Genomic DNA, 61,399 nt, shown 5'->3' with positions numbered 1-61,399 from the left:
GAACGTTACCCATCAATGGAATTAACTTTTCTGTCTTTTTCCTTAGTTTCTGGAATAATATCTTCTGTATAATGAAAAGATTAGCCATATATGGCTCCATTTATGTGAGTACCTGACATGCTCACTTGTTCCTTTTGCAGCAGCATCTGTGCTGTATAATTTTTTTCTTAAGTATCCTAAAGAAATAAGAAATACTTAGTTTGTTAAACTGTTACCATATCTAGGGGTATTATCCTGAAAGAATTGTTTGCTTTATATGGTAGCAATCACTGGCCAAGAGTTTGAGTGCTTTTTCCACACCAAATGCCTGGGATGTCTGCTGACATCTTTCAATCTGTGTGGAGAGAAAACTTATGGGATATAATATGTTGATCACTGCAGATAGCACTGAGGTTTCCATACTGGAAACAAGTCGGGAACATCAGAACAAAACTTACAATACTATTTCTGCTTTCGTGTGCATCGTTCATGTAGATATTGTGTATTTTTACAACTGTCTATTCTGGAAATGAGGGCCTGAAACTATGTTCATTGAAATAATTGAGACAGCCCAGAAGCCAGGAGCTCTTTATAACTCCAGATGTTTAATTTGATCATGTCAAATCAGCAACTAAGAACAACATACGCAGTTCTTCCTGGAATTAAGATGTGATGTAAGATGTGACTGGCAGGTTTGACTTAAAATACCACAACTGGTTGACTTCAAGGTATAGCAGTGATATTTTGAAACAGTAGCTGTGCCAGTTTCTGCTCTTTGAAAGTGTCAAAGATCTGGGGGGCTTGAGTTTCAAGAGATAGACAATGCTGGACAAAAATGGATCTTAGTCACTTCTGTAATCCCTTTGAAAGTCCAAAAAAGTGATGAGTGGCTTATTAATGCTACATAATACTGACACTCTAGTAGTGTATATACTAATGAGTAAACTAATAGTATAATTCTGGTTACAGGGAAGAGTGTATAATGGAAAACACTGATGCTGTGATAGTGGTGGTACATGTAAACAGCTCATGAAAATGTTTTTTACTGTCAACTGTCATGAAGTATCAGTGAGATCTTGTTTTCTGATCATATGGAGCCTTTCAGGTATAGAACAGTCAGCAAGTTGTGCCAGAAGGGAACTGACCAGAAAGCTGGGGGTGAGAGCGAGGGGTGCTGATGACCGACACAGCCCATTCCTTGGGCAGCATTCCAGCACCCACACCAGTTGCTGCAAGAACACTGACAGTATTTTTAAAGTTTCTTCAGGGTGAAATGAGTATTGCTCATAAATTCAAGAGTTTGGTACAGTGAAATGCTTTTTAAAGATCGATGTTTTCAGAAATAGAGGCTACAATTGCTTTGTCTGCAAGCTAGAGAAACAATCTTGTGCCTTCAGTGGGAGCTTCTCTTGCATGAATATTCTCTAGGGTATAGAGCAAAGGTAGTTGGGATCGTTGAACTGGGAGAGAAGTAATAAATTTCCCTGCTGTCTGCAACATTTGATTACCTTGATCAATGTCCAGGAGACTCAGACTGCCCTAACAATGTGGATTCAAAAAAGGAATTCCATGGAAATTGCTGATGGACTAATTGCTGGTCGTCTTCTTCCACGTAAGCATATGTACAGTTTTAACATGCTGCTAAGTAGTGCAGCATCAGTGATCCGGGAAATTACAGGAGGATGTTCTCTTACTAGGTATATTTGTAGTATCAGTGCATTAACTTTTTTTCGTATTTTTCTGGAAAGCTATGTCTGGAAAGTCTTCAGACTTGAGGAAGGAAGTTACTGCTAGTATGCTACACCCCTGTTTAAAGGTTGTTTTAAAATAAAGATCCTGCTTGTCTATGTAGTTGACACTGAGAATTGCTAGGGACTGTGGAGTCATATGCTGTATTACTGCCAAATAATAGAACTGGGAGCTGATGAGCAATAAGATGCTCTTTATAAGAAAGATCCTGTTTGTGGCTTACCTTATAAGTCTGTGAGAGTATTGCTATCACAGTATCACAGAACGGCCTGGGTTGGAAGGGACCTCAAGGATTATGAATCTCCAACATCCCCTGCCACAGGCAGGGCCACCAGCCTCCACATCTAATACTAGACCAGGCTGCTCAGGGCCCCATCCAACTGTGTAAGCTGTGAACTGAAATTACTGGAGCCAGTAGGTATCTAAAGGCTGACAGACACATTTTTATTTCTGTAATAATGGAAATATATTTAAATGATGTTTCTGCTACTCAGTTTTGGATAGCTGGAATTCTAGAAAATGTATATTCTGAACACGAACATCCTGTGCTTGGCCTTTGGTGTAAAGCTCAAAGGTTAAAAAAAAGGGTACCCTCTGTAGAGGCTTACATAGCTAGTGGTTGTAAAAGCCTGGCCTTTATACTGATGTTTCATTTCTATTTCACGAACGGTTAGTATTGTATCTGTGGCTGTTATGTCTGGAGTGTTCCTTGCTTCAGGTTTGTGGAAGAGAAAGACATCTTATATAGACTTGGTAGGTAGCATTACACCTTAGCAAAGCACAGAAGCAAAATGATACGGTCAGTATTGTGTTGCTTTCAAATCACATGAATTGTAATTTGACTTGTGATTGGCATGTGTGATTTTTATGAGGACAAATACGAGCATTTGGCTTCAAATAGACTGATGAGAAATCAAGGGCAAGAGAGCAGAGGTGACTACAGCACAACATGTTGGATGTCTGAGTCAACATGGACTAATAGGCATTACGGGGATGTATAGTTCTCTAATGCAAATCAGAATTGAGCTGAAGTTCACATTTTGGAGCACACTGAAATTCTACTTTTTGCATCTCTGAAGAATCCAGACTGTTAGAAGAACTGAATACTGTACTCAGTCCTGCTTATCAATAGGGAAAAAAACAGCTCAAAGAATTAATGCCAAGCTTGAAATGTCAAGGCATGGTCCTGGATACCTTTTTCTCTGCTGTAATCAGTTTGCTACTGCTAATTAACAGAAGCAATTTTCAAACATACCCTCAGTGTATCTGTGCACTTATAAACTGATTTTGTTTGCTTTATTGCAAAAGCTGACCAAGATTTTGATGACAGTTTCTTAAGCAGGTGGCTGCATGTATAACTTCTGAGTTTATACCCAAGCATTCTTACAACTTGTATCTGATGACCGCTGCTGAAGGAACCTCAAACCATACTGGACTGAACACTGTCAAACCACATGACAGTCAGTGTTGGGACAGTAAATAACAAGATAAGCTGTAAATGAGGGTAACTGTTATAATGGGTCTGCTAGTTCTCATCTGCCATGGATTTCTGGAACTGGCAGTGCTTGAGCATCGTCCTTGAAGATACCTCAAGTTGCTGGGAGACATACAAAGCTGTCTGGTTACTTGTTCTGTACCTCAGCATGCCTTGTTGAGATGTTGTTGTTATTAATGTTATTATTATTTATTTTAACATGTTAATTGTTAACAAGGACAAAGTTTCATTCTGTTATCTGCCAAATTTATCCCTGTGCCGGTATGTCCCAGGGTATGAGGATGAAATAATTCAAAATAAGTGTTCCAGAAGCCCTTACCAATATGTAATTAGAGTAATCTTTTCTAAGGAAGACTCTTGTTGCTGTCTTGAAGCAGTGTCTTTGGCTAGCACGTTCCCATTCCTGCTGCTTTTCTGCTGTTTTAACAGTTATCTGCAGACAAAGCTTCATGTTTAGCTTACTGCAAACTCTGATTTTGGGAGCAGCCTTATCAGAAAGCAGGTGTGAACTAGTTCCAGCTGCTGAAAAAAAAAATCAGCAAAAGCTATTCTGTATCTTCAGGTGGAGATAAGTTTTCTTAAAGACTAGAATAGGACAGTGTTCCTAGAAACAAGCATCACTTGAAAATCCTGTTGAAATATGATAGATGTGCCCAGATAGTAAGTGTTCTAACTTCATCTGAGTTACTGTCAAATACAGGAAGGAAAGCAAATAGGCAGGATTTGTTTTCTAGTCTGACAGATAGCTTATTTTAAAAAAGTAAGTTATGTTTGGAAAGAGCAGAATAATTAAGTTGGTGATTTTTTTTTTCTCACTTTGATAGTAAGTTCTACCTGCTCATGTTGCTTTAAAGGTTTCAATCTTAGGGGGTGCAAGAGAACACTCTAGAATGGTTAGCTAGGGAGAAAAGGTATGTTGTGAACAAAGTGGTGCAGCTCATGATGTGAAAGCAGAGGAACACACAACCTTACTAAAACACAAAAGATGTTAACCTTGGAGAGTAAATATTTTCCAGTGTAATGTTTTTTCCATCATTTTGCTTTGAAGTCCCAGCAAACTGTCATGAAGTACTTATAAGAATTTCACATTGTTCCCCCTGGATAATTCCTAGCAGCATTTCTACAGTTATCCTGGGCATCTATAAATCAGTAAGTTTCAATTACTCTCAGTATATTTTCTATATATACTTCAGATCACTATTCCTTAGTGTACCTCCCACAGAGATAGGATGCATAATTTCTGTGAAATGCTGGTAAGGGGAATAAGTTAAGAGAATTATGGACATCTTAATTCAACCAGAGCTCTTGAAAATTAGATCTTACAAAGAGAACAAAGTTTAAGACCAGACACTCCATCCTGTTGAAGTGAGGATGAAAAGAAAATACCTTCTGTCTTTCCTTCTCAAGGTTCTTACCTGAAGGTATGACTACAAAAACTGGTATATTAGTCTTAGAGGATTTTGTCTTGCCTTGCCTTTACCATCTAGAGTGAAAAGACATTATTTTCCTTTAATCCATTTGATACTCATTCAATCTATTTTATACTAATTCTCTATGTGAGAATATGAAAGCAATTATGTAAAGGAGCCAAACCAGTTGATGTAATTGTTTGCTAAAATTGATCTAGCATGCAGATGCCATCTAGTGGTTGAAGGCCAGTGGGTGAAAAGCTATTACTGCAGAACTGGTATTTTATTGCATATTTGTCCTTGTCTAATATGCAGACATTCTCTCGTGATCACTACTGGAATATATCCACAGTGCTTGGCTTCGTAATAACTTGCAGCTTTCTGCATTAAACCTAGGTTACCTTGGCAAGAAGTGTCAGATTTAATTCCCATAAATTTGGTGGACTTAATGAAGTCTGTTCAGTTGTCGTCTTTAAGAATCTGAGGATTCTGAAGGAAAAAGCTGTCAAGGGAATCATAGAGAAGAATGATGCTCAAGGCTATGCCTTACTATGTGAAGGTTTGTTCTGTATGCAATACTGACTGGTCTTCCAGTTTGAGGAACGTGATTCTCCCCCCATTGGCTAGGCCACACTGGTAACTTTGGGTTTTTAGTTCTTAGCAGGCCATGCTGAACTGCTAGAAGTTGTATTAGCCCACTTCCTGTCTCTTTTCTGCCCATAAAAATATAGGTCCCATTGGCTCCCCAGGGGCTCTGTCTCTGCTTATCTCTGGGCCACTTCACAGGGAACACAACTTTAGACAGTCAGTGAGCTGTTCCTGTTCAAGTGTTCTTACTGCTCAGACTCGGGCTCTTCACTTGACTTTCCTATATGTGATTTTCTAGAGCACAGACCATGAGGTATTGTGTAAAGCTAGAAGCATTTGGTAACTCTCAAAAAAGTTCTTCAGCAGAGGCTAGGCTTAGAATTAATGGATTGTTTAAATCTACTGAAATAAACATCTTTAAACATCTGCATGGGATGTGTAGCATGTATCCATTACAAAATGTGTTCATTTCTTGTAGTTGTATCTGGTAGTTGAGGTCGAGTAATGGCTTCCTGTTCTGACGTGTTAAGCTGAGGAAGTGAAGCAGGCTGGGAGGAAATGGATTCTGAAGCTTGTGGTCAAACTTCAGAGACAGGATTCGGTGTACTTCAGACACTTCTGGCAAACGTGGGAGACCTCATCTGTCATGTACTTATACCTGTCAGTATTTATGCAGTACTGCATATTCTTTTTTTAGTTGGTAACAGAGAAATTCTAAAGATAAAATCCTTCAGCTTGCAAATTTACTGCTATCATTATGAAAAATACTCTAATTCAGTACTTGATAGTGTATGTATCAAAATGGCCAGGAGGTGGCATCCATGTACCACAAAGAAAGTATTTGTGCATCAGGCAATACCACTTGAAGGAGGTAGGTTGGCTGTCACCATAGGTTTGCTTGCTTAGTGACACACATCAGTACAGATAGTCTTCATTAGGTGAGGTGCAGTACTTTTATGAAAGTGCCCTAATTCGAGAGCTAGTAAGCAGGTAATTATAGTCAGGGGTTTTTTTTGGGGGGGGGGAGGATGGTTGGACATAAATTTTCATACACACTCAAACTGTTTGTGGTGATGATTTATGCAGTTAGGGTTTTTGTAGATCACTTACCTCCCCAGTCATTTTTTATGTTCTAGTCTTTAAACAGAAGAAAACTTGGGTGCTAGAATCACTGATAATTCTTTAGACTTAAGAATTGTTTGCTCGCTGCAAGTGTAATGTACTCCTTCTTCCCTCTCATGTCAAAGTGGCCTGTAAGCAGCAATCACTTAAGTACAATCATGATCTTAGACTCATAAGTGTCACAGTAGAATACAGAAATAGGAAAGTACTGACTAAGTGTGAGGATTGGAATGGAAATGCAAATTCCTGACTGAGGCCTGTGGTCAGGATTAATTTGGCCTACTTAGAGGTAATAATCAATATGTATGCAATAATAATAATTGTATGCAATATGGGCAGTAGTGGCCATCATTTCCTTATATATACATATATATATATATATATATATTTTTTTTTTTTTTTTGCTTTGAATTCTTCCAGAACCTGATTCTTGCTTACTGTTTTATCCTAGATTCTCTTTCTTTCTTCCTTCATTTTTAACCTTTTCAGAGAGTAAGCAAAAACAAAGATTTTCACCCATTTCAGAGCCACTGCTTTGTTCATGTGTCTGCTGACCCATGACTGGCACTTAGAAGCAGGAAAGGCTGCAATCCCTCCTTCACAAGTGTTGTCATATTCACAGTAGTCCATCAGGTGTGAGTTAGATTCCTTAGATTTCACACAATGGTTTTTGCTATTCCAGTCAACAAATGACAAAGTGACTGTAATTCTCTAGAACCTTTAAGTCCCCATTTCTTAGAATACCAACTTAGAATCATATTATCTTGAAGGTTGAAATAGATCTTCAAGATTGTCCAGTTAAACTGTGCACCGACCATCAATATCACCCCACTAGACTACGTTCCTTAGCACATCTAAAAGTTTCTTGAACACCTCCAGGGACGGTGACTCCACCACCACCTCTGTGGGCAGCCTGCTTCACGACCTGACCACTCTTTCAGAGAAGAAATTTTTCCAGTGTCCAACCTTGTATAATTTCTGCAACAGTAGCCTATATTACTGGTTTATTTTACATCCTTCTGTGTCAGAAATTGTTCATGCTGCCTGACGCAGCTTACCTGTGGAAAAGAAAAAAGATCTTGAAAGTGGGGAACATTGAAAAATGTGTATTATTCCCAAAATAGGCATCTGAGTCTACTGCTGGCTTCTTACTGGAGAACGCTCAAAATTCTTCTTTGAAATAACATTTGAAATTTCATTGTTTTTACTATTTTCCCCATGGGGAAAACGAAAGTGGTATGATGCAATTGGCAGTTACCTCTTTTCTTGTTTCAGTAAGACTGACTTTCTTTGCAGGGAAGTTGGCCATAGGACTTCAACCAACTTCTGTTTTGGGAGTGCTACGCTTTGTAGGCCTGGTGGGAAGTAAGCTGCTTGTGTAGCTCCTTACCCACCCATGGTCACATTTTTGTTTTTATGTATCTACTTCCTTCTTCCAAAAAATTAGATTTATTTCTTGTATTTATTGATCTGTAGCTGCTGGTGATACCCTCCCTTTACATGCAATAAGTGTGTACAGATGCAATTTGCAAGTAGATTTTTGGATTCCTTTCTTTGGAGTGAAAATTGAGACAGCTGGTTTGAGAATCATTCACCCTCTGAATCTCACTAAACACCCAAGCTTCTTAAAAACATATGTATCATGCAGTTTAAATGCAGTAATGTAAGGTAAAGGTAGCTTATCCTGCTGAGATGTTTGCATGTTCTGTAGTGCTTTAGCAAATGTTTTACTGGTATCCAAGCTACAGTTTTACAGCTCTTCAGCAAGAGGTGATTATGATTGGTATTGTTTATAAAACAATACAACAGTTTGAACAATGCCAAGAACAAATGTCTTTGAAATGTGATGCCGTGCATTCTGGCAAAAGGAGTGGATAAAGTGACCTTTACTATGAAGAGGTAAAAGGATATGCCTTAGCTCATTTAAATTTGAGCTGCAATAATTTAGGAAAAGAGCATGCAGAAACTTCTATTGCTGCTTAAAAGGAATTAATCAGTGGAGCTCTGTGGTCTGTATCAAAGATGTGTTGCTACCTGATATATCTTATATCAGGTAATTTATATTTTATATAAAATTTATATCAGGACTCTTTTCCATGCTCTCCACCAAGAGAGACCTTAAGCGCTAACAGAAGATGTCAGTGTTTTACCAGATGGTGTTTCCCAGTAGTTCAGTGTCCAGCAGAAACAGTAACTTGTATTTAAATAAAAATGAAAATCTTCCAGAAACAGAAGAAAAACCAAGGTGTTCTCAGTGCCAGATCACCTGTGTACCAGACACCTCTCAGTTTTTCTTCCTAAGGAAGTGTTGGGATGCTGCAGCGAGAAGAGGTTTGAGCAACAGGTCTAAAGACTTGAATAGTTCAGTCTACATACCCTGAATTAGTAGTTTTTTGAACTTCTGTGACTTCCTCTTTCAGTGACTGTAGCTCTAGTTTAAGATGCTTCATCTTCCATTGATGAATAATGGCATGAGCTGTCTCTGCTTCCTCACCTGTCAGTAAAATGGTTTGAAAGCATCTGAGATGAGCTTATCACATCCTCAAGATGCTTCATGCTTCCATTGTGACACTTTACACCCTGTTTCTCATACAAAATTTAAGAACCTTACCTGCAGTTGTGTGTCATCCATATTGCTTCTTGGGCACACAATCATGTTCCTGTTTATCCTGTCTCTATTTAATCTATGATAACACCTAACCATGATTGACAAGCATGTATACTGATTTTTAAGCAAGTGATGTTTTGCATTAGGTGATGGTCCTGTGTCACATGCTGCTGTAACTCATTTATTTAACAGTATTTCAGAGCAGGAATCTGTTTATCTGTCAGGCATACTAAATGTTCACTGATTTCAAAGTATAACGCTTTCATGTAGTTACAGGACATAGCTGTATCCAAAACATTTTTTGATAGTTGTCAATTCTTTCAAAGTAGTATTTCGCTAATAAACGTAAAGGTTATTCCTTAAAAAGCAAGGAGCTTCTGTTGATCCTTGTAACTACTTTTTAAGGATATGGAATGTACATGTCATTTCAGAAACCCAAGGCGCAGCAGTCTTGCTTTTGTGAACTGATACTGTTTCCATGAAAAGTAATGACACATTTCGAGCTCTATCCCTACTTGTAGCAAGTGTACTGTTGAATGGATGTGGAAAGCCTTCAAGTAGCTAAATAGAAGTGAATGATGCACAAAGTGCCCTGGGCCCTGAAAAATGTTCATCTGCAATGTTAAGTGTTCCCAGTGTGAAGCTTTCAGTGCTGTGATGGTCATATTTTGAGGCAGGTCAGACTAATGAGTCAGCTTACTGGCCAGAATACCCCCTGGGTCATAAACATAATGGTATGCAAAAAATCAGAAGGGCAAAGCCATCTATTTGGCTTAAGGCTTATCCACAGAGCATGGAATCAACTTTTTACTGAACTTGAATATCATTTAAAGCTTGTCTGATAATTAGTATCTGCAAACTTATATCGAATCCCAACAACAACAACAAAAAAGGTGGTGTATTTATTGAAGCATGCAAAAAACTTTTCTTTATATGGATAATGGCAAAAAAAAAAAAAAAAAAAAAAGCCAAATAAAAGGACTACAGTTGTTTGTTTGGGGAAAAAAAAAACCCTAAAGGATGAGATCTGAATTTCTTTCTTTTGGCTTATACTTTATCCTTGGGATTTCTGAAAACAGCTGGAATTCTGCTAAAGGGAAATAGAGTCTGGTTGACTTGAGCTGCGATGTCTTGTACAGCCTGTGCCAGCTGAGCCCTCTTTCCCAGAGGAAGAGTCTACCCTGTGGGATTCTTGTCATGTAACTTCTTGTACATAGCAAGGTCTCTCTTATGTTAAGCAAAGAATGCATATAGATATCTGATAAATGGCTTTTTGACTTACATAGAAGACTTTCAAGGTGTGTGCTAAAAATTGTGTAGCACAGCAGCTGTATGGAAATGCCTGGCTCCATTTTATGCCTGCTTTAGTTACTAAAGTGGACGTGGCTGGAGAGGCCTGCAAAGCTAACAAATGCTTTTAGAAGGAAAATGCATATTGTGACTTGTGCAACTTACTGTTAGCAGGGATTTTATTGTTTCTCGTACTGTAATCATCCTGTTCTGCATCTAATAGCTGTTCAAGATGAATTCTAGGTAAGTTGCCTCGAAGCCTAATCCTATACTTAAGAGAAAAAGGTTGCCTGGAAATCTCAACAACCTGAAGATACATCTGGGTTTGTCTTGAGATGTTCACGAAGAAAGAGAACTTTCTAACGAGACAGCAACTAGCTGTGGCATCCAGTAGAGCTGATGTGTAGTAGACCTGAGCTAGTGGAAGTAGGAGCTGCATTTGTAGACTGAGTATGTGGTATTCTGTGACCCTCCAGTGACAGGAGCAGTCTCTGCTTCTTTGCCTGTCAGTAAAATGGTTTGAAAGCATCTGAGATAAGCTTATCACTTTCTGAAGGGGCTATATTAGTTGTTGGAACCTCTGTAAGGTAAACGAGGAGGAGGAAGAAAACTACAGCCATGTAGGCTTAGTCTCAAAATAACCTTGAGAAGTTGAATTCTTACTCATGCAGGCAGCTAGCTGCTTTCCTGTGAGACTGTTCTATAAAGAAGAGGAAGGTCGCCTTAAGATAAGCCTGACTACCTCTAAGGTGTAGTGTTGTCCCAGAAAGGTACTCCTCATGCTGAAGAGAGCAGAATCTTTCATCAGTCTTTCACCCATCACTATGTGGGCACTTTATAATTTTTGATGAAGAAGCATTGTAACCTTTTCCATGTATGGACTTTCACTTTTGCAGAGCCTGCAAACAGTAGTAGCTATAAGTTTCAGAGGTGTAAAGGAAGGGGTCAAGCCTTTTGCTTGGATAATCAACGTCTGTGATATAACTGTGTGCTAAGAGGAATAGCATGTAATTTAAAATTTGAAATGTTTTGCTATACATATGTTCTTTTCTACATGGTAAAATAGATATTAGAGGAGACTAGTACAGATGTTTGAAATAACTGGAGATGAAAGTGAAACCAGAAACAATGTTGCTTTAAGTGATACTATCATCCTGTAATTTCCCTACTGCTTTTAAAAGCAGTAGCTCTTATGTTCAGGTTCAGGCTGGTGTCACATTGGCTTTCAGTAGTTTTTCAGTGGTGCAAATTGGTATAGAACAGTAGTCTAGATTAGTCTTCTAGATCAATTATATCGCATTCTTCAGGTAGTTAAGGTAGAGGGGAGTATTTAAATGGATTAGCAGATCTTAATCCTTTAAACTCTGACTCAGTGGAGCACTTAAGTGTGTACTGAATTTTAAGCATGAAAGTAGTCCCTTCCAATCATGAGGATTATTTGCATACTGAAGTGTTCAAGCACTTAACCAAATCAGTATCATAAATAGAGATTCTTAGACATGGCTGCAAAGTACATTAATGCTAGTCCTAATCTTTTACCTGTTTCTCATCTTTATTCTGTCTGTGCATGCTTTCTACAGTGAGTGACTTGAACCTGCCTGAAGCTTTCTTGAACCTGCCTGAAGCTTTCTTGAACCTGCCTGAAGCTTTCTTGAACCTGCCTGAAGCTTTCTTGAACCTGCCTGAAGCTTTCTTGAACCTGCCTGAAGCTTTCTTGAACCTGCCTGAAGCTTTCTTGAACCTGCCTGAAGCTTTCTTGAACCTGCCTGAAGCTTTCTTGAAAAGTTTGTTGGTCTACTTGAGTCAAGCAAAGCAGTGCTTTGTCAACATTCCACACATCTGTCTTTAAAATAAACTTTTGGCTGTTTTCTCCAGTTTTCTTTGACCTCAGTAAAATTATATGGTTGCAGTTAGAAGCAGAAGGCTTTGGCATCCTTGTTCATCCCCTAATTTTTCATTGGTTTTAGGATCAGCTACATATGAAGATAGTCAGACAAAGGCACAGTAAACTCTTCCATCATGTGCACTGCCATTTAAGAGCTCATATCAAAACATGAGTCTGACTCTCTCCAAAGGTTATGACTCTTGTGTCTTATAGGCAAGTGACCATTTCCAGTATATTCTGTGTATTACTGATCTTGCTAACGTTGGTGCAGTTGCCTGCAGACTCAGTAATGTGCTCTGTCCTTGGGATTTCCCATAATTCAAACGCCTGATTGTGATTGAAAGTTGAATGCTGCCTTTAAAAAGAAATATAAGCTTCAAGCCAGTTGAAAGTTGTATAGTTGTCCATTCTTTGAAGGTGTAGCAGCTCATACAGGAAACTTGATCCACAGCTTGGGATGATAGAAATGCAAAGTATCCTGTTAGCCTTATATGAAGATGTAGATACGTGCAGGTGTGGAATTTTCTGTAGGTCACCCCTTGCCTATGCTGTGTCCATGCATTGCAGCCTTGGCCATAGAGTTCTGTTCCTACTTAAATATAGGTGCTTGTACAGGTATTGAAAAAAGTTTAGGAAAGAATTAAGAGTAAAATTCTGGCATTCCAAGGTGCTTAAAAGGATTTCAAATCTTTCATTTGAGTGCCTGATTCCTTTTGCTTCTAATTGCAAGTACTTATTATCCAAATGGCACTAGAAATCTCAGCTGTTCTTTACATGCTGCCCCTGTATGTGTGCCTTGTACATACATTCTTTCAGATGTGTGTTTCTGAGCTACAATTTCTGTGTTTTGCTAGTGCTCCATTGCTGTGATGTCCATTTTATTTCGGGGGAAGGGGGGGGAAGAAATCAAACCAAGAAGTTGTATCTTGTTTATTCCCCTCTAAATATAACTTCTGCAATAATTGATTTTGTTTGCCTGAACAGTTAAGAGAAAAAACCATGATACATTAGCCTTCTTCAGTTATATAGTTCCTGCTTGTGTAAGCAGTCAAGGGAAGGAACAGAAGAAAATAGATGGAAGAAAACAGTTTGAGTTTTTCTATGCAAGTTTCCATAAGTTACAAACCCTCGAAGAAATATGAGCTACCAGAAAAAGAACTGAAGGGAGTTCCCTATGCAGGGGTGAACTTGCAAATAAACACAATTATTGCATAGTGACCAGCATCCTTTCTTTCCTTTCTTATCTGTAACGTAAGTAGTACTGCTGTCATATTTTTAAGACAGAGAATTTCACTATAAGTCCTTCAGGCCAGGATTTTTTTTCCTTTTGTATGCAAACTACTTAATATGAAGTTTTCTCTGGACAGCCTTGCTGCTGTGGAAATTTGGTATGGTTTTGGCACTGTGCTGACTCTGTAGTGCAAAGAAGTTTCCAGCCATCTTCACTGGTGCACTTTGTTAGAGAGACTTACTGGTTGGTAACTTGGTACACTCTTAGTTAACACCTGCAAAGTCTTTAAAGCAGAGAGGAGTGGGCAAATGATAGAGATAAGGCTGTGTTTGTCTTTTCAATAGTCTGTAAGCTGTGGGTGTTAAGAAAATCCAAAACACGTAACCTCATAAGCAAAAATGTAGCAAGGAGGAATCAGCCTATGGTCAATTTTCTGTGTATTACAGAAAATGCATTTGTGCTTAAAGAATTAGAAGAAAAAAGAAATCAAAGCTTATTATTTCTAGCAGCCGAGTTCCATTTACCACAGTTTAGATTTAAGCTGCTAATATATAGTGTGTGTTAGCCTGTCTTGCTTGATTCTTCCGTTTTAGAAGTTTTATAAGCATGTTACACCAGAGGGCGGTAGAAACCTACCACTGCTTTAAGTTGTTCTGTATCGCAAGCATTAGTACTTGTTTTTCCCCTCTACTCCTCCTCCTCCCTGCTATGATGACACCCAAAGGCTAGATAAGGCCAATAAAGGGGGCTGCCACAAGTGCTGTCGCAGTGCTACTGAATGCAAGGTCTGTGCTTATGGATCCATTGCTAGACATTGAGCTGATTCTGTAGATTTGATGTATGCTGCGATGAATTCAGGCCCAAGCTGATAGCTGAAACCAGGTAGTTTCTATTTCTGTGCAGAATCCTGTAACGGTAGAAGGGGAAATGAAGTGACAAGCTGTACAGTTTATCCTGCACCATGTTCTCCTGCTAGTTGCTGAAGTCTCTTAATCCCCTACCAAAAGACTATTTTTTTATTTTATTTCACAGTATGATAACTAGGGTCAGATAACAGTGCTTGGTAAGTTCATGCATTTAAAGAAGAAAAAACAGTGCTGCAAAGCAGCTTCAGCTGGGCACTGTTCAGACCCATACATCACGGCGATGTCAGCAGTGCCAGGGTTACATCTACTCTGTGCATCTGCTCTGTATTCTCTGCTCACCCTCAGCATCTTGGCAGTGTTCAGGAGCCACAGGACTTCACTTGGGTTTGGTTGTCACTGCCTCCTGTCAGTTCCAGTGCTGCAAGCCATCTCAGCAAGTCTGGGGATTCCCACCCATCCCGTTCTTTATTTCCTGATGAGGGATATGGAAATACACCCTCTTCTCTGGCTCAGTGGGCTCCAGTCCCAGCAGCGCACACAGACGTCTCAGAGCGTAGTGCCGGTTCACAGCTGAGCACAGCAGAGGCTTTGGAACTTGCTCCCTTTCTCTGCTTGGAAATAGCCTGGGTATGATGAGCTTCCAGACAACATTGTAAAGCTCAGCTTTCCCCCGCCCCCTGCTTCCCTGGGTGTGCGAGTGTGCATGTGGGAAGGAGGGAATTGTCATTGTGAAGAACTGTTCAGAAGAATGGGGGATTTACTCGTGTCCTAGTTTACTGGTGAGAATCTGTCTTACATTTTGCTGCACCTAGGGGTGTATTTTCAACTTCTCTCTGATAATTGTAGCATATGTACTGCCCATCTTGCAGAAAGGTAAAACATCCTACCAATTACACGGACTGTGCACAGGGGTACCATGGACATGACTGTTTGTATAAGCTCCCAACTTTTGTGGTGATGTTTGTCAAACTATGATGTTGCTAGATGGTCTGCTTTTTCTTTTATCTTATTTATTTCATTTCTTTGCTTACCTATAAGCCTGTAAAAGAAATGTTGAGTTCAAGACCTGCGTAGTGGAATGATTCACAAAGCTGGGTGCTCCTGAGGCCCTGTGTACAAAAGGATGAAGGCCTGGTTTGCTCAGAGCTATTTGAGAGTGGAAAATGCAAGAAATAGGAGGTGAGCTGCATCTTCCAAAAACCCTGCATGTTTCATTCTGGCAAATTCTTTTCATATTTGAGGTTAAACACATGCCAAATGAAGTCCTGTTTTGGGTAGATAGCAGACTTGTAGGGCAAGCACCAGGAGGGGAGCAAGGGAAATGAGTTTTTGAAAGCTTTTGCTTTGGTAATGTCTGCAGCTTGTCATATTGTAGCATTGTCATAACTCCAGCACTGCGTTATTGCACTTTCTGTGTTCAGCTGACTTTTCTCTTTGTGCCATGCCGTTGTGCTTATGGGGTCAGAGAAGGCTTGAGTGTCTGCATCCTTCTCTGAGGATTGTGCCCGGGATGCTCTGATGCAGAACTGCCCATTAGGTACTGTGCAGAGAATATGTGCCTGTCTAGGCCCTCTGTATTTTCAAAGCTAAATATCCCCACAAAATTCCTTTTAGGAACCAGTTTCACTGTTTATACCTATAAAGTTTGATTTAGCAAAATTATATATATATATGTTATAAGCCTCTAAATTGACCAATTGACCAATCATGATCATAAGATAGGAAATTAGTGATATAAAAAAAAAATAAAATGTAACTGTGAAGACAGACAGGTGTGTACCAAAGGTACATTTAAGCCCGAATTTCATAATTCACTAAATCGTTAAGATTGGAAAAGACCTCTAAGATGATCTGCTTAGATGTCAACACATCACCACCCTGCCCACTAACCATGTCCCTCAGTGCCAAATATACCATTTCCTTGAAAGCCTCCAGGGACAGTTACTCCACCACCTCTGGGCTGCCTGTTCCAACACCTCACCGCTCCTTCTGAAAAGAAATTCTTCCTACTATCCAATCTAAACCTCCCTTGATGCAACTTAAGGCCATTGTCCTAATTACCAGGGAGAAGAGGCTAACCCCATCTTGCCACAACTTCTTCTCAGCCAGCTGTAGGGAGTGAGCCTCCTTCTCCAGACTGAACTATCCCAGTTCCCTCAGCCTCTTCCCATAAGACTCACAAATTTGTTGCCCTTCTCTGGACAGGTTCCACGGCCTCAATGTATTTCTTGTAGTGTGGGACCAAAACTGAACACAGTACTTGAGGTGTGGGCTCACTAGTGCTGAATACAGAGGGACACATCCCTGCTCCTGCTGACAACGCTATTTCGGATACAAGGCAAGATGCCACTGGCCTTCTTGGCTACCTGGGCACACTGCTGGCTGGCTGTTGACTAATACCCTCCAGATTCTTTTCCTTTGTTCTGCTTTCCAGCCACTCTGCCCCTAGCCTGTTCTGCTGCCTGGGGTTGTTGTAACTGAAGTGCAGGACCTGACAGTTGGTTTTTTTGAACTTCATCCCATCTGCCTCAGCCCAGTGATCCAGTATGTCCAGATCCTTCTGTAGAGATTTCCTACCCCCAACCAGATTGACTCTTCCTCTCAACTTGGTGTCATTTGCAAACTTACTGAGAGTGCACTCAATCTCCTCGTCCAGATCTTCAATGAAGATGTTGAAGAGGACAGGCCCCAGTATCGACTCCTGGGAAACACCACTCAGGGTGTTCAACAGCTAGATTTAACTCCATTCACCACCGTTCTGGGCCCAGCATTCCAGCCACTTCTTTACTTAGCAAAGAGTGTACCCATCTAGGCCATGAGCTGCCACCATCTCTAGGAGAATACTGTGGGAGGCAGTGTCAAAGGCTTTGGCAAAGTTTAGGTACACTACATCAACAGCCTTTCTGTCATCCAGTAGGTGAGTCACCTGGTTATGGAAGGTGGTCAGGTTCACTGAGTAGGACTTGCCTTTCATGGCTGGGCCTGGTCCCTGGGTTGTCCCACATGTGCTTTGTGATTGCATTCAAGATTATCTGCTCCATGACCTTTCTCAATACTAAGGTCGGACTGACAGGCCAGTAGTGCTCTGAATCTCCCTTCTGACCCCCCCTGTAGGTAGGTGTCAAGCTGGTAAGTCTCCACTTGTCTGGATCTCCCCAGTTGACTGGAACTGCTGATAAATGATGGTAAGTGGCTTGTGTGTGAGTGAACAGCAAATGGAATATAACAGACTCACAAAGTTTTAAGTCCTTAAATGTGCACTGTATGGTATATTATCACAGTTTCACCATGAAATGAGAAGAATGCATTTCGAAATGAACCTCTGTTCTCAGCCCAGCCTGCTGAGCAGATGGGTGTCAAAGCTATTTTCTTCTGTAGGTCATCAGAAGACAGATTGATCAAGTAAATGTACTGGGATTGCAAAGACAAAAAGCATAGCCAGTTAAGAGGATTTTTTATATTTAAATTCAAATTTCGTTTTATCACTATAGGTTTTTTATGTGAATATTTGCTATTTCTCTGTCATTTTAAGAGAGTCCAGGATCACTAGAAATATGGAGCAAAAACGAATCCACACTCAGAGCACTGTGTATGCTGTGTGGTATCCAGTAAGCCTCTCCTGTGCAGTGGTACCTTGCTTATGCTTAATTCCCACTTACTGGCAGAAAATGAGGAAAATAATCATCAGCTCTTGAGAGAACAGGCAAAATTACTAAAGAAAAAGAATTGAAAATGTTTAGGTGAAAAGGTTTGGGACTGTGAATTGCTGATTAAGTAAAATGGAATCATTTCACATGAGCAGATACGGTGTTTAAAATTCAAAGGAAAGCTTTTTAATGTTCTTAATTTTGACAAACCAAAAGCTTTTCATTCCAATTATGATCTTACATGTTTGCATATAGCATAAATCAGAAAAAAAAAAAAACACTTTGAAGGGTAGCATCAATATATTTTGCCATGTTTTGTTTGCAATTATAAAGTGAAATTTGAGCATTTTGACTTATTCTGGAAAGGTTTAAAAGTCTTTTTTTTTTAATCAGTACACTTGGAATTTGTCAACATCTTTTGCAAATGTGAGGTCAGCATCCTACATAGTTTGGTGGAGGAGTTAGATTGCAGGAGTTAGGAGAGTATAGAGAAACAAATATTCACCCTAAGGCATCACCCTGCAGGTCTAACCTTGTTCAGACTTTTAAAGGATAGCTGCTTTAATGTGCCTACCTGTAGCTGATTTAGAACCGGAGACTATTCAGAAAGGTTAAAAATCCTAGTGCAGGGTGTTGGGACTTCATTGTGATTGAAATTCCCCATGCTATGGAAGTTTTGTGTTTTGATCACATGTCATTGATAGACGTATTTGAGGAAAGAAATGGATTCAAGAAAGACAGCATTTATCCAAACACACTGAAAAATTTAGCATTAGAGCATCCAGCTGTTGAGGACTGGATAATACAATGGTGTCAGCTCCATATGCTTAGAATACAGTAACCTAGAAATAATGATGCTATCCTTGTTAAAGGAGGGAGGTGCTGCATTATGTGATAGGTCTTCTGGTTTTCAGTGTCTGAGATAGATACTCAGTCCTCTTCAGAGTGGAGGATGATGAAGCAATGGGAGGAGTTGGAGTGTTTACCTGACGCTGGGCAGGAATTAAGGGGAATTTGGGTTCTGTATCTGTGTCATTCATTGTTCAGGAACTTAACTGTCTGTCCTAGTTTGCTCTGGTCTGCTCCCGATGGTGCTGAAATGTCACTGTAATGTTACTAGCAGGATTTGTGACAGCATGACTGCAGGAATGCCTGCAAGGAAAAGTATTCAAGCAGTGTTTTGTCGTGCAGATCACTTGAACGTCCTTAAGAAGCTTGTAGTACCTGATTAAGGAAGAAGAGATCAATTCAATTGCTTCTTTATATACAAGAAATGTTTCCCCAACTAAGTAGTAAACTCAAGGTCTACACCATGATCTAATCTTTCCTGGAGTAACACCCTATGCTATCTCAGAACAGTTACGATTGTTGCTATTACATAAACACCTGGGCACTCCAGGGATTGAGAGTTTGTTGTTTCAGGGTATGCAGCATATAGTACAAGAGAGAGCACTCTGTGTGGAGAGGTTCAAGGCTTGATGGAAAAGATAGACAATGGAAGCACTGCAGTATGCTTAAGTCCTGTATTATCTCACTGGCCTTTGTTTAACAAGCCTTATTCTGAAATACAGCCTTCACTTTGTCCTGCTTTCAAATTCTTTAAAAATCTTTTTTAGAAGAAATTAGGCAGAGGTTAATAGTAGCTTTTCTTTGAAATCTGCTTATGTTTTACATAACGTAAAAGCCTGCCTGTCTAGGTTAGATGTCTGCTTAGTGCTGTGCCACCTTGTTTGAATGTAACAAGTAAGATTTGGCCTTTAACAACAGAAGGTCAACTGAATTCCTATTAATCCTTTTCTTCCAACTCCCAAGAAAGAAAAGAAAAACAGAAGTCATTACGGAATGCAATGGTGCTCCAATGGTGAACTTACCATGTAATTTCTCAGATGTAAGGCTGGCCTCCTCATCCACAGTGTCTACTTTGGGACCGAGTACAAATTTTTTCCATTTCAGATGAGAGTTTACCCCACTGGGACGTTACTGCTGCAAGCAGGCAGTGTCTGGGACATCCTCTTGCAGCTACAAAGAATGCTGTAACTCTTGAAGTTAATGCAGCCAGTCATGGCAGCCTGTGTAGATAAGTGATTCTGGGATGATTTCTTTTTCCACAACCCTTCCTTCAACAGCTGGAAAAACATTCACGGGTTTGAGACCTGCATTGTAGCTGAATGCTAGTCAGCCTGGGTTCTGCCAGCGTGCAGCCCTGCTGGTGTGCTGCTCTATCACTGCCTGCTGCTGAGCTTGTGTGTCCTGCTCCTTTAAGACTGAATGGGGTATCAAGCCCATGTGGCCACAGGAGCTTTGGTAACACAAGTACCTCATTCAAGTCTGGCCTGTTTGTCTTGGCACAGCTCTGGTATGTATGTGCTTGCAGCCCCAAATGCATCAGTTTACCTAGCTGCCAAACTGCTTGGTGTATTGATGCTTTGGTAGCTCCCTCCTTTCACTTCTAGAATTTTCTAGATCTTTCGTTATTGGTTCTTTTCACATCTCTCTCTGGTCTTTCAGGACTATCTGTGGCTTCATTTGTTTCCTGCAAAGAGAAGAAAAGATGCTAGATTGAATTCTCAGTTGAAAAAAAAATCTGAAGTATCATTGCATCCAGGGTGTGGAATTGTGCCCTAGACCAATTCAGTAGGTCCTAAACCTGTGTGAGTTATATCTTCCTTCTGCCTTAACCAAACTTATTGTTTCCCTGTAATATTTCTCAGCCCTTGGTAGCACTTGAGAAGTTAGAGTTTAATACTGTATATGACTGTTGTTAATGTGCCAATTACTCTCTTTCATACCATTGAGCATGCTGGGAAAGAGATGCCTGGAGACTTTCCATTTTTTTCATATTTCAAATCCATATTTATTCTGACTGCTTATAGTGGTTAGGGATATCTTAGTTTGCATGACCTGGTTGATATCTGAGACAATTTGAATCAATTTAAGAGAAAGCTGTGTGTAAATTCTCTTCTATAATCTATATCTGATGCTTCCTGTTTGTCTCTTGGCGGTATGTCTAAACTGAAACAAACAACAGCAATATCAGCAGCTGAAATTAACCAAAGATTTGTGCTTTAGAGACCCAGGCAGCAAATTACTCTTCCTCCGCTTATCCTCTGTACGCCTATAGATATTTTTTCCTCTTTCAGAATTTGTTCCTCTTCATTTTATTGGCAATAGATGTAGTCATTACTGCCACGTAGAAAAGCTGAGCAATTTTTCAAGGATGCTTTGCTATATTGTGTTTTGCGTCCCAAGATGGAAGTCCAATGTGTTGGCAGAAACATAGCAGAACCCAAGAGATATTTCTTCCTCATAAAGAAATAAAGATGCAGCCAGATGGGCCAGCAGAAACATTCTTCCAGCTCTGGCTGCTTTCAGTGCTCAGCGGATACCAGGAGCTTCTGTAGGTGCTGTAGCTCCTGGTTCACCGTTTGTCTATATCATATTTGGTATCTAAGTGTGGTGGATGACCCCAGGTGGTAGCAAAAAGCCAATCCAGCTACTTTCTTACTATTCAGTGCCTTAGCAAGACAGTGGATAAAATAGGAAAAACAGGAATGAGAAAGCCTGTGGGTCAAGATGAAGATAGATCAGTTGCCATCGTGGGCAAAACAGACTCAATTTGGGGGAAATTAAGTTGATATATTGCTAATGAATGTATATGTATTTAATCACAGATTTGGGTATTGGGAAGCAAAAACACAAATATTTGGGGAAAACATCTTTCCTCACCCACCTTGTCTGGTACCTCCACAGGCTGCCATCAATACAACTTCCTCAGATCACTAAAGCAGACAGGACTCAGGACTCTGAGCACCACTGGCAGCCCAGTGCCTGCTGCTGGGTCAGATGTCCCAGCAGTGGAGGCACAGAGCAGCCAGAGCAGACCTGAGGTTGTCCAGCATCTGGGAAGCCTCTGCTCCAAGCCTCATCTCTTTGGGTGTCCATGGGTAGAAGTGAAGATGCTCAGCACTTTCCAGGATTAGGCTATCAATAATAAACCATTTTAAATATCTCAAAAGCAGTACTGCGATGACAGCCCGAGTAATTAATTGCATTGCTTTTAATAGACCTTTCAGATAGTGCCAAGTTGGTGACATCTGCCACAGTGAGGTAATACCTTCAGGCAAGAACATTGTTAACATGGCAGGACCTCAAAAGGCAGTCTGTAGATAGGCTGCAAATGGCTGTGCAGGGGATAAGTTGTTTTATCAGACTGTTAGGCTCTCCTGCTCATTGTGCAATCAAAAGAAGTCCATTCATCCACTTACGGGTGGAAGATTTAATTAGGAGCTATTTCTAAAACAGTAAGGCTGCCTGTCTCAGGTGCACTCTGCATTTCTTGGAGGTCACATTCTCCTGCAACTTATTCTTGTTTGGCATCAGTATTATTATTGCTCTTTTAGCATAGTTGTCTTTGATATCCAGTGGTGAATCAAATCTAGCGGAGGCCTCATACTCAGCTGATACAAACAGGCTTGCCCCACAGCAATTAAGCATGCCGATTAACAGCAGCAGAATAAGTGGAGATAGAGTTTTCATACAAACTGCTCTCTTTCTCTTGGGGAAAAAATGAAAAGATGTTATTAAAATAGAGTTTGTTTATTGACCTTTTCTAATTTGTGTTCGTAACATCATCTTGTTTATTAACAAGTCGTCTTTAGCTGAGATGTTCCCTGAAACAGTTTGTGCAGAATCCATGAATTGAAGCTGGACAAACTGAGTACCAGGGAATTAATTTCAGAGGATATGATCTCATTATCACACTAACTGTTCATCTCTTGAGATGGATAGATTTTTGGCTGGCAGCTGCAATCTTGGAGATAAGTATGTCTATATATTTGATGGAAGTGGAACCTCTTAAAAAAGATATTTACTTTATATTTACTAGATATTCCATTTTCATGCTTGTGTCAAGCCTCAAGATTTGGATTGAAAACTGGGCTTATTGCTGCATTAGTCCTCGTTCCCAGCCCACTTCTATGCAGTGGAGTTAATGTGGAAATCAAGTGACCTAACTTACAGTCTTTCTGCAGCCCATCTTGGGAGAGCAGGCTGAAATACAGCTTTCTCTGATCTTACTTTAAGTCTTGGTGACTTTCCTGCACCAAGATCTATGTGCTGCAGTGGCAGTGCAGATGGTGGAGTTGGCTTTGCATTGCAAAGTTGTGGACTCCTTTGCACAGCATTTGTTGTTTTGTTTTGTTTTTCTGGAGCTGCTCTGCATCCCCGTTGAGCACTGTGCATGTGGCAATGGCAAATCACAGGTCCTGCAGTACTTTGGAAGTGGAGGGGAGGAGAGGGACAATGCCATGCCAGAGAAAATTGTCATTTGAAAATGTCACCACTTTAAAAGTAGTGGAAAAGTTGCCTTAAACCAATGTGGAAGAAAGGAGAGGTGTTCGGTGGGTCTTTGTCATCTTTGTGGGCATGGAAATAGCTGGCAATAGTGCTTCAGTGACTGGAAATCCCTATGGTCATTTCCAAGATTCACTGATAGCTCACATGGAAATTGGGCAAATAATTTTACAAAAGAGTGTTTCCCAGTTGATTCTTCCTCTCTGTATGCTGTTTCCTCAGTAAATGACTGTTTTATTGCCAAAATTTACTTATTTGGCTGCATTGTTTGTACAATCTTCCTTTGTACATGATGTGCCTACATTTCAGAGATTTCCAGAGGACTCATGATTTCCCCTGACATTAGCTAAGCCTTCTGTGGAGTTCAATATCTCTGAAAAAGGAGGCTCGCTGTGTTTCTTTGAAGCAGCAAGTGAGAATTCCAGAACCAAAGCCAGGTCACACCAACTGATGCAGCGAAGCATCTAAGTTGGTGAATAGGCAGTGTCACAAGTGCAACTCCTTGGGGCAGTCCTGTGTCAAGTTAAGCACATCTGTCTGCTTTGCTGAGCTGTAGCCTGTGTCCCAGAAGCTTGGGTAAAAAGAGGACTTGATGCTGATGGGCCAAATCAATCTGTGCACGCATCTGCCTTCAGAACTGTGTCATGTGGAGAACTAGATCTTTCTGGGGAAAAGGGGCTCAGTTTTACTTTAGATAAAGGGAATCAGGCTTGCTACAAGATACAGGACACCTGTACGAATTAGGACTGAAGATCTGACAGTGAGTGCTCATGTTAATGAAGCAAGGCCATTTTGTAATGCCCCAAGTCCTTAGGTTGAGCTTGCAGATAGTGTCTGGGTAGAGATACTGGGATTATGTGAGACTGGGAGTAGTGAGACTGCTGCTTTAGAAACAATGGGAGTTGCATGATGCTGTACCCAAAGAATATGATAGTGTTTCCCTTGCCAAGAAGGAGGAAAAGGAATGAAGGAAGGAAAATGAGGTTATCGAGGCTTTTCTTCTGCTTGGACTTTGTTTCTGGAAACTGGAGAAACTTAAGTTAAGCTCAGCTGAATTATTATCCCACAATTAAAACAAGTGATAAGAATGAGCCTGAGGCTAGACCAAATAATCCCCTGCTCGAGGAGAGCTCTGCTCTGCTCAGTATAGTAGTAGCTGTGCTTCACTATGAGCATCTTGCTCAGTGCTCACTGCTATGCGAGCAGTCCTAGCATGTAATGCATCTGAAGTTGTGGTACGCTCACAGGGAACAAAAACTTTTGTGATATGATGAGGAAATTGCTTAAAATAAAAAAAAAAAAATAATAATAATAAAGTGATCCATCTTGAAATGCTGATCCTCTGCTGAGGTATTTTGTGTATTGCTAATAGCAACTAGGTAGTGGGGTTTTTCTGTTTCCTTCCCTTTTCCAGAGGCTTTCACCTGATCAAAACTTCATCATGTGAGCCATGTACTTCTGGTACGCTGTCGCTGAAATGCTGCACTTATCCTCAGAATGGATTAACGAGTGAACAAGAACAAGTGTGAGCTGTCACCTAAGCCTGGAGAAGGCCTGGTGTGTGTGTCAGAGGTGAGCAAGGACTGGAGCCTCCGACAGCCTGCACCACCGAGTGCTCACTGGTAAGACTGGCTTCTCGTTGGCCTCCCGACTGGTGGCTACCCACTGAGTTGAATGTGCTTAAAGATTTCAGGTGGTGGCCACTCAGTTGTTGAGCCTGACAAACACTTTCCTATCCTAGTTGTAGAAGACTGAGGGAAACAGGTCCTTTGTGAAATGCAGGCAAGGTTTCAGTGAGTGTTTCCATTTATTTTCACTTTGGCAGCTGTGGGCCTACGGCTTGTTCTGTAACTTACATAATCGATGTGAATATTAAAATCTTTCCTTAAAAAGATCTAATATAAAGTACAGATTTTAGTAAAACTACACACGTTGGTTTTTCTAAGAGCTTATTTCAATACCCATTGGAATCCATAGAATCATTTCAACTGACTTTGGTGACTGGTGATGAGATGAAGCATGCTCTTTCTTCAAAAACCTGGATGAGAATGGAAATGTTGCTATATAAAGACCATGAACAAAAGCCTTTACTCTCAGTAAATGTGGAGGAAAAGATTTTTTTTTCTTTCTTAGAGAGAATAGAAAGGTTAGGAAGAAAGGCCCTGGAGCAAAAAGGAATATGAGTCAGAGCTTTCAGCAGGACCTGACTCTGACTGGGGTTTTCATCTTTGAACACAAAATGAATGCAGAATACTGAACAACTAGTGAAATCAAGATCTACATGCAAAATAGCTGAAGTAGATGAATTTGGTATGCATGATGGCATAATTTTTAAATCTGTGGAATAAAATGTGACAAACTTCCAAAGAAACACAGTCATCCTTGTTTCAGTACTAAGCACTCTGTGGGAGTTGCAGCACTGATTAACTTACAGCCTGTGGATTTCAAGGGCCCTTTTCTGAGTGTGACAGTGAGAGCTGTTGATAATGAGGTTAAACTTCACCAGGTGATTCAAGAAAGCTGCAGTACAGCACTGCCTTCTGCACTACGATCTGCCCCATTCAAGGTCAGTGGGAACAGGTAGACCTAGAGAAAAGCAGCAAGCATAAGCCTGATTTTCCTTGCCCTGATGCGGAGCAGGAAAGCAAACTTTGCCCTCTTTGTTTCAGTTTTTCGACACTGGCATTGCTTAAGCAAGGAAGGTAGATAGAAATCTCTTGTTGTGTATTGGCAACCTGCAAACCTTTCTTGATGCTTTTTGCTGATGTGGACTCTGTGTGCAGTGAGCTCCACATCCTTCCAGAGCCACAGTGAAGCCAGGAAGCTGTGTGCAAGTGGGGAAGTGCCCTGTGCAGAGATCTCTGTCATCACAGTGTCATGAGACACTGCATGGAGTAGGGATTACTGGCTGCACAAGTGATATTGCATTCAAACATATTTTGGCAATATGACAAAGCCTTGGAAAAAAAAAAAAAAAATTGTTTCCAACTGTGGAGAGGTAATTGCTAAGAAGAAAAGAACGGGGTGACTTCTATGTGTTAACTGGCACATCTCCAAAATCAGCCGATCTACAGACAAATATGCATTTTTTGAGAAAGCCATAGGTAATCCAAATCATATACTCAGCTATCACTCCCACTCTGCTCTCAGATTCCTTTCTGAAGCCGTGAGCACGCAAGGAACTTGAATACACTGTGGAGGAATAAATGCTGCAGTAAGTTAGAAGGGGGAAGAAAACCCACAGGGCATGCTGAGCTACTGTTTTCCAATTTTGATGCATTTATTTTTTTTTTTTTCCAAAGCTGTTGCACTGGTTTCCTCTGTTTTCTTCCTTTCCTTTCTCTGCCTGTCAAAGAATGAAATGAGCCTTGCTGAAAAGACCAGCCTGTCTTTTAAGGCTCAATTTTTGGTCTGAAGCGAATTGTCATTTCTGCTTAGTCTTTGTGGCAACCCTCTCTTAAGTTAATTTCATTCATTAAAAAAAATACAATTTCATTTCTGCTTATTGAGTTTGTGTAATGTTCAGTCTCAACTACTATTTAGCTCAACAAAGATAAGTTTTGTTTTCCATGAACACTTAATCAGTGTTCATGGATACATCATCTTTTATTTCCCTTGAGCTTCATTTTAGCCCACCTGTACTGGATGTGTGATTTTGCCATTTCCCCTGCTAAGCTCTTGCAGTTTTTCTGCCAAGCACAGTGATGTGTGCATATGACAGAGCAGAATGGAGTTGCCAAGCACAGTACCGAGGCAAAAAAAAATCCAACCCAATTTCCTGCCTTTCTCTTAACCAGTATGAGGCCTTTTAAACAGATCTTTAAGTATTTTTTCAGTTTTTTTCTTTAAGTAACTTTTGTTAGGTGGTAAAAGAACTCCTTGTTTGTACAAGGATCGGTTTTGAGAGAGGATGAAAATCCTCATGGGCTCTGGGGCTGACTTCCATCGGTGGGCCTAGTAGCTTGTTCTCAAATGTGCGTGGCACACAAAGACTCAAACATGATTTGAGCTTCTTCCTCGTTGTCTAGCCCAGATGCTACTTCCTGACAGCTCAAGATTAAGAAGTGGAATGCAGTTTGTAGCCAAGACAAGTACAGCCAAGTAGAGAAAAATCAAAGGTCTTCTGTGCAGGAAATGTGAAATGCTGCGTGTTTCCTTTCCTAATTATTAATAATTATTTCTGTGACCCCAGGTGCATGATCTCTTCTGAGTAATATAAATACTTCTCAGCAGAAGTGAGGAAATGCTTGCTTTCAGGGTGTAGGCAGGCCTCCAACATTGGCAGGAGGGGCACTGCAGTAATGTGGATGAAAGCCAGCTTTCAGAATTGGTGTTAGCAGCCCCTCCACCTGCAGGAGCTCGGGTTTTTCGGAAGCGTGTTTTGAGGCCACAGCTGGAGTACTGTGCTCAGTTCTGGACTCCCCAGTTCAAGAAAGACAGGGATCTTATAGAGAGAGTCCAGTGGAGAGCCACTGAGATGATGAGGGGCCTGAAGCATCTCCCTTATGAGGAAAGGCTGAGAGCCCTGGGGCTGTTCAGCTTGGAGAAATATGTGAGAAGGGGCCTAATCAATGCCTATAAATATCTAAATGACGGGAGTCAAGTGGATGGAGCCAGGCTCTTTTCAGCAGTGTGCAGCAACAAGACAACAGGCAGTTTGCACAAGCTGGAACATGGGAAGCTCTATCTGAACACGAGGAAAAACTTCTTTACTGCAAGGGTGACAGAGCACTGGAATTGCCTGTAGAAGCTGTGGAGTCTCCTTCTCTGGAGATCCTCAAAACATGCTGGACCTGTACGACCTGCTGTAGAGAACTGCTTTAGTAGGGGTCTGGACACGATCTCCAGAGGTCCCGTCCAACCCCAACAATTCTGTGATTACAGTTTATATAGGGCTGTAGTAGTGGTGCTGAGCTGATAATCGTGGGAACCGCAGCTCTCAGTTTATCCAAAAGCCTCATACAGTGCAGGCTCAGTGATGTGTGTGTGCCCCTTGGTCCCCTTTCAGGTGGGGAAAGCCAGCAGTGGGTGGGTGCCTGCCTGCTAGGAATGGGGTAATGACCTGCTGCCACTCGAGATAGCTGTCATTCCAATGCTGCCCAGAACCACAGTGTATATTACCTCCCATTAATTGAAACGCAGCCCTCAGCAACCCGTAGTAACGTGCTCAATGGTGGTGGAAAGCGTTTGTTTCCAGAAGAGATCCTGGTAACCAGTGAGGCTGAGGAGTGTTGCCTGACCTTTGGGCAATGGTGTTCAGCCTGGCTGGCTGCCTGGCGGAGGGAGGAAGGGAAAGTTCTTCCTTGTAAACGCCAATTTCATGTCAGTGCCTTCTGTTAGCATTTAGTTTGTTTAGCTAGGAACGCGCAGCTCCAAAGCTCCCTTTGGCTCCTTTTCCCTTTGACACTCATAGCTCAGAATCAACACGTGACTTCCATTTCACAGATAATGCAGCTGCTGCATTTCCAAGTTTGCCTGACTCCCAGATTTCCCCTTGCTTAACCTCGGGACTGCCTTGGGATTTTCCTCAAGGCTGCCAAAGTCAGCTTCTCCTCCTCCTCTTCAGAACTTCCTCGGCACCACTGCTTAGGGGCAGAACCTCTTGCTGGATGCAACCCACTTGCTGCAGCTGTGCTTCCCGAGGGCTGCAGAGGGAGGAGCACAGTGCTGGTAAGCGTCTGGGAGCACTGGGGCTCTCGCAGCTCATTCAGGATACATTCCACTCATCCTCCTCGGGTGCTGTGTCTGATCATTTTTCATGGCAGGAGGGTCAACTGACACCTGTTCAAATCTAGGTTTTAGATTGCTGTCTGCTACATGACCTGGTTCCTCCTGTGACTTTGGAGTAATGTATGCAACCTGAGCTTGACTCCATGCTTTTCTCTGAAATTGCTCTGATGATACAAAGACCCTTTAGCCCGTGTTACTGGTAACGTAGTTCATTATTAGCAGGGACAATAGCAGATAGGTATCTTTGGTTTCCACCAAACCACGCACCAAAACAAAAATGAAAACTTACTGGCACCCAGCAAGGCAAGCATAAAAAATGAAATGCAGAAAGGGGAGCAAAGAAATCACAACTTTTGAAGGAAGTAGATGTGAATTGAACGCACAAAATGAATGAGAGGCTGAAATCTAAATCTGCGGTGGCAGCTGCCCACTTTGAACTGCATTTTTTCATGGCATGCTGCTCCATTACACAGTAGGTTAAATAACCACAATATAAGGTCAGTGGCCCATTGATGCGTGTGCTAATTTCACACCCTACTGTTATTAATAGCCACGATTTGATGGAAATTACTCTTGTTGATATCTAGTCCCCCAAATAATGTTTAGATCATTTTGATCTGCCTTGTTAGAAGATCTGTTCATTGTTTCTGGTGATTTAGTTGTTGGAAATGAGTCTCATTTTTAAATACTAAGAGATGTGTGCTGCTATTTCTGTTGGTGTTCCTCTCTTTCATGTTTTCTGGTGTTTGACAAGGCCTGCACGAGTAAATGTGCAGGAAAGGGAAAGGAGTAGATCTGTGAATGGGTTGAATTCAGTTCTGGGATGAGTTTAAAAATGTAATCGTTTTCTATTCTCACAAATATTTTTGTTAGCATTCTTGATGGTATGCACTGAATTGGCTTTGTTGTGACAGGTCATAGGTCACTTCACATTTTTCCTGAGCCGTCACGTCTTTGGAACCTTGTGTTGGTGTCTTCAGTCAATCCATATATCACTGTTACACTATTTGCTACAGAGGGCCAAAAGCAAGCACTGCTGCTTGCTCTTTATAGTGGCAAACGTAACGGATAATTTGCATTGCAGATATGAGAAGAAGCTTGAATGGACACCTTCCTGCATATCTCACTACGTCTACGGTCCTTTGGATTTTGCAAGTTGGAGATTTGATGTACGGCAGCAATAGCAACTACACTGTAAAGCTGGGAGTGTGATACTCAAAAAAGGAAAATTGAAGGAAGACATTCAAGTATTCGATTTAGAAGCATGTAAGTAGTAGGCCAGTGTGCCCGTCAGAATCTGAATGATAGAATTGTGCATTCTGATGAATTTGCGTTTCAAATTTGGTCTCCCACCGATATTGCTCTGTAGCCCATGAAGTTTCTGTAGAGAGGGAGAGCTCAGCCGTGTGCAGCTCTTGCTTAACTGGAGGCTGGGGTCTGGCCTGGGTTTTGATGGCATAAGTTATGGTGAGGCTGGGGGCTGAGAACCTCTTCTTTTTCAGCAGGTAAGCATATTTTGAAGGTCTCCAGTAAGAGAGCATTTAACAAGCCTATGCTGGAATGAGCACCAACAGATTGTAAATTGCAAAGTGCAGTGTAATTGAATCTGATCTCTGGCTTTTACCCAGTGTAGTAATTGGAAATTGCCTTTCTTTCAACTATATGCCGCTCCTAGGATGGTTACCTCTTTTCAAGAGAGAATAATGTCAAATAAGAAGTGGTTTACAGTCCCCTTGGTACTGGTGGAGAATGAGAAAGTGAAGACTTTCTTCACTTTCTTGTAGTTCCTGCTGTGTCATTGGTATTACACTAAGTCCTGCACAGTAATTAACAGCTTAGCAAACATGAACTCAGTCCTTGAATAGCCACGGCCCGAAGCCCAAATATCAGCACTCTGTTCCAGCTCAAAACAGGTGACCCACAGAAGAAGGGCTGCATGGAAGCAGTCCCAGGTCACTCTTGGCAGCGGGATGCTGCTGCCCAGCCACCCCTCCAGCCAGCCTGCCGGGTGCATTTCTGGCCTGGCTGTGCTCCTTACTCTGCTGCAGCCACAGCATTTGTCTGAACGCTGTCCTGTGCAGCAGCTAAGCAGTCCCATGTACAACACAAGGGATCTAAAATCTTTGTTCAGATATGGAAATGCAATGGTTTCCCTTGTTCGTTTGTTTGTTTCTTTTTTTCCTATGGCGCTACAAGGTAAAGTTTGAACTTAGGTAAACAAAGTAAGACAGATGAAGTCTAAACCTGAATGATGTCTTTTGTGATGTTGCTGACTTGCTGATTAGGGCACACACACTTTTTCCTCCTTCTCTATTTCTATGTCTGCATGTAAAAAAAAACAAACACCAAAACACAACGTTGAGTGTTTGTGACTGATACATTGGTTGCCTGGGTGTTGCTAACAGTTGTGCTGAAAGTCATGAACAGATTAGTAGCCTGGAATCTCTCTATTTAGTTTTAAAAGGAAGACCAAGAGTTGTTTACTTAGTATAAAGTTATTTCATGGTAATACTGGATTTGTCTCACACAAAATGGTGCAGAACAACTCAACTATTTAGAACTTGAGGCTAAGCACACTCAAACCAGAAATTTGGTTTGCAGTTTGAGGTTATACGTTGCTAAAGAAAAACTTCCTAAGAACTCCTGATATGCTCTTCCTTAAGATAAGACTGAACAATTTTTGAAAAGGCAGATTATATCAACTATTTATTTAATAGTTGTTTTGTTCTATACATGGTTCCTGAATGAAATTAAAAGAGCAGTGATATGTGGATTAGGATGTGACAGTCTTTGCTTGTCTTAAACTCTGTGAATCTATAACAGACCAAGTTCTCAACTCTATGAGCCTTGAAAGGGTACCCAAAATTGGGTCTAGGTGTTGGCAAACAGCCATAAAAACTTGGGACATTATAGCAGGTAGGCACTTCTATGGAACTTCTTCCACATTTACCTATGCAATTTCCATGGCAAAAAAAAACATTCAGTGCTCTTAGGTAATGATGCTCATCACATTCTCCTTAAATAATTTGTTTTGTTGTTGCCCTTGTTGATGAGAAGAGGACATAGCACCAGTTCTCTTGTTGTCATGCATAGCAAGTAGCAGGAACCATCCTGATGAGCAGAGGTGTTTGAGGATCATCATGGCACCTTCACACTCACTGAATCTCTCCTGTAGTTTCCCAGGTCAAAACTGCCATCTACCTGTTCTATCTGCCAGTCAAGTTAATCACATTCTCAACTTTCCATTTCACAAGCATGGAAGTAGATGAGAAATTGGACTGTGAAGACGACTAGTATCTGCACCTGCACAGCACCGAGATGTCATTACAGGTTTAGTTTGTTTCATGTTTCCTATTCTTTTTAACAATTTGGCTATGGTATTTTGAGTAGCATTTTTTTTTTCTTCAAGAAATCTATATGTTGATATCTTCTTACCTAAAAAATTATATCGTGGATGCATGGTCCCCATATATCCAATGCTTTCCTAAATCCCAGTTTTAAAGGAAATACAGCTTGAGTAGCTATGTTGGCTTAGCTGCAGTGTTTGTTTAGAAGAGTGGGGATGCTATTACTGTGACTGCAGGGAATGAGATGGGATTATGTACACACTGCCCACTGCTTCCATTATTTCAGCTGGAGTTTGGTGTGCCGTATTTCTAACAGTTGGGTGACTTAAGTGAGGCACCTGAAATTAGAAACCACTTTTAAACTGAGTCCTTAATTAACACTGGATAAATAACATTAGTATGAGGGATTAAAGGAAGAGCATCGAAGGAATTTAAGGTCGTAGGGTTGACGGTTCTTCTTACAATGTTCTTTTGAACATGTTACCAAAACCTACTGTTTACCCTGCAGTATTACTTACTCTGCAGTGCCAGGGCAGTTGTCTGTTTTGGAAGAGGTAACAGTTTCACATATGTACCATATTTAAAGAATGATGGATTGGTTTCAAGGAATGAGAGTTGTGGATACAGATAGGTACATCTCCTAACTAATGAATATATCCAGCACTAACCTCATTGTGGCTATTCAGGAGTATCTGCAGACACAGTCTGAAAGATTCCCTCTATTTTTAACTTTTATTTTCCCCGCTCTAAATGTCAGTGCTGGGATCCTTCTGCTGGTAGAGGTAGAAGTGGCATTGTTCCTTTATTTTTGGGACATCAGTATGATACCTGCACATTTTTGCCTCAAAATTCACAGCTAAGCTTCACCTAGAAAATACTTAATTATTTACATTTTTCTTCTTGAAGATTCCTTCTGGTTGTACATAATAGGTTCTATTGACAAGTGTTTTTCTCAATCAATTTTTCTGTTAGCACTTGATCCAAATGTCTGTGCTGAATGCATTTGGATAGATCATATCCCTTCAAGTAACTTTTGTGCTAAGAACTTTAAAACATATCTGTTTAACAAATGTCCAGTGAGCACATTCTTTGCTGCTCCTGTGGTAGAGCAGTGTTGTGATATTTGTGCAGAAAGGCATACCGCGAGCAGTTTGGATCTGAGGTGCAATTAGCAATGTGTGACACACAAGTCAGGAGCTCTGCTGTGAATTCCTCTACCAATCTGTTATGTGATCCTGAGGAAGTTGCATTGCCTGTCCATTCCTGCCTCTTCCCCGTGTCTCATCTGCTGACAGAACTCTACTACGTTTCAAAGGAAACACGTTAATTAATATAGCATTGTAGGGTCCAAGACTGTAAATCTGTCACCTCATCTTAGAGATACCATTTCACTTGGGTTGGATAAGATAGATAAAGAAGAATTTGGTCTTCACCTATTGGAGAGATACTTCTTGAGCCAGACTTTCAAAGATACTGCCTTATACATAAGGCAAACTGCAGACACATACCCGTATCAAAGTATTTGTTCAACAATGTGCTTTTGAAAATCCAGCTCACTGTACACAGGAACGGTGTTAAATGCATCCTGTTTCAGAGCAACAAACACATTTGAGCTGACAATCACAAATTCCCATGAGAATATAAAATGTTCCATCTTACAGGGAGAAAACCAACTCAACCACAACAAAACTCCCACATTCAATGCTGATACCGCGCACTGTAGTATTTCTTAGTGGGCTACTGACCAGTTCTGCTTAGCAAGTTAAATTAAAAGTGCTGCTTGTTTATACCTTCCATTCGTCGGCATGGTAGGAGGCAATAACAGTTTCATTTTGACTGACTGCACCACGTACCTCCGTGCTGCAAAGAAGCAATTGTTTTGAGTTGATAAATTTCTCTCAAAAAATTCTGCTTCTGAGTGCAACTTTAAAAATGCAGAAGTTTGCTTTTCCTCGAGTTTAATTATAGATGCCATTTATCTACCTTGATCTCCCCAGTGCCAGTCTTCCCTAATACCATGTAAAAATTCTACTCTGTATCCATACACTGCGTATTTATACAGTTACATATATATGTAAGCCTGAATACAAATATGCATTTTCCTTGTGTAAGCTGACCTGAAATATGGTCACCAGCGTACCTCTTTGTCAGCAGTCTGTGCACTGGAAGCAAAGGAATGATGGCTGTTCAGCTTTCCTTGTGAATCGTAGGTGGCATGCACTGTGCAAGTCTATATCTAGATAATGCATGCAGACTCCACCAGAGAGCACAAAGAGCTCCATCTTCAAAAAGTATTTTACAGAGATGTCAGTGGGGAAGGAAGGACCTAAATCATTTAGTAGCTCTGGCGTCAAATATATGGCAATTCTGCTATTTTTCAAACAGCTCTGTTGCATTTGCTTCCTTTTGGAAACATGTCCATGCTGAACTTTCAGCTGCTCTGCTGTTCTATTGAACACTGCTGATCATCCTAATGAGGTCTCAATGCACGGCTCCCACGTCAGTAGGCTCTGCCATGGCAGGCTGTATCTTCTGTCTTCCAATCAATGCTGTTCCACTAAGAAAAAAGAAATGCAGTATTCTTAGGGAAGAGCAGAATGAGCATGGAGCAGGAATACGGATGCCTGAAATTCGGTCCATGTTCTCCTTTTTGTGCAATCCAGCATGCCACACCTGGCCCAGCAGCTAACAGAGAAGAGGAAATCTCTTTGCAGATTTCAGATCCCATATTTAGAAATTAGCATCAAGTCCTATTTCTGTGCCAAGCAGCTTCTGACTAGCAGCAGAAGCTATCTCACTACTCCCACCTGTGAATCTCATATTATGAAACTAGGTACAGATTTCTTTAATGGTCTTTTTACGTGCAAAAGCCATCTGCTTTTTTGGTGTAGATTTTGGTAGGTCAAATGTAATTTTTTCAGGTGGGATTTGGCCAACACACATAAGCTACTGTCTACAAAGCAGTGAAAGCTTTGGGGCCTTAAAATGGCCTTCCGATAATATCTATAAAGCTCTATTTTTGTCTCAGGTAAGCATGCATGCTGCTGCTGCCATTTAGCAGCAGTGGTTAAGCACTGTCTCAGAATTTTACTGTTGCATCATCTCAACTCAGCTGCAGCTGCAGTTATATGAGAAGGAAAGCAAAGCTTCCTCTATGTTTTCTGCAGCTAATACGCTACAAGCTTTACAAGGATAAAATAAACAGTGGGAGGGTCAGAAATAAGTATAGCTGCAAAGCTGCTACGTGTGTGCATTTTGATGGAAATCACCCACTACGCTGTAGCATATGTATGGCTGAGTAATAGCTTCTTCTGTGCTGATCTGGCCACGGCTCCTCGTTTGCTGCACACTGACTCAGTGTTAAAGGCCAGACCCTGCTTCATTACACAGTGTCTTAACCTTGTTTTGCCCTTCTATCCAGTGACAGCTGCTTTGTTTCCTTTTGCTAGCAGTCAAACATCACAAATTCTTTCTCTACAAAGCCATTAAAAGAGAACCAACACCACCCCAAGTGGTTTCAGAACTAACTGATTTAGATGCTGGAGTCTGTTGCAGGGCCAAAAATAACTCCCCATTTCTTTCTCCTTCATTGGTGAAAGGAGAAGAGAAAGTGGCCAATAGAGATACACAACTTCCCCGTAGGCATCAGAGACAAATCTATTTCATAGCAGGAAAAAAAAATAATGCTCTTGAAAAATGTTTCTTTGCTCGGGCCAATAGACACAGAACTGCTGCATGTAATTTTGCTGAACTGATGCTATCACTTGAATGGCTCACGGACTACATAAAATGCACTACATAATTATATTTTTAAACACTGTCCCCAGCTGTGCTGATGCACACAAAAGCTGTGTTTACAATGGACTCTGCACATGTAATTATTTTGTGGCACTAGCTCCGCGCATTTCCTTGATGGATGCTCTATGGTGCATAAAATTGTAGCTTTTATCAAAGATTCTTGAATGTATTCTTCGGCTGTTTCAGCATTAAACACCCAGCTGTCCTCACATGGGTGCACAGGCCTGATGCCTGGGAGGGGTAAGTCATAGCATCTGGGGAACACCTTGCTCTGGGAGCGGCAGGGGGGGATGGCGATCAGCTGGAAACACGCTGAACAACAGAGCCTGCTGCTCCTCTCAGGGAGGTTTGCTGCACTGTTCCTTGGGATGTGGCACCTGCTCTGCTCCTATTTGTCCTGCACATCTTCATCCTGGCCCTGTTAATGCTGCAGCAACCCAACCCAGCCACTTTGCAGCACAGGAAGGCAAGGTGGTGCCTTGCATCTGTGCAAGTGCAGGAGAGAAGGGGCTGCAGGCCGTGGGTGGAAAGTCAAACAGTGTGTCTTGTAGGGTAGCGGGCCCAAAGAGCAGCTTTGGTTTGTATTCTGTTCCGTTTGCATACAGAAAGCTCCCTTGGCTGTTCTCCATCCTGTTCTGGAATACCGAGCGTTTCTCCATCTGAACGCAGTGGCTGATGTGTAGGACTCAGCAAAGAGGACACTGGGATATTTATCTTAGATCTGTTCCAGTACTCTTCAGTATTAATATCACTGTGAAAACCTAGATGCTGGAAGGATTGGTACACATCATGGTCCAAGAGTTTTGCCTGCCAAGCAATAAAGCTTGGTAATAAATAAAGACAAAAAGTAATAGTCCTGAGCATCGGTTTCAAAGTAATGGGATAGCAGCATTGCTGCTAGTGACCTTTTTATTACTATTACTGCAGAGAACTGGCGGATTTTTCTTGTCAATAAGCAAGATGGCTTGGCACCATATCTCTCATCCCTTGGGCATGAGACTCCACAGAGGAAATGCTGATGTTGTCGTGAGCCAATTTTTAATAGCAGGTGTTTGGTTGGAAGTCAGGCCTGCTTTGTGGCAGCAGGGAGTGTGAGTCCTTCTGTTACCATTCCTTGCTCTTTTCAGCCCTGCTTTTGATCATGGCAGCTGAGAGCCCAGGGGAAGTTGCGCCATGTAAAGCAGTCATTGCTCAATAGTGAATGAGTTATTCCACAGCAAATGATCTGGCTGCTGGTACACCAAGTTTTCCACTCTCACATGAACACAGTCGTTTCCCATCATGGAAACTGCGTGACTATGGATGCCCTTAGCATTCCCCCTGTCTGGCATGTTAAGTTTACATACCAGCTTTGAGGCTGCTGGTGCATTTTGCACCAAAGGGTCAGGCGATGGAGGAAGAATCTCCAGAGTGGAAAAAATGTGGAACTGCAGAAGTTTATTGTATGTTTGTTTGCATAGCCTGCCCTTCAGATAAATCACATCTCTCCAAGTATAGCAGTGCTGGAAAAAGAGCCCTTGGATGACCCACTTGGAGTCTGAGACACCAGAGATGCTACTTCAGAAAAGAAAGCAGAGGAAGTCACCAGAAGCCATGCAGAAGAAACACATCTGGAGTAAGCACTAATTTGTGTTGTCTATGTGTCTACATGTGCTGCATCTGGATCATGAGGTATTGTTATTTTACTGGGGATACAGTGTGTCTTGTACACATACAGGGTGCATTTCTCACCCTGCATGCTTCTCACTAAAGCATAGCGTATTACTTTCTAAAGGGCTCATTTCCTACTGCTCCCTTTATCTTCCCCTAGAGAGCCCCACTGGAGTCCATCAGCCACCCAGGCCAAAATATGTTTTTTAAATATGTGATCAGCTAATACAAATCAGCATAATTCCACTTGCTTTGATAAAGCTGTGACTTAAGCCAGTGGAAGATCGAACTCCTTGGTATTTTGTGTAACATAGACAAGCTCAAAAATTTGTGAGCAAAGAATATTTCTAGGTATAACATATTTCTGCCATTACTCCCTCATATTAGCTGCAGTTTCTTGCTGCAGATGCTTGTGCAAGGCTCATGTTTATCTTTAGGGAAGATGGAGATAGGAGTTGCCTGTCTTTTGCAAAATGCTGGTGCTATGTACAAGCAGAAGTAAGAATTTACACAGAAGTTAAGACAAGTCTTGCAGTTCAGCAGGAAGAAAACAGATGTCTTTAGACTGCTGTTTGAACCTTGACCATTGCCCTTTTGTACCTCTGAATCACCAGAGGCTTCTATTTCCAAAAGCAAGATAATGCTTTGAAAAGCCAAAGTTCAGTGTAAATTATGTCACGACTATAGGAGCTGAGGTGTCATCTTTGCTGCAGCAAGTCCCTCTTGGAAATATTTGATAACGCCTGGAAGAAAGTGGCACTGATTTTATATATTTCTGGAGCACTGCAATTCCATTCCTGCCATACTACTAACTGAGGGAAGCGTTTCCTTTTTTTAATTCCACAAAGCTCTATAACTGTATTATCTGAGCAGCTAAGCACTCACATTACGTAAGCTGAACATAATAGAATGTCTGTAAAACTTTGCTGCTCACAGTCTTGGAAATTTCTGCATTGCTATTTAATGGTGACTCAGCTGCAGATCTCCCAGATGATCTCAGAGGACACATGATGGGGTGGGACTTCTGTCCTTTGGGAGAGCAAAATGTGGCCCTCAAGTATGGCTACAGTTGGGGCACCCTCAACTGCTCTGAGAGGTCTTGAGCTGCTGATCAGCAGATACTCACTGCCACACCTTCTGGTTCTGTCCTTCTAGGAATGTTTACCTTGTGTTTTCAAAGCAATCCACCTCCTGATTTGCACAGCAGGAGAATTTAACTGTTGTGCCAGATAGCAACCTCAAAGTGTACTTTTACAGTCTGTTTCTTCTAGAGGATATTTTTTGCCCTATAAGTGATGTTTTAAAAATAGTTTGACTAAGTTTTAATGACATGTATAGCTTCATAGTGCATCACTAACCATATGGCCAAACACAGTGCCTGCAGTTACATGGCAGGGTTTACTGCCTGGTAGGAATGAAAAACATCTATTTTGAATGGCTGTGTATTGGGGGGGAAATAAATGAGTCTTATGGGGAGCAGCTGAAAGACCTGGGATTGTTGAGTCTGGAGTAGAGGAGGCTCAGGGGAGGTCTTATTGATCTCTACAACTACCTGAAAGGAGGTTGTGATGAGGTAGGTGTCGGCCTCTTCTCCCAGGTAATAGCGAGTGATAGGACAAGGAGGAACAGCTTCAAGTTGAGCCAGGGGAGTTTCAGTTGGGTATTAGGAAAAATTTCTTCTCAAAAGAGTGGTCAAGCCTTGCAACAGGCTGTCCAGGGAGGTGGTGCAGACACTGGCCCTGGAGATGTTTAAGGAAAGGGAAGATTTTCTACTAAGGGACATAGTATAGTGGGCAGTATTGGTGCAAGGTGAATGGTTGATGATCTTAGAGGTCTTTTCCAACTCTAATGATTCTGTGATTCTATGATTATACTTAAAAGCCACAACTTGTGACCTTTCCTGGTTTTCTTGGTTTTCCCTTGGTCTTGAATGAGGCTCATCATCATATCTTATCTAGATCTTATCTTGGCGGTGCTAAGAGTTCATGTGGCTCATGGAATGACTAGTGTGGGCTTTATGGTGAAATTTTTGTCTATGTTCACTGTGACTGAGGATTATCATTAGCCTTATTTGACAGTGTAGGGTAAATGAGCCCAGCTTGCTGTAGAGATGTGTTTTCAATGTAAAATCCACTGACTCAGTTTGTACCAGCTAGTGTTGGGGGGAAACCCCAAGCACAGATGCGGCACAGTGATGAACTGTGCTCAGCCCTCACGTGGCCTCTCTGGATTAGAACGGGGCTATTCCATGAGGCCAGTGATGTTTCCATTACTTTCTGTTTTCCTCTTCTGCAGACAAATCATTCCAGCTAGATGCACGCACACATTGGCATGTTCGTGCAGAAGCACAGACTCCAGTTCTCCCAAAAGCAGGCCCAACTACTCACTTGGGACTGCATTACTAAGTGAGGCATAACAGTGGTTAGGTGGGCTTCGATGCAAATGTCATAGGGGGTTTCCCTGCATGTTTCCAGTGTATGACTCTACTAAAATATCCTCCTTCAGCTTGCTTGGTCACTGTCCCTGGCATTTGCATTGCTTTGTGGGTAGTTTTGCTGTTCTTGTGACACCAGCAGCTCTTGTACAATCCCAAATCAGCAGTTGTTCACTTAAGTCAACATAGGGTTCACCTACCATTTTGACTCAGTTGCACACTGCAAAATTTACCTGCTCCCTTATTCTGCCAATGATCACAACCTATTACCTGTAAAGCAATTTCTGCCATAAAACATGATTTCCTGTGAGAAAGAACAAGCTCCACCTTCAGAGGGTTGCAGATGAAACAGGGTGTGCTCAGGGGATAGGAAGGGGACATTTGCTGGTTTTGCTCTTGGGAGCTAGGGGACGAAGTGGGGATAAGGGAAGTCAACATCTTTAGCCCTGGCTCTGGTATTGATTTTCTGCGTGGCCTTTTGTGAGCTCTTTCACGACTCCACCTCATTCTGCCCAAGCCTAAAATGGAGCTCAAAATCGTCACTTTTCTAACACCTCCCCCTCCCCACACACGGAGGGAGTTGTGAGCAGGTTTAATGTTTATCTTGGAGGCTTTGAACAGTATCATCCATCCAGGGGATGTATGAAGGCATTCAGACCCCACAGTGAGCTTTATAAAATCGTCAAGAAATAAAAAGGCATCTATATTAATCATAAATCAAGGATTGGAACAGAACACTTGGTTAACAAACCTGCGAAACGAGCTTTGTTTCATTGGCTTGAGCTGCTTTATAGTTCTGTTTGTGTATGTGGAAGCGATGTTCACTATTTTTAAATGAGTCACAGGACTGGAAGAACAAAAATATTGGATGGTAACATATAGCAGCAAAACAATTACTCTTTTCATTCTGACAAGCACAATAACCAGAATAGCTAGTTAGAGCTGGAGGTCTGGGCACAGAGCTCCTTTCGATCTACCAGAGATTTTCGATCTACTTGCAAGACAGGGAAGCAGAACTGAAATGTTACAATGACAAAAGATAGCATTAGGTCAAACAATAAAAACAAGCATGCCGTTGGGGTACGGGTATTTACAGGCAGGAAGGCTCTCCCGATCAGTGCTGCATGCAGAATGCTCCCACAGCCAGCCTCATCTAGCAGCCTTCTGTACCTTTATCCAGAGGAGACTCCTTTCCACCCTGCTTGCTGCATTGCACCACTGATTTAGTGAAGACATCATCCTCATAAGGATGCTCTTCTAACTCACCTCTGAAATCTGCTTGCTTTTCTCCTCTGACAATTAGGTTTAAATGTGCTGCAGCAAAGTACTCATCCTTAACAGTCATATGGCTTTTTAAGTGATAAACTGCATTAGCAAATTCCTTATTAGATAATCTATCAAATGAGGTCATACGTAATTTTAGCAGTCTCATCTTGATTTATAACACGATTGCAGCAAATTACGCATAGGAGAGCAGCGTGCTGGCTGTCACACTCAGGTGCTCTCACTGTGCTGGGACAGCGGTGCCCAGGCTGGCCAGCAGCTGGCAGCCCTCCCTGTTGCCACAGCGGGACCCAGCTGACTTAGAGCCCTGGGGCTCAGCCCTGGCTTCCGTCTGGACCGATGGGACACTGAGGCAGGTGTCCAAGCCCTTGCTCCAAACCTCCTAGCAGTAGTCCTTTGTGGTGTTCATTCTGATAGGCTTCCCCTTAAATAGGGGCATCAGCACTCCAAAAAGCCAGCTGATGGGTGGGGTGCTTGCCTGCAGCCCTGCTGCCCGCCTGCCACAGCCCAAGTGATGGAATTCAGTGGGAAAGGGAGGGGGCTTCAGGGACAAACACTGTTCCAGAATGGTGCTGTGCTGCTGCTGCAGAGCTCTGTCCTCACAGTGGAATTGCTCCTGAGACCAGGAGGAGACGCAATTCCTATCCCCCCAGCTGCAAACTTCTTCCACAAACGTTATTTTATCCCTTGAGATTTATCTGTAACTCCCGCAGGGGGAGCTGCAATAAATTATCTGGCCTCGCCCTTCTCTTCACCTGCTCTCACCTCACATTGGTATTTCTAGGGTCTGAGCAGTGCTGAGTGTAGAGAGTGCATGTCATCTGCATGTCTCAGAATGACTTATGTCTCTCCTTCTGTACTTATGGCCAAACCCTGCCCAGGAAGGACAAAGCAGGATGGACTGAGATTTATTCCGTGGCATTGTAGGTATCTGCACCTAAGCTGTAAAATAAAAGCTGAATAAGAATCTTTATAAGCATTTCCTTGGGCAATATCAAGTAGTAGAGACCTAACTATTACTGCAGGCAAACTTCTGGAAACTCTGAGTAGGCAGACTGCACTGCTTTTGGAAGAATATTCATGGAGTGAGGGACTGGAGAAATCAAAGTAGTTCATTGAAAAGAGTAAGCAAAGGGTACGCTTGCTGTGGATGGCAATGCTGTTTTGCACACCCTAAGGTAATTGTACCTAATCCCATTGAATGAATTTTTCATGCATAGGTATATGTGAATGCATGTAAATATGCATATCTGTTGTGATTAAAATCTGTTCTATCCTCCTTTACCAAGCTGTGTATGGCAGATTGCAGCAGAGCCTGGGGATGGCAATTAAACACCCAGATGAAGGCCAGAACATCAGACATCCCTCTGGAGCCCATGTGCCTGAATTACCGTCCCTCCCCACCCTAATATAAACAGTGGGGCAAGGGCTTTATTTCTCAGCTGCCACTGAGCAGCATCAGCTGACACCAGCACTGGGACCCCAGAGCCCTGCCCAGACCCCAAGAGGGGCCCGTCCTCTCTGCCCTGCTCCCTGCAGGCACGAGGGGCACAGCTCAATCTCCCTGCCTGGCAGGGATGTGCCCACAGGCCCCCAGCAGCGAGCAGCCCGGGTTGGATGCTCGTGCTGCAGACCTGCCTCTGCAGAGGTGTTTGCAGCCATTGGCACGGGTGCTGCAGAGCCGTTGCCTGGCAGCACGCGCGTCCTCTTCCCCATGACGAGCACTGAGCATCGCCTCCATCGACCCGACCGCCTCCCAGGCTCCAGATCCCTGCCTAGGATAGAGAGCCAAAGGCAGCCTGCATGCAGGATGCTGAGACCCTTGCGCTAAACCCCACAGGTGAATGCATCCCACTGTGCTCAGCAATTCAGCAGAGATTAGCGCTAGGAGAGCAAACCCTCGCACGCTATTTAGTGTGCATGAATATTTAGCTTTCTACAGAGCTACCAGAGGAAAATTGGTTGTGAAGCTAAGCCCTAAGTCTGCCTTCCTGTGCTTGGATCTTTGGTTCCCGATGAGCACATGCTGATATGTTTCTTGTGCCACAAGAAGGCAAATCGCTGTGTTGGAGAGCATGGGGCTGCTCTGCGCCTCTGTGCCTCGTAAGCCGTGTGCAATGTGTTTATCTGCTCCCAGCTTGGCACTCGGCCTCTGAGGATGCCACAAATATAATTTGTGCACTGTAGTAACTCAGATGCTGAACATAACTATTGCAGGATCACAGGATTATGAATGTTAAGGCTGTAAAAATGGTGACCTTCAGAAACATCCCTCTTTTTTATAAGAAAGCAAGTCCTCGTGAGTCAGGCACACTGCCCCCAGCAGCAGGTAGGAGCTGTCTTTTGGGGAGACGTGGAGGGTGGGAGGAACAGGAGGGTGGCTGATGCACATCAGTGTGCTTAGATGCAGGTGGGAAAGGCAAGGGAGGGCCTGCAGCACCATAGCAGCCTGGTGGGCATGCTATCTGCTTGTACTGTACAGGGAGCTTGCAGCAGGAGCTGGATGTGCCCAAGGCTAAGGAGTGCTGCAGGGACATGGATTTACTCTGTTCTGGCTCTGAGAGAAGCTGCAGCAGTCACGGCATGGCTGATGGCAGCAGGGAACTCTGGGTCAATCTGGTCCAACTCCTGCTCAAGCAGGAACATTAAAGCTTCAGCCCAGCTGTGGCAAGCTCCTTGCCACCATAGCTGAACACTGCATTTCAAAGTAGAGTGGATATCTCTGAGCCTGGGTGCAGTTACTTGCAGAGATGTCATTTTACGAGGTCCCCTCATGATGAGTGCAGGGAGGCTGAAATCAGTGCAGCCAAATAATTGCTTTCTCATTCTTCTTTGAAACAGGTTTGAAGACTCAAGCTGCATGAGGACAGAGCAGGCAGAGCAGCTCTCTTCTCACTGGCCATTTGCCATGACATCAGAATGAACATTGTGCAACCAGCGACCTACAGCTACAGCATCCCCACCTTGAGCAGTGGCAATGGCAGAGCAAAGCTGGGCAAACCAAGAGAAGCAGAGACCAGCTGCAGGGAGATGCAGCGAGGCAGCAGGACAGTTCACCCACCTGCAGGTGAGAAGGGAAATTGGTGGTGAAAAGGGCACAAGAGGAGCAATGGCACAATGGGGATGGGTATAACTGCTGAGTCTGGAGGAGGGTGGGGAGGAAGGGCTGCTCTTGCATCGCCAGCCCCAGCTCTAGCACCAAACACAAGCATGAGCTGTCACTGCTGTGGAATGCAGCAGATGGCCAAATTGTTAGATTCTCCCTTGCAAGGGCAAAATGATATACTGTTTTTTCCCATCCTTGCCTAGAGCTGAGTGCTAACTTCACATACTATGAAGATATACTGTACAAAGGCACTTTGTGCCAGAAATGTGCTCTAGTGATAATCAGGAGAAAACTGCGCTTAAAGTGACATTTAAAAAATAATTATTATGGCCCATTGCTGTTAGTCACACATCTACAAAGCTGATCTGGCTAACAGAGCTTTCCAAAGCATTTTTGCTTGATATGTCATCTGGAAATTATGCCATCATGCTGTCACCGTGTCTTGCCTTGCAATCACCCAGACACTATAGTGCTCTCACACACTTTTTTTCCTCTTTTAGGGGGAAAGAAATTCTCTTTTTCTTTCTCTGTTTCTCATGCTGCTTTGACTGTGGTCATACTGCTTCTTGGCTCAGCCATTTGCTGGAGAGAAGAGGCCTTACTGCTTCAGAGCTGGCTATGAAGTGCCACGATTCCACCTCCCCTTGCTTGAGGCCTCAACTAGCAGCACTGCTTGGCCCTGAGATACCCCGCAGCAACTGAAGGCTCTGCAAAACCCAGGTCTGTGTACAGATACTGCAGAGCTCACCTGCGTCATACTAATATCAGGTGCTTGAAATTTTATATTGGAGGCACAGGGCTGTGAGCAGCGAGTCATTGCAGCAGGTGTGCTATGCCAACTCCAGCTCTGAGCTGACGATAAGGGAGAGGGGGGAGGCTCTCCAGAGAGCCCTGGCAGAGACTGAAGTGGGAGAGAAAACTCAGAGTTGCTTATAAGTCTGCTTATTGATCCTTCTCAATGAATGCAAAGCCCAGGGCAAGGATCAACGTGGTCTGCAATCAAGTGAATGGTAGAGAATGATCATTTTCTTGTTGATGTCTTTTGCGTTCCACTGGATATGTTTTTTAAGGATTGTTGTCTGCTTAGTATATGGTGTACTCTCTCTTCCTGATAGTCCTTCAAAACTTGGGCATGTTTTGTTTTCTCTATATGAAAAGGCTCGAGTGGGTCATCTGTAAGCTTTTTTTCCAAAGGTGTTAGGATGTCTTAAACCTTCATTAGAGCCTGCCTTTCCTTTGCTGCCCATCTTCAGAACACTCCTGCCCATGTCACAGCAGTTTGTGCTGCAGCAGCTTGTCCTCCCTCCTCTCCTTACACTTTCTTCCATTGCTTTGTTTAGAAGCTCCTGCTAAGCATTCCACAGCCGTGACACATTGGCCCACCAGCATCTCATCTCCAGTGAAACCTCCAAATCTCCCTTCTGAGCCCCCCCATAATTTAATCTCTGAACTTGCTCCTCCCCCTTCTTTTCCTGTCTCTGTTTCTCAGTCCTTCCTCTTTCCTGCTCATTTTGTCTTGTTCTTGGATGGTTCAACGCTGCTTTCTTCTTCGTGCTCATCTGGCACCTGGGTCCATCTCCTGTCTTCCATTAGCCAAACATTTCCTCTCTCATTCTGACCAATCTACCCTGAATCCCCATCTTCTTCCCTGGCGAAACTAAATTTTCTCCAGCCGGGTAACAAGGGGAATCTTTTCTGTGCTGATGTGAGGGCACACTTTGGCTAGGTAAAGACATCAAAACACACATTTTTGAACTTATACTTAAAGCTATTCAAGGAATATATGCAAGATGCAGGCTATTAGAATAGGTATGGGGTCTTGTTTTCTCTACTGCCTTGCACTCTCATGTCATCACATACGTTCAAGTTGCTTTTAGCATCTTTACATTCTTGCACATGACAAACAATAGGGAACAGCTCCCATACAGCACAGGAAATATAGCAGCAAGTGTCTCACATCCATTTTTCATCTGTCATCAAATAGCTTTTATTCATGGCATAGCACAAGTGTCAGCCAACTGGCGAAGACAGCCTGTATTAAAAATGCTGGGGATTATTCATGTCAACAGGCACAAGGGAGCTTTTCTTGGTTGGCGGACCTGCAGCAGCAGTGCTATGAAAATGCAGCAGGTTCTCCAGTGTAATCTCAGATCTGAATAACTTCAGAAAGAGGCCAACAACTGATGATCATTTCCAAGCACAATTAAAAAAAAAAATCTAGCACAATTAGATGAGAGCTTGGGTAGAGGTTTAGCTGTGGGTACACAGGAAAGCTTATATCAGAAGCACGTTATGTAGAAAGAGATATTTTTATAACAGTGCTTAGATTGAAGATGGTCTGCAGGCTGTGAACTGGTGCTGTCTTCTGGAGTTGGCTTCTGGTTATGTAATTATCAGGTAGACAGGGCCTCGGCCCCTCTGATTGCAGACCTTGACTGCTTACACATATTGGGAATATGATCTTCACTGGCCAAGTGATTTATCTTTTATGGACAAGGTATAATTTAGAAATCGATAATTCTTTCTCCTTTTTAATGACTTTTTTTTTTTTTTAAAGCCCTGTTTCACTGAAAATATCTGTTACTATATTTGTGAGACTATTACAAAGGAAAAACAGAAGATGAGATGGACACAAACAATAAAACTGCTTACCTTAACGCATGAGGTAATATAGGAAAATTACAGAGATTTCACATATCTCAAGTTAGCTCCTAAGGGCAATTCCCCATTGATTATTTCAAGCCCGCTGTATTTGCAAAATCCACTATATCCTGCCACCTCATTTTGCATCTTTGAATTGTTACTGTTGAAGCGTATGGCCTCCTTCTCTCCCCCCTCCATTATTTTGGACTTGTTTAATTCTCTAAACTGCTGATGCTGTGTGCATATGTAATCAGGAGCAGTGTAAGAGGAAAATAAAAAGTAAGACCCATGCAAGTGATCACAAATGAAGTGACCTCATCTGATATGACACAGATCTACATTCCACTTATGCTCCGGAAAATCATGGATACTGTATTTTAGTAAAAGCCTCATTTCTGCACAAACGCGTGATACAGAAGAAGCCCAACCAGCAAAACCCGAAGATGTATCCCATGGCATCTCCATGACAACGTATAGATGCACATTCTGCTCCATACATCCACACGGGCAGACGGTTTGCTCTTAGCTCACCCTCTACGGAGCTGAAGGCAGGCCAAGGGCTGCTGCAGTGAAAGGTGCTGGGATTTAATGTGGAAACTGCAGCTCATCATTCACGCAGGATAAACCGGTGTCAAATGAAAGAACCTTCTCAGAGGGTGAGCTGTATACTCTAGCTCTGGTTGCTGAGCTGCTCAGTCCCACGGCAGCATGGTGCCGGAGGGTGTCTGGTGGGCCCAGGGAGCCACATGAAGGCCCTTCACTGGGCACTCCAAGACTTCCTGGAGAGCTGTTGCTACGCCTCAGTGGCAGAGCTAGATAAGAACAGGAGGCAATTTGGGTTAATGAGTTATTATAGAGGTTGTTCCCTCCCTGCACATGCAGGATGGAGGGCGAGCAATCCTGTGGAGGCAGTGGGTGCCACCACTGCTCCTCATGGGCATGTGGGACACCAGACCGGCCAGCATCCCCGAGCAGTGACAGCCTCAGTAAATCCCCTCTCCTGGCTGCCTTCCTACCCTGCCCTTCCTCAGCCTCCTGCCCTCCCAGTGTGGCTGGTGTCCCGCTCTCTGAAGCAGCCAAAGCGCTGCAGTTTCACACCCAGATGATGATGCAGGGCTCTTCCACCCGCTCTGCCCCCAGCACAGCCCTGGCCTGGCTGCTGCAGTGCCCGCAGTGCAGTCTGTGGAGCTGAGCCGATGCCTGTAGCATTCCAGAGATATTTGATGTAAGCAGGGCAGTGCATTCAGCTGCCCAGCAAAGCAAGGCTGGCTTCTCCATCCTTGTTTCTGATATCTGTGCTGGAACATGGAAAGTTACCTGTGCCTGTAAGCAAGGCACCTTAAGCAAGTTACCTCTGCTGCTCAGGTTTCCTTTCTGAGACATGGAGATAACCATACTGGCCTTCTTTGCAGAGCACTTTCTTGTTAGTTATTATTTTACAAGGCATGCCACATAAAAGCTGGTTGTTATCTTTTGCTCAGCTGTAAAAAGTTCTCAGCCTAACAATGGGGCATGGCATTTTATCAGCCATAAAAAGAGTTATACTGATCTTTAGCATTTAAGAGTGGACCTTTGTTCTGCTTGGTTACTTATAACCTTTGCAGTGGTGTGACTTAGACTCTTTCTTTTTTCACACTCTGTGTATATATATGTATTGTGTACGTGTGGTTGACTTTTGCTTTTGTCAGGGTCAAAGATCACATGTTTTAGCCTAACATAAAATGTCAGCTGAGTGACCAGCCTGTGATCTGCCGTTCAGAACATTTCCTCTGAAATAGAAGGAAAATTAGTTGGCTAACTGACAAGAAACATGAACAAGAAAACACAGAACCAAAAAGGACTAAAAGGATTATGATCCCTAGGAAATGATCTGCCTTTCCTTCAGCACATACTCTATGAACATGTCATGCTGACTGCCAGAACTTGTCCATACTTTGCAGATAACTTCTCCTTTTTTTAAGCATGAAGGTGCGTATTTCTCTCTTGAAAGCCTCTAAAAAATATAATAAATTCTACTGTAGACCATGGACCAATGGAGAGCTTTGTGCCTCCCAGCCTGGGCAGTATGGCATAGGAATGACAGTATTCAGTGGACAAGTTCATGGCAGATGGTGTCTGGGAAGGAAGGAGTCCAGGTTTAAGGAGCCATAAAGTAGGTTCCCATTTAACACCGTTTCCATTGTAATGTCTCATTAGGCATGTCAGGAATCCACAGAGGAAAAGCCATCATAGATGATGCTAGCTTATAGCCAGGATACCAGCATGAGCAGCAAAGTCAAGTCCCAAACTGCTGCCCATGGCCTAACGCTGTTCACTCTGAAAAACATCCAGCATCTGGACACACCAGCAGGTTGTACAAAGTGATGGGGAGCCCCTGATGCTGGACTGACCTATTCCTGGGCCCCAGCTTTAAGGAAACAGTAGTGGTGGGGCAGCCTTTGAAATGATGATGATTGAGTTCAGGGGTTTTCAGAAAGTACTCAGCATCATATCCAGTGGGCTGGGCCTGGGTCTGGATGAGAACAGAATAATCAACCATTCTTTTGTTGACATATAACAGAAATATTTGGTGCTCCCCAAGGCTTTTCAGGAATCTGAACCGAGCAGCAGGGTGGTTTGGCTAGGGGCTAGCATTCCCATTAAGGCAGAGATGAACCTGAATGCAGCAATTCCTTGTGGGATAGAAGAGGGACAGAAACAAGACAGAGAGCCAGGAAGGCTGAGACCTAGCTAGGGGAACCCCCAGTAGTGTGACCTCAAAGGCTGAGAAATGGGATTTCAGGCACAGTCCTTTCCAAGCTGAAGACAATTGTAATTGCAAGCGAAACTCCCACTTTTTCTTTGACCTTTGTTTTAAATGTTCAAGGAAAAAAGGCTTTGTGCATTTTTTGTTAATCAAGAGTGTCTATTTAAAGAACTACCTGACTCCATCAGCCTTATCACCCAAATGGGACCACCCCCAAAATAACTCCTGCCCCAAGCTGATCTGGGCTGTGTAACTGATCTGGGCTGAAAAGAATAATGTTCTGTATACTTCTGAGGATAAAGTTCTTACTATATAGACTTTGGCAGTAAATGCACGCAGGAGTTCAAGGCAGCAAAGATCTGGATAGGCTATTATTCTCCAATCAATTTAATTTTTAAGCCTTACTTAAATAATGCTAATTTTAAATGAGATATTCTCCTGATAATTTCTACAGTTGAAGGGATGTAAATTCACATTCATAATGAATGCTATTTTTTCATATTTGATTGCGGTAATCCAAATGATCCTATTTAATATCAAGGACAGAGCTGGTATCTATTTTTTGATAACTGCTTTGCATAGCATACTCCATATGGTTAACATTTTCAAAGAACAGTTTTAGAGGACAGGACTCCTTGGTAGGACAGTCCTGGTAGCTGAATGGGCAGCTCCTGCAATCAGAACACTAGGAGTCCACAAGGCTGAAAGTCCCAACATCCAGGTTCTTTGATGGCATAGCATTTGCTCTAATAATCCTTTACTGCATTATTCTAATGTCAAGTATCACCTGATGAAACTTCAAAGAATGAGATGTGCTAATTTTACCTCTCTCTTCTATTTAGCTTTCATCCTGTTGCCAGAGCTGGCAGGTGTTATCCGGGTTGCCAGTCTTCCTGTCCAGTTGTACATCCTCCATCCTGAAAAAATCTTTTTTAGCCTCTCAAGGTATGTTTGGTTGGCTTTCCTTCCTCAGGGTGATAAACTTCAAAACCCAGTCTTTGCAGAATGAAAAACTTGGGTTCTCAGGAATATACACATAGAAATCCTGGGAAAAAAGTATTGGAGGGTTTTTGACCAATGCCATTTTATGTAATAACAATTCTTTGAAGAAGTTAGCTTTTGTATAGTAAATACATGCATTGTAAGTCAATGAGAATATACAAGAAACATTAGTTGTTTATATGCCTAATATGAATAGTCATCATTATCAAAATTACGGAATAGGGAAGAAGACAAAAAGCAAATATTTTAGACATAGCGGTAATCTGCTACTCATAATAGAAATATTTTCATTTATTCTACACGGTGATTATTTCAGTTTAGCAGAGTTCCATGTCATATATGGTTTTCTTAAGATTTATCAAAAGATCAAGAACCAGACTTGTAGAAAAGCAGCCAAATTGAGTGTAGCGCTGCTGAGAAACAACACTGTCCTTGGTGACATGTCCACACATCATAAGCCAGAAGTCACATGGAATTACAGAGCAACACTCTACCTAGTATTATTATTCAGATATTATGCTGTCTGCAGTTCATAGATACTGCAGGAATTTTAGGACAGGCATAATCAAATTTCCTGAGGATAAGACCAGGAGCCAAAAATTTCAACCCCAGCAGGGACTTGCTTTGGACAAAATATCCAGTCTCATTTCATGCTGTCTATAAAAGAGGACTAAAATTTGTGTCTCCTGGGATGTTGTAAAATTAATTATTATTTTTTTAATGCATAAACTGCATTGGATGTGGAGAGGTGCACGGTTATACACAATAGCTTTGCGATTGCGCTACACGTAGAGCAGACCCTGCCTCTCCTCAGCAGGGGACAGACAGCTTGGAACTCGGCAAGTACTCTATCCAGCTAGAACAAATACAATTTTGCAGTCCATTGATTTCCATTTACAATGCCAAGTTTTATTTGATTTATTTTTTTAATATCCGTGTGCCACTAGACTAACTTTTTTTTTCTTTTTTTTTTTCCCTTTTTAAATAAAGTACCACTGGCACGTGGTCCTCATTAGCCTAGCAGTATTTTGGATAAGTTAAGATAAAGGATCAGAAGACAAACAAAACCTGACCATTTACGACAGCTTTAATGATACAGCCCAAAATTTACTTCTACTTGTTTAACTCTAAGACATATGTGAGTGAATGTAGGATTTCTGAGTATATCAAGTGACTACATACCTTCATGGACTACACAGAGGAGTCCCACACATATGCAATAAGGACAGATTAAAGATCAGTATTCCAAGTGTAATTTAATGACTTAGCAAATAATGATAAAAACCACAGTAAGCGAAGTTGTTTCTGGTAATATAAAGTAAGCATGATATGTAGGGGTGGCAAGGATAATTTCACCTACTAGTGATTAAATATGGGAAAACTTGCACTGCCACAGCTCACGGCTTGCACCGGCTAGCGTGTATGGGTGGATGGGAGATTGGGCTGTCAGGCTGTCAACTTCCATGAGCCCTAGCTCCTCAGTGAAAGGGAGATGGCCATTTTCCCAACAATGTCTCCAGCTTCTTTCTTTACAGCCAGTCAAGTCCAATGACATCAAATATTAATCTGGCACACAACTTGGGCTGTCCAAATGCATTTTATAACCAACAGCATATCAAATCCTTGGGACCTGATGACAATCACTCCTTTGTTGTCACACCCTTCAGTCACTTTAACCCAAATTCTCAAAGGAAAGATTGGTGCTTCAGAGGACTGATTACAGCAAAAGTGCTTCAAAACATGAAAGGAGGGAAGGCAGAGCTGCAACTCATCACAAAAGATCCTACCATGAAATCTAGAGAATGAACAAGAAGCCTTAGATGATCTCACAGCAAGAGGCTCTGTTGTTATTTTGTGCAGAGGCAGAATTTCTCTGCATGGTCAGAATTCGGAGCATCTTGGCTCTGGTATTTGGGCTTGCAGCTCAGAGTTCTCTGTACAAGACTGCAACCAGTGAGAGAAAATTAAAAATTGACCCTAAATTATTCAAAGGAACCCAAGAAATAAAATATAGGCTAAAGAAGAATTCTTCTGAATAACTTGAACCAAAATCTGAAGCACATTAGCTGGAAGATTCAGAGAAATAGCGTGAAGGAAATTTCTTTATAGTCTTGGAGGAAAATGTGTGAACTCAATTTAGTAATATACCTGCCACAGTTGAAGAAAGAGGAAGTATCTACACTGTACTTGCACCACCACTGACCTTATCATATGTGGAATCAGGTAAGAACTAAAAGAGGGTTTTAAGTGTTCAGAGGGGTTCTGTCCTGGAGGTGTTTGGTGGTTTTTTTTGTTTGTTTTTTCACAGTGTGTTTCTGAGTGGAGTGGGAAAAAGGATCAGTGTGATTCCTTGCAGAGTCCCCATTAAATGATGCTGAGAGGCATAAGCTACCTCAGTTATGGAAAACTGCATATCAAGGATGGTTTCTTGAAGAGACCAGCGTGCATGCTTACCAGCCCTTACAAAGCTGGTAAGAGCTTTTGCATCACAGTTTGAGCTGTTTATTTTTAAGAACAAACAGTTAACAAATAAAGAAAAAAACAGACCCAGGCATGTGGTTAAGTGAGTGTGACATTGCACAGAAAGCTACTTCTTTGGCACTGGAGTGCAAAATCCAAATGCAGTGCTAAAGCTTAAAAGTAATTACTGTCTGGAAGGCCTGGTAATCTTGTGTCTGCTCCTGCAAATGCACACACACAGGCCATCTTAGCAGCTGATTTCCTTTGAGGACAAGGAGAGAACAGGCACAGGGACAGTAACAGACTTGAGAAGGACAGCATCTCTCAAACCTTGGTATCTTCATCACAGAGGTTTGCAGTATAGTAGGCTATGCAGCAGTTGTTCTGCAATGGCGAGCTCTGGTCTAGTGCTGTCAGTCTCACACCCACTGCTCACGAACACCTACATTCCCTTTAAAAATAAAATCGTAACAGCTCTGAATACAAATGTGCGAAAGTTTTACTATTTAAAGGGATCTTCTGTATAAACTATGTCAAATGGAGCCCTTTCTAGAATGGCACCCAAGATGACTCTCTCTGCAGATGCTGATTTCTGCAGATGGGCTACTTTTTAGGCAAAAGCATCTCTGAAAGATGGGAAAGGACTGGAAACGGCACAAATTTCCAACTGGAAATTCCAATGGTAATCTGAAATAATTACAGCTTGAGGCCCCAGTGGGATGGGAGCGGTGTGGGCAAACATCATGTGCCTCAGCAGCACAGCTCTTCCCACCAGCCCCTACCTTCAAAGAAGCATGACTGTGAAATATCCCTCATTGTTGAGGTGTAGGGATGAGGATGGTGGAGGCAGATAGCACAGGTAACACACTGGGTCTGCTCTGCCCCTGCAGAGGCTCAGATGTGCCCTCAGCCTTTCTGCTCTTAGGTCTGTATTAGCCAATTTTGTTTAGTGCATGCTCGGTCTGCTGAAGACCACTGCCTTCCACTTAGGAATTACTGTTTTTCACTAGCATAGGTTGCCCAGGGAGACTGTGGAGTCTTTTCCTTTGAGTTACTCAAAAGCCACTTGGACACAGGACAGCCTGCTGTTTGACCAGGAGTTGGACCAGAGGTCGCTTCCCATCTCAGCCATGCTGTGATTCAGGGGGAAAACTGGATGTCTGAAGAGGAATTAATGCCTCAACACCTGAAATCCCCTTTGCCAGGTAAACTGATAGTGCAAATGCAATATTCGCAAAGTCACAAGGCATTAAATATTTCTGCTCTGACTTGCACCAGTTCCCAGCTATTGTCAGCAGACCATTAGCTGCTTGCATCCTGGCTCCAGTGAGGTTAGTCATAAAACTCAAATTGATTTCAGTGGCAATAAAAATTAGTCTCCCAGACAGTGGTCAGGAGGAAGGAATTGGAGGGTAGTTTGCTGTCACTTAATTGTACAAGTTTATGTCACTCATTTTGGGAGGCATAACGAAATTCTGTGTGTGTACACAGCAGAGAGGTGTGGCATTTATGTCACTAAGAGATCCAGTATTGATATTTTCTCTAAGTGATTTCCAAACTTCCTTGCAAACACAGATGACTGTTTTAGGACTGAGGCACATGGACATCCTGGCTCCTGGTTGTATATGGCTCATGGTGTCTCATCTATCTCACACCGTTTAGTGCTGATATTCTGTTTGTTTAATTACTCAACCAGAAAGAAGTACTAAATGGTGTTTCATAATTCTTTATTGCAATATATACCTTCCAGTAATTACCCCGTTCATTCTCTGATAGTGTAAAGAAACCCTCCCCCCATATCTCCTGCATGTAAGACAACACGCCTCTTCAGAAGTGGATTTTGTTCTTTATCCTTTTTTCTTCTTTCCAGTTGCACTTAGACTGATCTCGAGAAGAATGTGCAAATCTCTGTGGATGCCCTTCCATGTACATTTTTCTCTTGCTTTTACGGAAATACACATGGACTATATTGTTTTGAATTCCTATTTGGTTTTCATTTCTCTGTAATTTCCAGTTGTGACCACTTTTAGAATTCATTATTTTCAGGTGCCTTCCATCCCGCACACACATGAAATGAGGTACAGTTTTTTCCATTCGGGACCTAAATTATAAATTAATCAATAATCTGATTTTTTTTTTCTCTGAGGTTGCATGAGAAAATCTGCAATTCAGTCATGTCTGCTCTCCGGTGGCAATACAAGTCTAAGATTTGTTATAATCACTAGCAGTAAATACGGTATTCATTTTAAGAGAATAATCCAATCGGCCTGTATTTCCTGATCTTTCTTTCTCATTCCTTTGTTATGATATGCATTCTGCCTCTTAATTGTTTCCATGTGAAATGGCTTCAATTTGAGCAGTTGAAATGAATAATGACCATTTCAAAATGTCAGCTTTTCGGTTACAGCAGATAACCACGGTCTGGTTCCTCTCTGCATGCAGTAGCACTCTTTAAGGACAAGTAATGTCTTCTGCAGTCTTGTTAAGTGAAAAACAGTAAAGAACAAACATCACAGGCAAAAGGCAGCTTAGTAAATGTCATTTCTGCCCTTTGCCAGTAATCTTAATCCCATTTTTTATTTCTGCACAGCTGCAATATTTTCCTTTTCTTTCAGTATAGCTAAATAGTGTTAGGAACTAACTTAGCATCCCTTACATGGATTGTGTTAAAATGTCCTTTGATAAATAACTGTGGTGTTCCTTTCATGTTTTCAGTACTGAGGCTGCTTTACTGAAAGCCCCTTCATTGCTGCAGAAAGCTCTGCTGGTTTTGCTGCATTTCCCCTGCTTGGTGCAGGGCTGGATGTGCTGAACAGTGAGGTGTGAAGAAGCATCCTGGAAGGGAAGGAAGCTAAATATATTCTGCTTCAAGATTTCTTCCATTCCTCTTTCCACCCCCAGATCCCAGAGACAACAATGGCTTATGCAGGGCTTTACATATGCAGCAAATGCTGGGAGGAGGAAAATTCCCACAGATTAAGAGCTGTAGCCCAATACCACCACCTCCACCAGCCTGAAATGGTGCTGGGGTGGGTTTTGAGGGAGTGCTCTCTCATCACTGCTTCCAAAGAGAGGTCCTACACAACTGCATTTAGGAAAGGATCCCTTGCTACTGGGAGATCCTCCCCTACTGCTTTGATACAGGCACCTGGGTGAACTAGGGAGGGGATGAGGTTTCCTCTTGACTCCCTGTGCTTAGTGCTTTCTTTAGCTAGGAGGGACTTCCCTACCTGGGGATTATTTTCCCTCAAACCAACTTCATACTATAAGCAACTTCATTCTATAAGCAACCTGTAAACTGTCTGTAAACTTACAGGAGCTGAGTGCTGTGCACAGTCACTAGGAGGCCAGGGGCCTGAATACATGCTCTCAATCTTCCATGAGAGCACTGCCTTATTAGTGTTCAAGGAGCACAACTCCATATCAACACAAAAGAGCAAACAAGAGTTTCCTCTCATTTGCCCCATGGTTTTATGTTTATATAATTCTCCTAATTTCATTTGCAGGAGAACAGAAACAGATCCATAGTCTCTTGGTGGAGATGATTTTGCAGGGCTATGATCCAAGCCAGAAGGCTGAGCAGGAGTCCACTTTCCATGCACAAACTACCACCACAGAAATGATGTGCAAAGTGGCTCTTTCTCACTCCAGGTTTTTAAGGATATTTGCAGACCTTGTATGCAGTGGGATGGAGGAAGAAGTGACTGGGCAGCCCTCCCTTCTCTCCAAGTGGAAGCGGCCTAGCAGGCTGTTTTTATCTCCAGGTACACAAAAGGAAATTAAACAATTAGAACAGATAGCTTAGAGCTTCAGAGGGGAAGAAATCACTATTGGTTTGACAGGTCTGTAAGTGAATTACTTATTTATGTAGCTCAATAGATTTAATATTAATCACAGGTGAAAGACGCAAGTTAAACATGCTTTGCAAACATGCATGTTGACTTCTTATTTACCCGTGAGTGGCTCAGGCTAGCATTGCTGCTGGTACAGCTACAAATAGGGCAGGTCAGATACCTGAAACGAGTAACAAGTGAAAGCAAACCAAATTGCTTTTAGAAGCTTCAAATGAATGCACTTTTGGAGCTGCTGTAAAAGATAAAACAAAAGAAGGAGCTAAAAACTATGGCTGGGATTCACTTTCTGCAAGCAATTACACATCTGAGCTTTGGACAGCCCAGAGAAGCTGTGGATGCCCCATCCCTGGAGGTGTCAAGGCCAGGTTGGATGGGGCCCTGGGCAGCCCAAGCTGATGGGGAGCAGCCCTGTCCATGGCAGGGGTTTGGAACTGGATAAGCTTTAAATCCCTTCCAAGCCAAGCCATTCTATGACTTCTGCTAGTCCAGGGATGCTAGCCAAGTGAAACAAGTTGACCTCCCAACCCTGTGGGTTTCCTATTCCTGTCCACAGCTGTCATAGGTAAAAGCAGGCAGAAAGGTCTGCGGCTGTAAACAGCACCTTCTCATTCGGTGCCTGACAGTTTGCCTTGGTGAAACTTAACAAGTCTGCAGAATGTTGAGAGAAGTCAATTGAATTTTTAAAGCATTGTGCACACAATGGACGTCAGGTGGAAAAATGCTCTTGGAATCCACTATCCCATGACTAGAACAGAGAAAGAGAAAAAAGCTCTAGTTAAAGTAAATCAGAAGAGAAGAGCTTTGGAGCAAATTTTAGGCATAGTAAAATCTCTCTGGAATATGTCTATGCAGTTTTTAACTTAAAGATCCTAGATATATATATATATATTTTTCTGCTTTATGTCTTTAAAGTATCTGACTCTTCTTTTTTCAGACCTAGTCAATATCGTCAACTAGGCAGCCAGAGGGTCTCTCCTAAGCAATCTGAAAGAGCATGTTTGTAAAACCGTGCAAATACATAAATAAATATATATACTAAAAAAAAAAAAAAAAAAGCAAAACTGCTGTGGTTTCAGGATTAGAAATGCTGCACTTGGAACTAGAACTAAATGCTTATTTACGTGAGAGAGCATGTTAGTTTTCATCTACTGAGAAAATAATGTGCATTAAACCCTACACAACTTACAGTCCACTGAATAAAACATAGACTTTATTGGAAAGAAGGATCTGTGATGTAATGAACTACTTCTGTATTAACCCAAATAACTCGTTTTGAAGCTTACTGAAAGAGTAGCCATTTTGGTAATGATTTCTTTTTGTTGATTTTAAAACTCTTTCAGGACTTCTCCTGAAGGACATGCCGAACTAATGCCCCAAGCAAGAGTGCAGGTGAAGGCTCACCATGCCCTACAGAGAAGTGACATCACAACTGCAGGTGGCAGGACCCCTCCCTTGGTCTTTGTGCCCTTCAGTGGTGGATGAAGGTTCCAGTTAGATGTTTGCAGCCTACAGAGGCCATGAGCCCAGTGCCCCTGCCTGTTGGCTCACCAAGCAAAGCAACAGAGTCAAAGTAGCGGAAGGCCTGTGCACGATGGGGCCACGATACTGGCCTGGGTGAGCAGTTAGCACTAATTTGAGCAGCCCAAAGGTCATGACTATTTATGCAGATAAAAGGTCAGTGGCAAGCTGGCAGGTGGCTGTGGGCTATCTCGGTATGGGCTGCACCCTGGGTGCTGATGTCTGTGTCTGCTTCACAGTTAGTTTGTCTTTCCACATGGACTTTCAGGCCAGGCTCTGGCTGAAATAAAACACAATGGGGAAAGAAAAAAGCAAGTTGATGCTGTTGGGAGCCAGCTGCAGTTTTTGTGGCTTGGGCTCATCTGTAGCTAAATCAAACCTTTGAATCATTATTTATAAAAGACAGCCAAATTCTGAACCATTTGCTCATTGTTTAGACAGCTCTTACATGGACAAACTCCTGTGAAAGCATGCATGATGGCAGATAAGGGAAAAACTGAATCAGGTGCTGGGGATATGCCCTGTTGAGAGGCACCATGTCCAGCCAGGAGCTCTAGCAGCAGTGAGCATCTGCATGCCAGGTACCTGGGGAGAAGTCACCTCAGAAAGGCAGGACCTTACAGCATGGTGTGAATTGCCAGAGCAGGTTCAGGTTAGGTGAAACAATGTCTAGGTAGGCAAAAAAGGGAAGCAGATATACCGTGTTTAGTCCAGTCAGATTCTATGCTATATTTGAAACTTTTATAGTCAATAAGTACCAGTGCCGCATCCTTTGCTCTCATTAGAAAACAAAAATGCTTTCAACCTTTGGTTCCAGGAGTTGTCTGTCTGCCTATACCAATTTTAAACAAAATCCTTTAATGTTCTCCTGTAATTTGGTCCAATACAGCCTGGTCTCCAAGACGAAATATGCAAAATATTTTGTGACATTTCATTTCCCAAACAAAAGGTAATGGGAAAACATCATTATATTGATTTGTTTTTCATCATAGAGGTATTTGGCAGGGTGCCCTAATTAAGGTTGTAGCAATAATTTTATTATAAGCACTGCTTTGCCTCCCCTGGTAATTTTTTAATAGGAGTTAGCTATTATTCTGTTATTTTGGTTTGCTAATAAAGAAAAAAATGCTACAATGAAAACCTCCTATGTAGAAAGCAACCAAAGCTAGATGTCATCAGACCTGGAAAAGCATTTCTTTTTTTCTGTCTTCCCATCGGAATGGACAAGCACTAAATTCTTCCCTGACTGCTGTCTTCCTAGGCCCGCCCCCACACCCGGGGAAGTTTAAGCAGTGACTTGAGCACCACCTGCTCGGATGTGTTTTGTCAAGGCTGATATCTCCATTACACCCTTTCTTCGCTTCATATTAGGCAGACTTAGCTATAAGGCAAACAGAAATGAATCTGCAGCAGTAGCATAGTCTGATTGGCGAAGCAGACTAATTTGTATGTGTTTTCCCACTGAAAATGGCAAAATTCCAGCCACTGAACATTCACAGGTATTTTGCCCATTGTGTTCATCAAGCCAAAGAGTCTCCAGAGGAGACGAAGGTTTGACCTGATGTCTGCAGATAAGCTGCACGCAACCTAAGTGTGATGATACACTGGGTGGCCACGCAGGACTTCATTTTGATGAAGCCTTCTGGCCTACCAGTGGAAATGCAGGTGACTCCTACAGACTTTCCCTCAGATTTCTTTGAAGGAAATTAAAACAAGCCTTTGCAGAAACTGGAGAAATCGGAATGCACCCAGCCATTTTCTGGATTTACTTCTACCTCTTGTTACTGTCTTCAGTCTCTGAAAAACAGAACTGTCCGCTAGATAATAACTGTTTGATTACTAGTTAGCACATTTCTGTTATCTTGGAGCAAACACATTTTTTATGCTTTCCTTCCTATTGAGGTATTTCAGAAAACAAAACAGAAAAAGCAAAATCTAATTCATAATTGAATGTTATGGGCCATCAATTCTTGTATTTCAAGGACATAGGCTGGAAAAGGGAGCATCTGCTGCTCCTGCCCAGGCTACCCTCCCACATTCTGCACCTCCAAGTAGAGACTGCTCCAGAAGTGTAAAGTGTAATGAAGACCTACAGCTATGTTTTCTTCATAGGAATCTAAAAGATACTGTAGGCTTATGGGCAATGTCTCATCAGAAGACCTCATAAAATTGAAGCAGCTGTTTGGTTAATTGTTTGTTTTGAAAGGAAGGGAAGGGAAGGGAAGGGAAGGGAAGGGAAGGGAAGGGAAGGGAAGGGAAGGGAAGGGAAGGGAAGGGAAGGGAAGGGAAGGGAAGGGAAGGGAAGGGAAGGGAAGGGAAGGGAAGGGAAGGGAAGGGAAGGGAAGGGAAGGGAAGGGAAGGGAAGGGAAGGGAAGGGAAGGGAAGGGAAGGGAAGGGAAGGGAAGGGATTGTGAGTCCCACCAGCTCTCTACTCTTACTCCTAGCCTAGAGCCTATAACTAGATCTCACATTGTCCTCCTCCCTTCCTGAGTTTTATGTGAGTGCATCCACCTACATTTTTGGACTCCCCTGTCTTGTTTTCTTTTGGTGCTTGGTTACAGTCCAGTTAAAGTCTCTAGTAAAGCTCTAGGTCATCTAAATAAGCT

The 61,399-nt window shown here is 42.3% G+C and overlaps 1 protein-coding gene across 5 annotated transcripts; it reads left to right on the top strand.

The window, feature by feature from the left end:
• The first annotated feature begins 22,775 nt into the window (after window positions 1–22,775).
• LOC149918907 (uncharacterized) lies at window positions 22,776–61,012 on the top strand. 5 transcript variants are annotated; one of them, XM_090135181.1, is made up of 10 exons: window positions 22,776–24,843; window positions 30,036–30,217; window positions 32,127–32,281; window positions 37,594–37,711; window positions 44,306–44,531; window positions 47,128–47,235; window positions 50,802–50,904; window positions 52,497–53,432; window positions 54,432–57,185; window positions 58,616–61,012. In XM_090135181.1, exons 5-8 carry the CDS (start codon window positions 44,442–44,444, stop codon window positions 52,511–52,513), a joined length of 318 nt encoding a protein of 105 aa, XP_089991307.1. In that variant the 5' UTR covers window positions 22,776–24,843; window positions 30,036–30,217; window positions 32,127–32,281; window positions 37,594–37,711; window positions 44,306–44,441; the 3' UTR covers window positions 52,514–53,432; window positions 54,432–57,185; window positions 58,616–61,012. The 5 variants fall into 5 exon arrangements, 4 of the variants coding, with proteins under 4 accessions (XP_089991307.1, XP_089991306.1, XP_089991305.1 ...); XR_016464078.1 differs by lacking the exons at window positions 22,776–24,843; window positions 30,036–30,217; window positions 32,127–32,281; window positions 47,128–47,235 and adding an exon at window positions 45,071–45,290 and having other exon boundaries at window positions 37,581–37,711; XM_090135180.1 differs by lacking the exons at window positions 22,776–24,843; window positions 30,036–30,217; window positions 32,127–32,281; window positions 37,594–37,711; window positions 47,128–47,235 and adding an exon at window positions 41,357–42,387.
• Window positions 61,013–61,399: the final 387 nt, after the last annotated feature.

The sequence above is a fragment of the Phasianus colchicus genome, chromosome 2 (genome assembly GCF_987193195.1).
Source record: "Phasianus colchicus chromosome 2, bPhaCol1.hap1.1, whole genome shotgun sequence".
Taxonomy (NCBI): domain Eukaryota; kingdom Metazoa; phylum Chordata; class Aves; order Galliformes; family Phasianidae; genus Phasianus; species Phasianus colchicus.
Note: the sequence above shows the minus strand (reverse complement) of the source record. Positions and strands in the feature narration are given on the sequence as shown.

Coding starts and splice junctions, on each gene's coding strand:
- LOC149918907 (XM_090135180.1), top strand. CDS start 44,384: ATGAACATTGTGCAACCAGCGACCTACAGCTACAGCATCCCCACCTTG. Junction 44,532..50,801: donor GACAGTTCACCCACCTGCAG/GTGAGAAGGGAA, acceptor TCTTCTATTTAG/CTTTCATCCTGTTGCCAGAG. Junction 50,905..52,496: donor ATCTTTTTTAGCCTCTCAAG/GTATGTTTGGTT, acceptor CTTTCTTTACAG/CCAGTCAAGTCCAATGACAT.